The 72,089-nt window shown below is 43.4% G+C and overlaps 2 protein-coding genes and 2 pseudogenes across 2 annotated transcripts; 2 read left to right on the top strand and 2 right to left on the bottom strand.

Moving 5' to 3' along the window:
• Positions 1-20,442: 20,442 nt before the first annotated feature.
• Positions 20,443-28,363, top strand: LOC114909740 (lymphocyte antigen 6D-like). The gene is made up of 5 exons (XM_029249548.1): positions 20,443-20,520; positions 22,265-22,381; positions 22,775-22,921; positions 26,530-26,643; positions 28,002-28,363. The coding sequence occupies exons 1-5, from the start codon at positions 20,472-20,474 to the stop codon at positions 28,196-28,198; spliced, it is 624 nt and encodes a 207-aa protein (XP_029105381.1). The 5' UTR covers positions 20,443-20,471; the 3' UTR covers positions 28,199-28,363.
• Positions 28,364-35,308: 6,945 nt separating this feature from the next.
• LOC114909728 (T-cell-specific guanine nucleotide triphosphate-binding protein 1-like) lies at positions 35,309-36,132 on the bottom strand (annotated as a pseudogene).
• Positions 36,133-42,423: 6,291 nt separating this feature from the next.
• LOC114909733 (urokinase plasminogen activator surface receptor-like) lies at positions 42,424-45,106 on the top strand. The gene is made up of 5 exons (XM_029249538.1): positions 42,424-42,811; positions 43,301-43,420; positions 43,811-43,957; positions 44,256-44,366; positions 44,713-45,106. The coding sequence occupies exons 1-5, from the start codon at positions 42,763-42,765 to the stop codon at positions 44,919-44,921; spliced, it is 636 nt and encodes a 211-aa protein (XP_029105371.1). The 5' UTR covers positions 42,424-42,762; the 3' UTR covers positions 44,922-45,106.
• A 5,714-nt stretch (positions 45,107-50,820) lies between these two features.
• On the bottom strand, positions 50,821-53,652 carry LOC114909727 (guanylate-binding protein 1-like; annotated as a pseudogene).
• Positions 53,653-72,089: the final 18,437 nt, after the last annotated feature.

Here is a 72,089-nt window from a genome sequence, read left to right as displayed (position 1 = left end):
TTGCGTTTCTGTAGGGCATCGCTTTTGTGGATAAGACTGAACAAAACGGTAGGTGGTGGCAAATTTGCTACTGGCATTGTGAACCAGTGTGGACAAACAGGCATGTGCTTATGCTTTGGGTATTGGCTTGTGGGAGCACAAAGGAATCTGAGACAAAAAAGATTTGGCCGTGCTGTAGAAAGATCCAGATTAAGATACACCTGGCATGATCGGCATTGTCTACAACTGCTTGTCCCAAGCAGGCTGCAGCAAGCTGGAGCCTACCCAGTAACACAGGGCAGGGGGACCCCCTGGACAGGACACCAGTCCATTGCAAGACACTCCAAGCAGGGCTCGAACCCTCGACCACCATACACCAGGCACAGGCCAAATCTGCCATGCCATACTGTACCCTGCCACTCCACACCACTGTCCCTCAGGCATGATATAAATATATTCAATTTGTTCAAGAATTAACACATTAATAATAAATGGTATGTTTGGAAAATATTATGCTCAATATTAAGAGTGCAGTAATATAAGCCTGAATAACTCCAGCCAGATGTGCAACCATACTTCAGGTAAAAATGGAGATTTGGAAAGGCAGAAGATAAGGATTGCAATAAATTCTGGTGGTTACAAAGAAAAGCATCTTGGAGGTCAGTGCAGTAGGCTAATGTGCGCTTTTGGCTAGACAGCTGATGAAATACAGTACACAAAATCAGTTAGAACTTTGTCAGATAGCACTTTGTAAATTTGTGTTGTCACATTGCATAATATTTAGTTCTCTGAAGTCCCTGACCAAGTGGTCAGGTGTTAGTCGCATTTCTAAACAGATCTAACAAGTACTGCAGGTGCTCAAGAAACCTCGGAGCTCTACATATACGAATTAAATGCGCCATCATTTGCACTCTTTCAGAAAGACAATGTCAAGACAGAAGAGTTCTGTCTCAAATTCTGACAATCATTTTGGAGACGCTAGTGGTAAACACACACACACACACACACACTTCAGAACCGCTTGTCCCAAACGGGGTTGCGGGAAACCGGAGCCTAACCCGGCAACTCAGGGCGGAAGGCTGGAGGGGACACACCCAGTACAGGACGCCAGTCCCTCGTAAGGCACCCCAAGTGGGACTCGAACCCCAGACCCACTGGAGAGCAGGACTGCGGCCCAACCTGCTAGTGGTAAACTTTCACATCAAATACAAACATGGGGGGTAAGACAAACAGGAGACTTACTGTACAGTGCCAAACTGTCATGCCATTATTTGTTTTCTGAGACTTTGCAAAATTTGCCCCTTATGACTTAAAGTGTAAAATCATAAGTGTGATAAACCAATGGAAATACAATACAAGTTATGGCATAGCTTCTGAGGCATGTTATTTAGGCTGGACACAGACCTGGTGAATGAATGCACCCATCCCTTGCCTAACCTCCTGCTATGGTACCCTTGAGCAAGATATTTACTATGAATTGGAGAGATGTGGGCACACATGAACAGGTCAACCTACTGCTGTTGCCAGAGCTATAAATGAAGGGAGAGGATAGACTGGACAAATCAGGAAATTGTAGTTCTGTAGCTTCTTGGGGTCTAACAGCCTTAGTGCCTGATGTGCCAGTTAGCAATGTTACTGTATATACTATGTTCACATGTGCCTTTTGGGTTATGTGGCTGTATGTTGATGGCAAGGGTCAGGTGTGGTTGCTCTCTTCTCTGTGCTCCCTCGATAGTGTGTGTACCCCAGCCTCTCTTCACTGGCTGTCAAACTGCACAACATTCCACATTAAAACTACCAGTTCTGCCACATCATCATCATCACTAAGCACTAAGAGGCCTGGTCATTTGAAAAATCTAATATCAGCATGAATGATAAAATTATCTTTGACAGTAGGCACAAACACATCACCTTTGTAGTGGTGTGTTTTGTGTCTTACTGGGTTCCACCATCTTGCTCAGATCTGGGATGGGGTTACGTTGTCCTCTGAACCCTTGGAATAGAACCACATAATTATTTAGTCATAAAGTTGAGGTGCTCTCAGATTTAAGAAAAGTAAATTTTGCCTCTGGATTAATTGGGAGGTTGGGCTGCTTTACCATTATCTCTTAATGGAAAAGAAATACATAATCATCTCCCAGATTAAAAAATATCACCTGAAATAAAAAATGAACCAAAGTAAGTTGTATTTTATGAAGGACTAAGTTTTACAGAGGTACTTTAAAATCATTCAGTATACAGATTTTAACATGTATAATATTTGCATGAAAAATTACTGAATTCTATCACATTATCCAAATTATTTTTACTCTACCATGAATTCTATAGGTGAATGAATAGCTTTTGGACCATTCATGTCACCTTCAAAGTTTGACTTGGAAAACCACAAGAGAAACTTTATGTAAGGGTATTCATATCAAAGGTTTTATGATTTGAATAATATGTGCATGCTTAGAGTTCATTTCTAAAAGCTGGTATTGAATCTATTTTAACTGCAGTTTACCAGAATGTGATTGACCAAGATTGTGAATGTAAGCAGGAAGAATGTACAGTAGTTTTAGTGACGGAAGCATAGGGTCTACGTGCTTTGCACAGTGAAACATGTTAGATTGTGAATAAAATACCTGTTAACAAAATGAGTGTGAAGAAAAAAGCCATTGTATTGCCACGTCAGCACTACCGACACAAGCCGCACCTGGGAACCAGTCAGGACGGGGTCATAAAAGGCAACGCCAGAACCAAGTTTGACACGGAACCTTGTTCGCCTTAGTTCTCGCGAGACACCTGCATGACTGCCCCGCTCCTTGCCCGGTTTCCCCGTTCCGAGCCCAGTTCCCATCTACCTACATGGCTTCCCAGTTTAGCGACTCCTTGCATCCCTACCGACTTTGCTTCCTGGATCACCCCTCTAAATGACGTATGCCCAGCCAAACAGGAATGTATCCGGCAAGCCCTCTCCGCTCAGGGAGCGCGATTGAACACTCGCTTGGGGGGGCTCACTGAGGGTTTCCAGGCTTTGGTAAGCGCCTGACAGGAACAGGGACTACTCGCCTCCGACAAGAAGCCGCGTCCGCCTGCGTGCACAGCACCTGTTCAATGTGACGCCACTCAATCCTCTTCCACCGTCACAACAGGACCCATGACCGTTACCTCCAACACGCTATGACAGTAACCTCACCCGCTGCGCCGGATTTATCATGCAATGTGAACTCGTGTTTGCTAGCTTGCTGCAGGTGTACGGTTCGGATCACAGCTGTATAACTTCTCATATCACTGCTCACGGACCAGGCACTGGATTGGGCGACGGCAGCGTGGGAGTCATGTGTGCACAGTACGTATGATGATTTTAAGACACGGTTTCTTGCTGTTTTTGGATTGCCCCTGGCCGATGAACAGGCCAGCGATAAACTTTTAGACGTCAGACAAGGAGACCGCTCCGTGGAGGATTACGCCATCGAATTCTGCACGCTAGCGCAACGCAGTGGTTGGGGCAGCCCTGCGTTACTAGCCTGTTTTAGGCGGGGGCTGAATATGCGCATCCGCAGTTGGCGTTCGAGGAAAAAAGTGGACCTTGGACCGGTTTATCGAGATAGCTGTTGCACTAGACAATGCAGCGCGAGACCAGCACACCCGGACCAGACAGCCCCCTGACAGAGACAGCCCCAGCCGTGGGGATCCGGAGCCGATGCAGTTAGGACATGGCCGGCTTACCCCAGCGGAACACCAGAGGAGGATACAGGGACAGCTCTGCCTGTACTGCGGGACCCCGGGTCATTGCCGACTTCAATGCCCTGTGCAACCAGGTCACCAGGTGAGTGGAACTCTCCACTGTAACTGTCTCAGTACCCATTGTATTATCCTGGGGCACAGGGGAGGTGGTGGCACAGGCTATGGTTGACTCTGGAGCGGCAGGCAGTTTTATGGACACCACATCCGCTAAATTGCATAAGATCCCACAAGTGAAGTGGGAGATGTGTCTGAGAATTAATGCCCTGGATGGACAGCCATTAGGAGGGGGATATGTGGATACCCAGACCGGACCATTGCAAGTCACTGTGGGTGCATGTCACCAGGAGACTACCCAATTGTACCCAATAACCTCACCAGATGTCCCTGTCATTCTTGGCTTTCCCTGGTTATCCCGTCGTGACCCAGTGTTTCTCTGGAGTTCTGGGGACTTGGTTTCCTGGGGATCCCAGTGTGAGGAAACCTGCCTGAAGCTGCCATGCAGGGCCACTTCCATCAAAGGGGCCAACAACCAGCAACAGACTCTCGTCCCTCCGGAATATCTCGACCTGGCAGGAGTGTTCAGTCAGACGTGGGCAGCAGAGCTCCCGCCTCATCGACCTCCTTCCAGGTACCACACCACCGCGCAGCCGAATCTATCCCTTGTCACGCCCTGAACTAAAGGCTTTACAGCAGTACATTTCTGAAGCCCTTGCATCTGGTATAATACATCCTTCCACTTCACCTGCATCTGCCGGGTTTTTTATTGCAAAAAAAAAAAAATGGGGGGGCTCCATCCCTGTATAGACTACCAAGGCTTAAACATAATAAAGTATCTGCACCCCATGCCCTTGATCACTGTAGCCTTAAAACAAGTCTGTCATGCCCAATGGTTCACTAAACTAGATCTGTGCAGTGTGTATAATCTTATAGGGATAAGTGGAAGATGGCTTTCAGCACTACCATGGGGCATTTCGAGTATCGAGTCATGCCTTTTGGGCTCGCAAATGCACCCAGCGTCTTCCAGGCATTCGTCAACCATGTCCTAGGGGACCTGGTGCAGAACGGGGTCCTTGTCTAATTAGACAACATCTTGATCTACTCCGCATCCCTGTGATCCCACATCCAACTGGTCAGGAGAGTGCTGCAGAAGTTGCTCCAGCATCGCTTGTTTGCGAAGCTAGAGAAGTGCGAGTTTCATCAGAAACGGGTCTCCTTCCTTGGCTTCATACTCTCCAGCGATGGCATAGCTATGGATCCCCGGAAGGTACAGGCCATCCTAAAATGGCCTTATCCCACTAACACTCTCCAGCGCTTTGCTAACTTTTATTGCCGATTCATTAGAAACTTTAGCACGATTGCTGCCCCGTTAACAGCCCTGACTGCCACCAAGACACCCCGACTACCGTGGACCCAAGAAGCCCAACGTGCTTTCGACGACCTCAAGCAACGATTCTCCACAGTGCCCATTCTACGTCAGCCGAACCCGGAGCTGCCCTTTGTCGTGGAGGTAGATGCCTCGGAGACCGGAGTGGGTGCGGTGCTATCACAACGTCAAGACCAACCCAGTAAGATGTATCCATGTGCCTTTTTCTCTAGAAAGCCAACTGCCGCTGAGAGGAATTATGATATCGGAAACCGGGAACTGCTTGCTGTGAAATTAGCATTAGAACAATGGCAGCACTGGTTGGAGGGTGCCAAACACCCCTTTGTAGTTTTAAAGGATCATAAGAACCTTGAATACTTAGGCTGCACGTCGCCTAAACCCCCAGCAGGCTCAGTGTGCCCTCTTTTTGTCTTCACAGTAACCTACAGACCTGGCTCCAAGAACACTAAAGCAGATGCTTTATCTCAACTGCATGAAGAATGGCCCGAACCCCAGGAACCTGACTACATTCTCCCCAGAACCTGCCTGATTGAATTGGCGCAATGGGAAGTTACTCAGGACCTAAACCAAGCATTAGCCTCCAAGCCAGAACCCCCAAGGTAAACCCGCTGGCAAACAATATGTTCCCCCGAGCTTGGGGGCCACCATCCTCCAGTGGGCGCACAGCCACCCAGCTGCCGGGCACCCTGGGTTTGGTAAGACTCAGGCAATTTTACAACAAAAAATTATGGTGGCCGTCTCTGAAGGAGGATGTGTTGGATTATGTGAGGGCTTGGCAAATTTGTGCTCAAACGAAGGCCACTACCCAGAAACCAGCCGGTCTCCTTAAACCTTTACCAGTTCCCAACCGCCCATGGTCTCACATAGCTCTAGACTTCTTAGGGGACCTCCCGAGATCAGAGGGCAATACTACAATCGTGTCGGTTCTAGAACGATTTTCTAAAGGATGCCGCCCGGTACCACTTCCGAAACTCCCCACTGCCCTAGAGACGGCTGAATTGCCGTTTCAACATGCATTTTGCCTCTATGGTCTCTCCGAAGAGATTGGGGCCCCCAATGGGAGACAATTCACCTCCAGACTGCAGAAGACCTTCTGGAAGAAGCTAGGGGTTATAGTAAGTCTGACCTCAGGATACCATCCTCAAGCAAACAGGCAAGTAGAAAGGCTACAACAAGATATCGGCAGGTTCCTTCGCAGCTACTGCCACGACCAGCCCCACCAATGGGTCCGATACCCCCCGTGGTAGGAGTATGCTCATGACACACTGACCCATACTTCCACAGGGTGCTTTCCTTTTCAGCATATCCTGGGATACCAAGCTCCGCTGTTCCTGTGGCACCCTGGCTCCAGTGACCTGCCAGCTGTCGATGACTAGTACTGATTTCTAATGAAATCTTAGCGTGCAAATCCAACTTTCTGAAGTTATTCGTCTGCTCTGACATTTGGTGTTCCAATTCCAGGTAAGTCCCACACTTGAACATCTGGATATTTGGGATGAAGATAACACTTTGGCTCCATTGTAGTCTCCACTATACCAGTGGGTGCCAAGTCAGTTTCATCATGGCCCACGCCTTGGAAGGAGTTGACAAAGGTGGACTTACCAGATCCTGACTCTCCAGTGACAGCAATGTTAAGTGTAACATGGTCCAACTGGTTAATGTAACCTTGAATCTTTTCAGATGATTCTGAATTACTTTTCTAGTACCTCTCTAATCTTTCGTTTCTTCCTCAATTAGATCAGTGTCCTCCATAATTGCCTAACAAAATAAAAAAATCGAATTGTTATAGAATGCCATACTTTGAAGGTTTTTGAAAAGATTTCGGCAATAGGCCTATAGAAACACACTTTCGGAACCGCTTGTCCCATACAGGGGTCGCGGGGAACCGGAGCCTACCCGGAAACAAGGCGTATGGCCGGAGGGGGAGGGGACACACCCAGGATGGGACGCCAGTCCGCCGCAAGGCACCCCAAGCAGGACTCGAACCCCAGACCCACCAGGGAGGAGGACCTGGTCCAACCCACTGCACCACCACACCCCGCCTATAGAAATATATTTAAATTACTTATCACTGCCCTGTTACATGATGATCATTTATTTGCTTTTAAAGCTGAAATTTCAGGAGTCCCCTCATGTCAAACTTAGTATTAAATGCTAACTTGGTTGTAATATGCAAATTTTAACAGCAACTCAATATCTGACATGCATGTCACTAAATGTGGTTGTGTAGTCAAAATTCCTAGTTTTTAAAAGGAGATAGTGACTGTCTTGTAAACAAATACTTAGGTAATAGTGATTGCATTTGACAGTGAAACAGCCTCATTTGTGTTGCAAACACTGAATGTAGAGCTATATTTTGGTTCATTTGTGTACCCCCCTGTGCACTGCAGTTTAGTAAAGTTTCTACTCCAATTTAGTCTTAATTTATTTCCTTCCTTCTTTAAGAGCTTACCATTTTATTATTGCTTGACACTGTTTGGAGAGTGGAAATATTTGGGCCTGTCCATGAAGTCCCGAATGCATCCCCATCTTAAAAAAGAACCCCCCTGCTTTACAAACTCTTGGTATAGGAACTGTTTTCATTATGGCAGTACTCTGGCAGCTGTATAGCTTTCATTTCCAAGGGGTTTTAGTTTATTAAACGTCTTTTTTAAGAAATTCTGCACTTGAGTCCGTCCTCGTGAAGCGCAACCATTACAGCATGGGCTTTAAGGGGTGACAAAAGTGACAGTTTAAAGAGAACTAGTCACATGAGATAAGCTCATATGACATTGTATTTCATAAAATCTACAGATACGGCACGAAAAAAATTTTTGGTTCACCCTGTTAGGTGACGATAGTGTTCCCTCAACTTCCCAGAAGCCTTGAAGACACAGATTATTATAGCCAAACTGTAACGACAAACCCACCAGGAACAGAAAAAAGAATGGTAAAATTTCACGTAATCTTTGCCTTACTTCTGGTATTTTTGCCATGTCACAGTTTCAGTAGTGACAGTTACCGCTGTTGTCCTTTTCGGTTCAGTACTTATCACTGCACTTTATTATAGCATTGGCACAAAATTCCCCAAATGGGAAACAGTGCTTCAGCTGTGACCTCAGTGGCTGCACATCAGTTATTAACTGCCTGGGAAATGAAAACAGTTGCATCAAGACTACAGGTACACGACTACACGACTTTGAATCTTTTAAGAATCTTTTGAAAAGCAATGCAAGTTAAATGCTTACAAAATGGGGGGAAAATTATGTAGCAATATATGAAGTGTGGCTAAAATCAGACCAAGATTTCAGTTAAGAATAGATGACTCACGTGTAAAAATCACACCTCTGCCATTTTTCCGCATCCTTTCGTATGCAGAGCAAAAAGTCCACCAACTTAAGTCAAATGCTCTGTTAATCCTTTCCAGCTACTTCACAAAATGTTTTAAAGTAGGAGTAAAACTGAAGAAATGCATCTTTTACAGTACATCCAGTTATGCCATCATGTCTGGTATATAGAGTGTAAGGTTTGTAAGGTGCTGCAAACTTTTCACATGAGCAGTATTTTTTGTTAGAAACTTTGCTGCTGAGTTGTGCAAAAATAGTGCGAAGAACAAATGCGGAAAGTAAAAGCACACACACACACACACACACACACACACACACACACACACACACACACTTTCTGACCTGCTTGTCCCCTACGGGGTCATGGGGAACCGGAGCCTAACCCGGCAACACAGGGCGTAAGGCTGGAGGGGGAGGGGACACACCCAGGACGGGACACCAGTCCATCGCAAGGCACCCCCAGCGGGACTCAAACCCCAGACCCACCAGAGAGCAGGACCCAGTCCAACCCCCCCCCCCCCCCCCCCCCCAAAGTAAAAGCAGATCCTGAAAATCTTAGAGACTACACTGTGATTAAATCTGCTTCAGAAGCCACAGCTGAGATTTAGGCTTTTTTACATTTGAGTAACACTTCTCCCATTCCACATACATGAGGTCAGGGTGTGTAGGGGTTATAACTTTTGCCTTCCACTCGATGGACCCTGGCTATAATCCTGTCCCTACAGTAGCCATAAGCAGGGTACTTAACCTAAATTCTCCAATAAACATTACCCAGCTGTATAAATAGCTGAACAGTTGAAAGTATAGCTTAGTGTACAAATGCAACAATACAAGTTACACTTAATTAGTTGTTCATTAATTGTTGTAGGACTATGTGTCGGACTAAGTGTAGGACTTTTAAATCACTGCAAGTACAATACAATCTGCAAGTACTTGTAGTAAAAGAACTGCTAATCAGTTTAAATCATTTTAGTGTTGACTGAACCCGCTTACTCTTAGTTGCTCCAGTATAACATCACCAAGCTTTATGCCAGTAGTAAGTTGCTTAGTGCAAAGACCAATTAATGTAAGACTGCCTTATGTTGATAAGACACAATAACAAAACAATCAGAATCATAACTTTGCCACAATAATGATTTACAGGGATTATAGCACCTTTTAACTGTCTTGGGGCAAAGAAAAACTTACTGACTTTATTCATATATATTCTGATTTAAGTTACCATACAGGGCATGCAGAAGACCCTGAAAGGCTGTGCTTCCTCAAATATTTGTGCTGCTGCTGGTAACGTGTCAGCTCAACGGGGTCTTGGTGGCAACATAAAGTGTTGTGATGGAAACCTGTGCAACAATGCTCAGCGCATCATGGAAAGCATCCTCCTCTTACTGCTGACTCTGGCCTCCACTGTCCTCATCTGTTAAAAATGTGGAGCTCATCTGCATTGTTCTACACCTTCTTTCTTCTCATCAAACCCTGTCCACAGGCCAGGCTGCACAGTGTTTGCATACATTCAGGATCTTGTTCTTTTACACCAACAGAATTAAATTCAGAATGTATATTTTTCAAAACATTTAAATTGTTTCAGGCATTTAACCATATACATTTTTCCACCTCCCCTATGTTAGATATTGCTTAAAATACAGATTGTATTGCTGTAAAACTGCTTCTCATTGTCTATACCTGTATTTTAAATCACTAGTACATGGGATGATTGATTGCATTTTTATCTGTTATTATGTTATTTGACTGTCTCCACAGCAAATAATTTGTACTTTCTCTGTTTTTACTGATCATAGATGTTTGTCTTGAGAATTTTGAACTTCTGGTGAGATTTTTAATTTGCATTGCTGAATATTTTGTCTGAATTTTCCTAAATTAAAATTAGTATCTTTGATGTGTCATAAACCCTGGAAAGAAATAAATTTGCAGTAAAGGCTCAACAGCTCATCTATTTTGAGATGCAATAAGGAAGGAGAAACAAGGTAAACATTGTAGCAGCAGTTACATATTTAATCAGTATATTTGTAACATGATATTTTATCTTGTCTTCAATGTTATATATTCATTCACTCACTTAGCAGACACTTGTCTCCAAAGAAACTGCATTAGCTCAACGGAAGGAGTGAATATATCCACTTGTCCAATACCCAGATATGATGTCACAGTGGCACAGTGTCATGAGCACACCCACTCCTCAGCCACAAGCACATGGCTTCAGTTAGAGCACCTGGCTATATAGAGCACCATTCTACCACTTCCCAGTTGTGGAATCTCACTTGAAACAACTGTACCCTCTGTACTCTTGAACCTACCTCGTCCCATGTCCTGTTCCTCTTCACTCCCTAGTCCAGTTTCATGTCTCCCTGGTCACGACTGCTCGCTTCCTCCCTCGACTCCGACACTGGATCGTTGCTCCAGCCCTGTTTGCCAATTTACAGAGCATCATGGACTTGGGCCTAGCCTCCTCCATGTCCTCTGCTTGCCATGATACACAGCGTATAACACTGTCACCTCGCAGTATTTGAGCATATATTTAGATCTGCTCACTCTGTGTGGAGTTTGCTTGTCTTCATTTCTGTGTGGGTTTCCTGCCACAATTTAAAGACATGCAGTTCAAGTGTTGATAAAATAGCTTGTGCTGTGGGAATGGCTGAGTGAATATGTGTGTGTGTGTGTGTGTGTGTGTGTGTGTGTGTGTGTGTGTGTGTGTGTGAGTGTGTGTGTGTGTGTGGCTTCCCTTCACGGGACTGGCATCTCATCCAGGGTGTACCTGCCCAGTGATTCCGTAAGAGGGTCGCAGTAGTCTGGAGAATGACTTGGACAGTTGGATGTTTTAAGCACTGTTTGAATGCTACTTGAGGAAATGTACAGAGTTTTTCTGTTTTGGGAAAGGGTTAGGGTTAGTTAAGACCCTAACCACAAACAGCCACCTCAACTCAACAGCATTTCAACAAGGATCAGAAATCTACAAGCCTTAGTATATTTGAAATTAAAAACTCTTTCACTTCAATTTATTTTAAAGTTGGACTCTTCATAATGACAAGAAGGAACCTCAATAGCAGTTTGTGGTGAAAAAAACTCCTTTGCCTCAGAACTGTTGAATCCGCCCAGCACCGAAGAAATGTGTCACTGGGCAAACCTCCTGGCAGGGAGTATGTGCCAAGTCGACTGAGGGCTTCCTTGCTGAGTTGGGCCCACGATGCCCCTGAAGCGAGGCATCCGGGCACACTTTCCTTGTTGCAGGGATGATTCTGGTGGCCCTTGATTGCTGATGACGTCAAGGACTACGTGCAGGCATGCTCGACATGTATCCAAACCTGGACACTCTCGGAGAAGCCAGCCGGCCTCCTAGAACCTCTCCCTGTGCTATCCTGACCATGGACCCACGTTGCCATGGACTTCCTGGTCAACCTGCCCACATCGGAGGGTAAGACTGTGGTGTTCACGGTGATTGACCCTTTCTTTAAGGCGTGCCAGTTGATTCCACTACCCAAACTCCCTACTGCCTTGGAGGCTGCTGAGGTCCTCTTTCAGCAGGTCTTTCGACTACGGACTCCCGGAAGACATGGTGTCGGATCGGGGACTGCAGTTCACCTCCCGGGTTTGGAGGGCCTTCTGGGGGTGACTGGGAGTCAAGGTAAGCCTGACGTCGGGAAACCACCCACAGGCTAATGGTCAAGTTAAACGGCTCTAGCAAGATGTTTTGAGGTATCTCCATTTGTACTGCTCCCAGAGACAACATCAGTGGGCTAGGTACCTGCCCTGGGCAGAGTATGCACACAACCCTGCTACGCATTCTGCCACCGGACTTTCCCCGTTTCAGTGTGTCTTAGGGTACCAGCTGGTCCTGTTTCCCAGTGAGACTCCCCAGAGCCAGATCCCGGCGGTGGAGGCTTGGCACCAAGAAAGCGAGAGGGTACGGAGGACGGTGAGGAATCACCTGCACCAGAGTTGTACCCGGATAGGTACAAGACACAGGTGGATCGCCACCGTTGCACCTTCTCCTTCCTGCCGGGACGATGTAGCTCTTGACCCGGGACCTCCGCCTTCATCGAAGAAACTGGGGCCCCGATTTATTGGTCTGCCTTTGGGCTTTGGTTTCCAGGCAGTAAATATGAGTCAACAGCAGTGCAAAACCTGTTTAGTGTGTTAAAACTATATGCATCACTAAAAGGAAAATTGAACATTTTTGTGTTTGAAGTCACTGAAAATGGCAATCACACACACACACACACACACACACACTTTCAGAACCGCTTGTCCCATACGGGGTCACGGGGAACCGGAGCCAACCCGGTAACACAGGGCGTAAGGCCAGAGGGGGAGGGGACACACCCAGGACGGGACGCCAGTCCGTCGCAAGGCACCCCAAGCGGGACTCGAACCCCAGACCCACCGGACAGCAGGACTGTGGTCCAACCCACTGCGCCACTGCACCCCCCAAAATGGCAATCATTTTAGGGTTCTTTTTTTGAATCTTTATTTTTCCTAAAAAGTCTGGAACTTGTTGGTGTTCCAAGAATGCCAATGGACAATGTATGTCATTAATGTCAAGATAATGTGTGTAATATGGTTTTATAATAAGGTGTATAGCAATATTTGGATGATTACTCATGGTAAATATATATTTCATTGTAAAATATGTTTGATCCCTTCTTGCTGAAGGTATGCTGCAAATGCACAAGAGTTCTCCTTTACCGTAATGAAATTAAGAACAAGTAATAAAAAAAACCTGACAAGAGCAAAGGGAGACCTTTCTATGTCATGGTTGCGCGTAGCGAGGACGGACTCAAGTGCAGAGTTCTCGTACCGATGTTTAATGAAGCCGAATCAGAATCCAAAAAGCAAAGTCGAGAGGCAGGCGTGGGCCAGGCGATCAGCAAACGTAGTACAAAGGGCCAGGCCAAGAACGTGGTCGGGAAAATACAGCCAAAGGGCCGATGTTGGAGTAGGTTCTCTGAAACACTGCTCGCAGGGAACCAAGGAGGCAAAACAAAGTTCCGCGTCTGGGCTTCCTCGGCTTCCCTCTTTATTGCCGTTCCCATTAGGAAACGGCAGGTGTCGCCGATGTGCCGGCTGCGGGGGACATGACACTATAACTCACCAAATATATAGACATGTGGATTGTTTAAGATGAAGGTCATAGTGGATGCTAAAAGGAATTAGTCAATTTTCGGATTTCTTTTTCGATTTACCTACATGTGGGATTTTGGTCCTGCATAAAGCACAGGGGAGACTGAATTCTAACTGAAATGATTTATTAGGCATTATGCCATGTTCACTTTCAGTGAAAGGAAGCTTTCATTTAGGTTTTTTATTGTGCCACATCACCAAATAGTCTTTTAGTAGACCTTTCTATAACTCACCAAATATAGACACATGGATTATTTAAGATGAAGGTCAGAGCGGGTACTAAAAGGAATTAGTCGAGATTTATTTTTTGATTTACCGACATGTATGTAGTATGTAGGATTTGGGTCCTGCATAAATCAGAGGGGAGCCTGAATTCTAGCTGAAATTACTTATTACACATTACATGTGTTCACTTTTGATTAAAAAAAGCTTTAACTTAGTCCTTTTATCATGCCACATCACCAAATAATCTTTTAGTAGGCGTTACTCAAAGAACTATTGATAAGAACAAGTTTGTAAACACTACGGTTTCCAGTAAAACGAAACTGAAGATGTGCTGCTTCCTATCACGCCATTTCATTACTCTTCATGCTTTTATTTACATTAACATTAAACGGGATCCGATTCTCCATGTTGCATGTAAAGTTATCTATTTGGTCATTTAAATGTATGTTTGGTATACATATTGTCATGCTGGGGACAGGTAAGTAGTGGACCCAATTGCGGGTTGGTTTTAATCTTTTAATGAGGTTCGTAGGACTGGACACAATCGAAATCAGGGACAGGCAAAGGTCTTTCAAGGCATGAATGTAGTAGCACAGGCAATCCGGAGCCAGTAGTTGAGGAGAACAGGTGAGAGTCATAAACCAGGAACAAGCAAGACAAAGACACTGAGACTGCAAAACCACGAAAGTATCTGTAAGAATCCACGTCGACGGGTGGACATGGATCTCCTTTTATTTGTGTTCTGTTAATTGGGTGCAGGTGTTGCCGCTCTGCTCGTTCCCGGTGGCGTGACAGTAGCCCGCCCCTCCACAGGTGGCATCTGCCGCCCACCGAGGCCGGGGAGGATGCCCCCTAGGCTGAGGTTCTTTGACCCTGGCCGGTAGGTCACTGTGAATCTGAACCTGGTGAAAAACAAGGCCCAGCATGCCTGCTGAGGGTTCAGACACCATGCTTTCTGCAGATATTCTAGATTTTGATAGTCAGTTAGAATCAGGAACGGGTGCGCAGTTCCCTCCAGCCAATGTCGCCATTCCTCTAAAGCTAGTTTGATTGCCAGAAGTTCTCGATTTCCAATGTCATAATTCCGCTCAGCAGGTGTTAGTTTTCGTGAAAAGAACACTGCAAGGGTGGAGCTTCAGGGGAGTGCCCTGTCTCTGGGACAGGACTGCACTGATCCCGACCTCCGAGGCATCCGCCTCTACCATGAACGGTAATGAGGGGTCGGGGTGTCTCAAGATCAGAGCCGTGGTGAACCTGTCCTTAAAGGTCTGAAACGTTGTCTGGGCCTCCTCGGTCCACTTCAACTTCTTCCCCTCACCCCGTAAGAAGCTTGTAAGCGGAGCCGCCACCGAGCTGAAACCCTTTTGAATCTTCGGTAAAAGTTAGCAAAGCCCAGAAACCTCTGCAGGGCCTTGACTGACATGGGCCGGGGCCAGTCTAACACTGCCTGCACCTTCTTCGGGTCCACAGCTCCCCCGTCAGCACTCAGGATGAAGCCAAGGAAGGAGACCCGTGTCTGGTGGAATAAACATTTGTGGAGTTTGCATGTACTCCCTGTGTCTGCGTGGGTTTCCTCCCACAGTCCAAAGACATGCTGTTACAGGTTCATTCATAGTGTGTGAGTGACAAAAGAGAGTGTGTTCCACTGATGTATGGATGAGTGACCCATTGTAAGCACTGTATGTACCAGCATAAGTCACCTTGGTGAATAAGGTGTGTGGGCTGATACTACATACAGTCTAAATACATCAAGGTAATGCTTTATAAACATTTACACTTGCATTTATTCATTTAACACTAGATAAGGTTCACTGGAAGTTGCTTTAGACAACAGCATCTGATAAATAAATGTAAACTAGAACTTCATGGTGCTTTTAATACCTGCGCTTAGTTAGTAATAAGATTCTTAAGAAGTAGCACCTGAAAAATCCGGCAGATTTTCTCGGTGGACATGTCATCCTCCCTTATTGTCACTCTCTTGCTGCTTTTAAAAAGCACCTAGTGAACCATATTACCTTAAGTATAACTTGGAGCAAAGCCAGCATGTTTGATGAAGCCACTGCTGGTTTATGCGTAGTTTCAATTACTTTACATTCCAGTAGTTCAAGAATACCACAAAACGAAATAACTCAAAGTCAAAAAAATAAGACGGCAAGAAACTATAAATGAGGCATATTTTACATTTTGAGCAAAAATTGCTTTTTAAACACAGTTAATTCATAATTTGTTTTTAATTTTTAAAACAAAAAACGAGCGAAGGGATCGTAATTATCATTTTGCGTTTCAATTTCTGTCATGGTGACCGGGCGGAACAGAGCGGTGGACTCAAGAGCAGTGCTTGTTTTCTTGGTGTTTATAAATCAGATGAAAAAAGAGTGGTCAATAAACAGGCAAGGGTTAGGCGATCAGCAAACAGTGTCCAGAGGGAGAAAAAAGAATTGTCAGAACAAACAGGCGAAGGGTCCTGGAATACCAGGGAAGCAGGCACAGGGAATACAGAACATGATTCGAGGGAGGAGCGCAGAGTTTCCAGCATTAAAGGTCTTCTGGGGCTACCTTTTATCTGTTGTTCAGCCTAAATTAGCAGCACGTGTTGCAGATGATGCCAGTCAGTAGGGGTGTGACAGTTACCCCCCCAGGGGCAGCACATGATGCCCTATGCCGAGAGGGAAGACACCACCTGGGGCGCAGTGCCGGTCACTTCAGATGGTTCCTATGGAAAGTAGCAATTAGATCTGGGTCGAGAATGTCACGAGTGTCCACCCAAGACCATTCCTCTGGGCTGTAGCCCTTCCAATAGACCAGATACTGAAGTCTCCCACGCCGCCTGTGAGAGTCCACCAAGGACCAGAAGGTATATGCTGGACCCCGTTGACCTGTACTGGAGGCGGTAGATTGTTCGGGACGGCTGGCTGATGGAGAGAGGTCCCACAGGGCTTAAGGAGGGACAGGTGGAAGGTAGGATGTACCCGCATGTCAGAAGGCAATTGTAGTCGGTACGTGAATGGCGTGACTCGCCGCAATACCTTGTACGGGGCGATGTAGCAGGGGCATAACTTTCTTGAGGGCAGTCTCAACTGAAGGTCCCAGGTGGAGAGCCAGACGTGTTGTCATGGTACAAAAGAAAGGGTCCATCAGTGGCAATCTGCCTCTTACTTATATCGCTCCATGTGCGCTCACAGGTGGTCTTGCATGGACTGCCATGTCTCGCGCTGTCCCGGTGCCAGTCCTCCACGGCTGGTACCTGACTGGGAGTGGTCTGCCAAGGGAACACAGCAGGCTGATATCCCAGCACGCACTGAAAAGGAGACAAACCCGGTGATGGTATGGAGTGCTGCGTTGTGTGTATACCCAGCCAGTACCTGACCCACTGATGGTGTTTTTGCGAACAATAGGAATGTAGATACCTGGCAATATCCTGCTGGAGATGTTCCACTTGACCATTGACTTGAGGATGATAGCCAAAGGTAAGGCTCACATTAACTCCCAAACGTCCCCAGAAAGCCTTCCACAACCTCTAAATGAAATGAGATCCCTGGTCTGAAACTATGTCCTCCAGCAGCCTGAACAGCTGAAACACCTGGTTGAACAGGACCTCGGCCATCTCCAAGGTGGTTGGTAGCTTGGGGAGAAGGATCAGACGGCAAGTTTTTGAAAACTGGTCTGATAACATCACAATCACCATCTTACCCTCCGAGGCGGGGGGAATCCACCAGGAAGTCGATGGGTCCAGGGACATGAAGAAGCAGGCAGTGGTTCCAGAAGACCTGCGGGCTTCAGAGCTGAGCTCCAGGCTTGGGAACATGTACCACAGAGCCACCATGTAATCCTGGACATCGTCAGACATGGACGGCCACCAGAACTGTCCCTGCAAAAGGGAGAGTCTGCCGGATGCTGGGGTGTCCTGAGGTAGGAGAATTGTGTGTCCACTGCATTAGAGTGGAGCGCAGGCAGGTGGGCACGTATTCCTTTCCGTTGTGTTTGTCTGGTGGCGCTGTCTCTGAGGCCTGCGCAGCCTGCAGCTCTTGGTAGAACTGGCAGCGCACTGGGGCTACAAAGTTTTAATCCAGCTCTCACTGTACAGTTTGCACATTCTTCTCAGTTTTCAGTGAATTTGCTCCCACAGTGAAAAGACAGGTTTCAGATGAACTAGGGAATTTAAAATTGCCCGTTGTCTGTGTGTGCTGTATAAATGGGGGAATGATTGTAAGTACCTTAGTGTACAGTGTCAGGCACTGTAGCACTCACTGGAGCCAAGTCCAAAGGGTTCTTGACATGATCTTACATAAATTCAGCATTGCATAGCTTAAGCTGATATTCACAATGGATATAATCATACACGGAAGATCGAAAGAACAATATAATAACAGTTTGAGAAAGGTATTAGAAACATTAATAATGGCAAACTTTAAATAATTAACAAAGGAAAATGTCAGCACGGAGCAACTAAATTGCTGGATACAACATTAGCAGTGAAGGTATTACACGCAAAAACGAGTTCAGTTGTAGAAAACATGTCCAAGCTATGGAGGAAAAAGATGTTCAAAGGTTCAATGGAATGGTGAGCTACAAGATAAAGTTCATATCTGAAAAATCTGAGAAAATAGCTCCACTCTGAAGACAGAATGAAAAGAAAGGAGAATGGAAATGAAACCATAAATATGAGACAGCATAGAATCAACTGAAAAAACAGCTGACAGAAGAACCGGCACAATTTTTTTATCCTGTAAGACCAGTCAAGGCTCCAGAAAACATTCCATCAGCTCAAGCAGGCACACCTGCATCAGATCAAGGCATAAAACCAGCTTCACCACCCACATCACTTGTAGAATCTCATTGAGGCTCATGTGATTTCAGAGTTGCCTCACTGATCAAGGCAACCACCTCGGCTTCAACATGGACCTCGACAACAGCTCTTCTTCATCACCTTGCCCAAAGAACCACTGCCCTCATTCTCTTCAATAAAACCTGCCCTTGGGTCCAATCTCTCATCTTCCTGTGTCCTCAGACTATTAAAGAAGGTTTCATCATATGTGTTAGAATGGATTCCTATGCATATATCTTTTGAAGCTATATGGTAGAAACTCACACCTATGAAAGACTTCATCAGTTTGCGCTAGGATTGCAAAAGTACAATATATACACACACACACACACACACACATATATTGTCATGAAAAATAAAGGTGGACATACGAAGTATTGAAAAAAATTAAACATTTGAATCTCAGTAATGAAAATTGTAGCGACTTCTGTTGCATTGAGTTCCTACTGTGGGGCCTGTATTTAAGATAGTAAATCTAAACTGTTTTATTTCTACATAAGAGCAAATACCTTACTTAACTTAGAAATGATTAATTCTTGTCTGGTGAACGTTCGGTGTATCAGTAATGCCTTACTTTCAGATGGGTGCAGAGAAAGGGGACAGTTTTTGACTGCTGCATTAAGCTGTAATGTCTCAAAGTCCTTTTAAAAAATTATATTCCTCTACAGTCCTTGAAATTTTTGACCCAAGAATGGAGTAATTTTATGCCAAGCTGGATAGACGGGCTCTTCTCAGTTGGCCGGTGCAATTTTGACGGACTGAGCAGACTGAAAAGTTGCAGGCCGCTACAATCAACAGACCTGCGCAAGACTTGCTGGTTTTCACACACAGCCTCTGTGCTGAGAGACACAGATACACACGAGCTCTTCACAACCAAAAGTTATCCCCTGTATATATGAAAGGTATAATACTTTTTATATGATTAAAGCAAAAATTATATCAGTTTACAGTAAACTCAACAAAAGAATATGTAAATACACTTGAGAAATAACAAAACATTTTAATGAAATAAATCACAATACTTTCTACACGAGTTATTTATCATATCAAAACTAGCTGCACAGTGAGTGGTGGGGAGAGTAACGTAAACAGTACTCAAGTAAAAGTACAGTACTGTATACATAATTGATTGTCCATTCATAAACCCTGAAATTAGCTACTGGCACTTGGACCCCTAGAGGTGTTTTTTTTTCTCCCTTTACTTTCAGTTGGGAGTTTTTTGATTCCTTTCCTCCGTCCGTGGCTGGTAGGAATACTTTAGCTTTAATAAATGCATTGGTAGTGTTTAACGCTCGTCTGTAACCAAGTTTTATTTTCCATATGTATTTCTTTCTTTGCCCTTTGCCTTTGTTCAGCGCCCTGTGTCACATTATTGTAAGAAGACCGAGCGCCCTATAAATAAATTGAACTGAATTAATCTGGACTGGGATCATGAGCTGAGGTTTGTTGTTTGTGCTGTTTGTAGGCAAATACCATCAGTTGAACAGCGGTAGTTTCAGTTTTGTCAGCGTAAATTTATAATTTTATCATATATGCTACCAGTCCTATACAAAGTCTGTTAATTACGCTATATTAATATCAATGAAATTAACTTCTGTATATTTTACTATTGGTTTAAACAATATTGCATACAATTCTTTCCACTTCATCATAGCTATAGCAAATTGGAGAGAGTTATGAACGTTCCACAACATTTAAATAGTTTTTTTAAACATTTACTTACCATTATTTTTTAACTGATCAGTTACAAGAAATTAGACCTTGATTAACTTAAGTTAGTCTGTCAGAAAACGCGCCCCTTCTGCGTCACTCCTCGGATAGGTATAAAAACGGAAAACGACTCACTTATGCACCACACGAACAACTCAAGATGAAGCTTCTCCTCCAGCTCATCCTCACCTGTGCGACCTTCTCTAAAGGTACAGTACCATAGTACAGTTTGCTTCCGATTGTATACAAAGTAATGCGCGTTTTGTAACTAAACTTAGTTACACGGAAGATGCAACAAAGCAGGCTACATTAAGCAGTTGCAAGTTTATTATTAATTATTATGAAAATGCTTGTTTTCACTTCACTCGGTACTTAAAATTAAATACAATTAACTGCAGTAACCCAAAAAGAAACTAAATTTCAAAAGGCTCACAGCGACGACGTTTTCATGACTGTTGCCCTTACTTGCTCAACCTGGACAGCTTCAGTAACAAAAATCACAAATCACTGATTTATTACCCGTATCCTGTCTTACCCCGAATGCTGTGCTCGATTTTAAATTTACATTTATTTATTTAACATATGCTTTTCTCAAAGAAACTTCCAAAGAACTCTTGTGTAGTGTTACCAACCCACACACCATGGCATGGCATGAGCGTGTCTGCAGTATTGTGAAAACCTGAGTCTACAGAACATCATAGATGATGTAAAAATGTAAATCATGACAATGAGTCACACTTATATCCACACGGAGAAGTTATTAAGTATATTTCCAATTTGTGCATTATTTATTTGTTGTTTTAAATGTGCTGCCTGTCAGTGTCACTTTTACAGAACCTTTTGACCCACAAAAGAAGTACCTGGGCGAAAGCTGAGCTCCTTGTCTCTTGTGAGGTGTATCGGCTCAGCACATATTTACCGACCAAATGCAGCAGCAACTACAAATTAATGCAGTATCTCTTCCGCATTAAATTCAAATCATAAATACTTTTCCATCTCATGGCAATATGAACTCCAGCACAACCTATGGAGCAGCTTTAACATAGCTTGGCATCCTTGGACCTCGCATCCCTCAAGTTCTTCTGCCCCCCCGCTCACAACCCCATCATAAATAACTGATGACTGTTGAACGATCTACCGAAGCCATATTCAAAGATTTTGGAGCGGCTTAAAACCATGAAATGGCAAAAGGTATACCGCCGGACTACCACCAGGACTGCCGCCTTCCCTTAGAATAAACAATTATATTTAGTCTAGTCAGCCTTGTCTGTTAGGAAAGGCACCTTAAAACATGATTTCCATTCCAACAAACTGTGTTTTTCATATATTTTGCTTTAATATTGGTTTGATTGTACTTCATTTAATCATTAATAAATTAATTTTGTAGCGTGAGGACGGGTCGGGAGTCCGACGCGGATGCGCGTTGCTGTTACATCCGAACACGGACGAAAAGAAGAATGATCCCACGTGCAGAGTGATATAATTAGAAGTGCACTGTGCGGACTGTATTTAAGCACTCGATGGAGGCGAAACAAGAAACACAGGACAAGGAAACACACAATGTGTTCGAAAAAGGTGAACAGTGAAACGCGAATCTGTGCGTATGACTTGATCCCAGAAGCGTGACGAAATACCGGACTGGAACACTGGACCAGGACTGAGGCTGGGGCTGACAAGACGGGCACTCGGGACTGGAACATAAACACCTATGGAACAAACTGAGGAAACGGGAGACTGCTAATCGCAAGGAAATCACAATGAAAATGCTGATTAAGAATCCGCAATCGGTCATCCACCGCTTGCTCCTTTTGTACCTCGGCAACCTATGAGATTGTGAACAGATACATGGGTCTGGGCCAGGGGCACTGAGTGGCGCCTCCTCTGGCCAGGAGCGGTATTATCCCCGTGAGTCGTGACAATATAATTTCTATTAATAACAGATATTTATTTTAGGTTATCCACTGAATTGCTACCAATGCACATCTGACTCCAATGGACAATGCACACAGACTACAGTGTGTCCATCCTCTGCAAACACTTGTCAAAGTTCAACAGTTACTGTCTTCCAAGGTAGGACTGCAATGTGACACTGTCCATGAGGGTGAAACAGAGGAGTAAATAAAGGAAATACTCAAGTAAAGAAAATACAATTGGTAACTGCTTGGAAACATTATGTGACAAGTTTATAAAATATATGTTTATATTTGTAAATATATATTTGTATGTTGCCTAGACTTTGTAAACAGTAGCTAGGAAATACCAAAGACATGTTTTTGTTTTTTCAACCTTTCAACATGATTACTCCAAATAATAATTAATAGCATGTAGCAATTTATTGTATTCCTTCATTATTTAATGTCAGCCCTTACAGTAACTTAATATTAATATGATATTTTCTTTTTCATGTAATTTAGCATTTTTAAATCTAACAAACACAATTGTAGTGATTTTCTTGGTTTCCAGGAAGTTCTGTGCTGACTGAAACATCGCTAAACTTCTGCACAACACCTCAACTATGTATCTCTGGTTCCATTAATTTTGGAATCGTCAGGACAACAGTGAACACCAAGTGCTGTAGCACTGATCTCTGCAACAGTCAAAGCACTCCTGGTATTTATTATTCAAATATAAATCTGCAATATACATTTATAGTGTACGTCTGACACATAAATGGCTTGATCATGTCTACAGTCAGTATTAAAATTGCAGCTGATAATTAATCCTCCCCATAGACTTAAAGCCAAGGGAACATTATTGTGTAGTAAATGTTAGGTAAAACATGTAGAGCTTGTGGAGCTTTATTACAGCGGGTGACTTCAAAGTGACAGTTTAAAGAGAACTAGTCTCATGAGATAAGCTCATATAACAATGCATCCATCCATCCATCCATCTTCCTCCGCTTTATCCGGGGCCGGGTCGCGGGGGCAGCAGTCCGAGCAGAGTACTCCAGACTTCCCTCTCCCCGCACACCTCCTCCAGTTCCTCTGGGGGAACCCCAAGGCGTTCCCAGGCCAGCCGGGAGACATAGTCTCTCCAACGTGTCCTGGGTCTGCCCCGAGGCCTCCTCCCAGTGGGACAAGCCCGGAACACCTCCCCAGGGAGGCGTCCAGGAGGCATCCGGAACAGATGCCCGAGCCACCTCAACTGGCTCCTCTCGATGCGGAGGAGCAGCGGCTCTACTCCGAGCTCCTCCCGGGTGACTGAGCTCCTCACCCTATCCCTAAGGGTGCGCCCAGCCACTCTGCGGAGGAAACTCATTTCTGCCGCTTGTATCCGCGATCTCATTCTTTCGGTCATGATCCAGAGTTCATGACCATAGGTGAGGGTAGGAACGTAGATCGACCGGTAAATTGAGAGCTTCGCCTTACGACTCAGCTCCCTCTTCACCACAACAGACCGGTACAATGACCGCATTACTGCGGACGCCGCACCGATCCGCCTGTCAACCTGCCGCTCCATTTTTCCCTCACTCGTGAACAAGACCCCAAGATACTTAAACTCCTCCACTTGAGGGAGCAACTCCCCCCTAACCCGGAGGGAGCAATCCACCTTTTTCCGACTGAGAACCATGGCCTCGGATTTGGAGGTGCTGATTCTCATCCCCGCCGCTTCGCACTCGGCTGCAAACCTCCCCAGTGCACGCTGCAAGTCTTGATTCGATAAAGCCAACAGGACCACATCGTCCGCAAAAAGCAGAGACGAGATCTCACGGCCACCAAAGCAGACACCCTCCGTTCCCTGACTGCGCCTAGAAATTCTGTCCATAAAGATAATGAACAGAATCGGTGACAAAGGGCAGCCCTGGCGGAGTCCAACATGCACCGGGAAAAGGTCTGACTTACTGCCGGTAATGCGAACCAAGCTCCTGCTCCGGTCATACAGGGAACGAACAGCCCGTAGCAACGAGCCCCGAACCCCATAATCCCGAAGTACCCCCCACAGGATGCCACGAGGGACACGGTCGAATGCCTTCTCCAGGTCCACAAAACACATATGGACTGGTTGGGCAAACTCCCACGAACCCTCCAGCACCCTAGTGAGGGTATAGAGCTGGTCCAGTGTTTCACGGCCAGGGCGAAAACCGCATTGCTCCTCCTGGATCCGAGGTTCGACTATCGGTCGGATTCTCCTTTCCAGTACCCTGGCATAGACTTTCCCAGGGAGGCTAAGGAGTGTGATCCCCCTGTAGTTGGAACACAATCTCCGGTCCCCCTTCTTAAAAAGAGGGACCACCACCCCGGTCTGCCAGTCCAGAGGCACCGTTCCCGAACTCCACGCGATGCTGCAGAGGCGTGTCAGCCAAGACAGCCCCACGACATCCAGAGACTTGAGAAACTCGGGGCGGATTTCATCCACCCCCGGAGCCTTGCCACCGAGGAGTTTTTTGACTACCTCAGCAACTTCAGCCAGGGTAATGGACGAGTCCCCCTCCGAGTCCCCAGCCTCAGCTTCCTCTACGGAAGGCGTGTCGGAGGGATTGAGGAGATCCTCAAAGTACTCCTTCCACCGCCCGAGAACATCCTCAGCTGAGGTCAGCAGCGCACCACTTCCACTGTAAACAGTGTTCGTGGAACACCGCTTCCCCCCTCTGAGTCGCCGGACGGTTTGCCAGAATCTCTTTGAGGCCGACCGAAAGTCTTCCTCCATGGCCTCACCGAACTCCTCCCAAGCCCGAGTTTTTGCCGCGGCGACTGCCAGAGCCGCGCTCCGTTTGGCCCGTCGGTACCTGTCAGCTGCTTCAGGAGTCCCATGAGCCAGCCAGGCCCGATAGAACTCCTTCTTCAGCTTGACGGCATCCCTTACTTCCGGTGTCCACCACCGTGTTCGGGGATTGCCGCCGCGACAGGCACCGGAGACCTTATGGCCGCAGCTCCGAACCGCCGCACCGACAATGGAGGAGCGGAACATAGTCCATTCGGACTCAATGTCCCCCACCTCCCTCGGGACCTGGTTGAAGCTCTGTCGGAGGTGGGAGTTGAAGACCTCTCTGACAGGGGCCTCCGCCAAACGTTCCCAACAGACCCTCACTATGCGTTTGGGCCTGCCAGGTCTATCCAGCTTTTTCCCCCGCCATCGAATCCAACTCACCACCAGGTGGTGATCAGTTGACAGCTCAGCCCCTCTCTTCACCCGAGTGTCCAAGACATATGGCCGAAGGTCAGAAGAAACGACTACAAAGTCGATCATCGACCTCCGACCTAGGGTGTCCTGGTGCCAAGTGCACTGGTGGACACCCTTATGCATGAACATGGTGTTCGTTATGGATAAACCGCGACTAGCACAGAAATCCAATAACAACTCACCGCTCGGGTTCAGATCAGGGAGGCCGTTCCTCCCAATCACGCCCCTCCAGGTATCACTGTCGCTGCCCACGTGGGCGTTAAAGTCCCCCAGTAGAACGACAGAGTCCCCAGTGGGAGCGCTTTCCAGCACGCCCCCCAAGGACTCTAAAAAGGCCGGGTACTCTACACTGCCGCTAGGCGCATAAGCACAAACGACAGTGAGAGACCGTTCCCTGACCCGAAGGCGTAGGGAGATGACCCTCTCATTCACCGGGGTAGACTCCAACACATGGCGGCTGAACTGGGGGGCTATTAATAAGCCCACACCAGCCCGCCGCCTCTCACCTTGGGCAACGCCAGAATAGTGGAGAGTCCACCCTCGATCGAGTAGAGTGGTTCCAGAACCCAAGCTGTGAGTGGAAGTGAGCCCGACTATATCTAGACGGTATCTCTCAACTTCCCGCACCAGCTCAGGCTCCTTCCCCGCCAGTGAGGTGACATTCCAAGTCCCAAAAACCAGAGTTGGCGCCCGAGGTTTGGGTCGGCCGGGCACTCGGCCCCGACCACCGCCCAACTCACAATGCACCGGCACCTTACGGTTTCTCCGGCAGGTGGTGAGCCCACCGAAGCATATAACAATGTATTTTGTAAAATCTAAAGATACGGCACAGGAAAAACAATTTTTGGTTGTCCCTGTGTTAGGTAACATGTAGGATAGTGTTCCCGCAACTTCACAAGCTTTGAGGACACAAATTATAGGCAAACTGTAATAACAAATATAACCCATGAAGGACAGAAAAAAAGAATGGTAAAATTTAATGTAATCTTTGCCTTACGTTTCTGGTGTTTATGCCATGTCAGTATTTCAGTAGTGGCAGTTACCACTGTTATCTTTTTGTTTCAGTACTTGTTACTTATTATTGTACTTTATTATAGCATTGGCACAAAATTCCCCAAATGGGAAACAGTGCTTCAGCTGTGACCTCAATAATGACTGCACGTCAGTTATTAACTGTCTGGGAAATGAAAACAATTGCATCAATGCTACAGGTAAGAATCTTTTGAGTAGCAAAGCAAGTTAAATGCATACAAAATAGGGGGAAATGGGGAAAAAAATGATGTAGCAATGTATGAAGTGCAACTAAAATCAGACCAAGATTTCTGTTAAGAATAGATGATTCATTGGTAAAAATCACATCTCTGCTATTTTCCCACATCTTTTCATATGCAGAGCAAAAGGTCCACCAACTTAAGTCAAATGCTCTGTTAATTCTTTTCAGCTACTTCATAAAATGTTTTAAAGTAGGAGTAAAACTGAAGAAATGCATCTTCTACAGTACTTCCAGTTATGCCATTATGTCCGGTATAGAGAGTGTAAGGTTTGTGCTGCAAATTTTTCACGAGTAGTGTTTTTTGTTATAAACTTTGATGGCGAGTTGTGCAGAAATTGTGCGAAGAACAAATGCGGAAAGTAAAAGCCGAGTCTGAATATCGTAGAGGCTAAACTGTGATTAAACCTCATTCAAAAGCCACAGCTGAGATTTAGGCTTTTTTACATCTGAGTAACACTTCTCCCATTCCACATACATGGGGTCAGGAAGTGTAGGGGTTACAACTTTCGCCTTCCACTCAACGGACCCTGACTAGAATCCTGTCCCTGTAAAGCCATAAGCAGGGTACTTAACCTGAATTCTCCAGTAAAAATTACCCAGCTGTATAAATACCTGGACAGTTGAAAGTATAGCTTAGTGTACAAATGTAACGATGCAAGTTACATTTAATTAATTGTTTGTTAATTGTTGTAAGACTATGTGTTTCCCTTTTAAATCACTGCAAATACAGTACAATCTGCAAGTAAAAAACTGCTAATCAGTTTAAATAATTTTAGTGTTGACTGAACCCACTTGTGATTCTTGCCAAAAACTTATCGAAAGCCTTTCACATTTAAAAATTCTTTACTTGAGTAAATACACATTTTGTCCTCGGCTGCAGTGAAAGTAGTTTCACTCAGTACTAGCTTATTATTATTAAGCACTCACTCATTATATTTCTGAAATATTTGCTTGACGTGCTGTGTTTAACTTATTGAAACAAGTAGTGGCATAGTGGTCACGTTTATTGTCTTGATATTGGAAAGTGCTGCTCTCATTGTAACACCCAGGAGAAAGGTACTTACTCTTAGTTGCTCCAGTATAACATGCAACAACAAGCTTTATGCCAGTAGTAAGTTGCTTAGAGTACAGACCAATTAATGTAAGCTGCCTTATGTTGACAGTACACAATAAAAGAACAATCAGAATCATAACTTTGCCACAATAATGATTTACAGGCATTATAGCACCTTTTCACTGTCTCGGGGCAAACGAAATCTTCTTGTTTTTATTAATACATATTGTGATTTGTTTAAGTTTCACAGCGGACCATGCAAGGCTGCGTTTCTTCAAATATTTGTGCTGCTGCTGCTGACGTGTCAGCTCAACTTGGCCTGAATCTTGGTGTCAACATAAGCTGCTGTGATGGAAACCTGTGCAACAATGCTCAGCGCATCATGGAAAGCATCTTCCTCCTACTGGTGCCTCTGGCCTCCACTTTCCTCCTCTATTGAAAATGTAGAGCTAGTCCAGACTGTTCTGCACCTTCTTTCTTCTTTTCAAACCCTGTCCACAGGCCGTGCTGTGCAGTGATTTACATACATTCAGGACCTTGATCTCTTACACCAAAAGAATAAAATTCAGAATCTATATTGTTAAAAACATTTAAATTTGTTGTTTCAGGCATTTAAACCATAGAGAAAATATTTACACCTGTTAGATATTGCTTAAAAAGTACAGATTGTATCATTGTAATATTGCTTCCCATTGTCTATACTTTCATTTAAAATCACTTATATATATGGGATGATTGTATTTTTATTTACTACATTCTCCAATGGTATTGAGAGAAAATATGGTGTACTTTTTTTCTTAGTGATAATAGGTTTTAGTCTTGAGTATATTGAACTTTTGGTGAGATTTTTAATTTGCATTGCTGACTACTTTGTGTCTGAATTTTCTCAAATGGAAAATTGTTTTAATAAAACTGCTTCACATTGTCTGTACCTTCATTTTAAATCACATATCTGGGATGATCGTTTGTATTTTTAGCTTTTTATTATTACATTAGGGGACGTGGTGGCGCAGTGGGTTGGACCGGGTCCTACTCTCGGGTGGGTCTGGGGTTCGAGTCCTGCTTGGGGTGCCTTGCGACGGATTGGCGTTCTGTCCTGGGTGTTTCCCCTCCCCCTCCGGCCTTACGCCCTGTGTTGCCGGGTAGACTCTGGTTCCCTGCGACCCCGTATGGGACAAGTGGTTCCGAAAGTGTGTGTGTGTGTGTGTGTGTGTGTATTATTACATTATTTGAGGGTCTTGACAAAAAATATGGTGTACTTCCAATTTTTTTACTCATCATACATGTTAGTCGAGTATTTTGAATTTCTGGTGAGATTTTTAATTTCCATTGCTGACCATTTTGTGTCTGAATTCTCCTAATTCTAAAATTATTTTAGAATCTGATTTGTCATGCATCCTGGAATTAAGTAAATTTGCAATTAACGCTCAAAATTTCCAACTATTGTGAGATGCAGTAAGGAAGGAGAGACAAAGCAAACACTGTAGCAGTTATCAATCACAATATTTGTAAGATACATAACAATATTTGTAACATTTTTATCTTGTCTTTAATGTCATATATTCAGTCAGTCACTTAGCAGACACTTTTCTCCAAAGCGACATACATCTCAGAAAATACAAAAATTGCATTACATCAACAAATGTTTGGATTTGCTCACTCTGTGTGGAGTTTGCTTGTCCTTGTGTCTGTGTGAGTTTCCTGCCATGATTTAAATAGATGCAGTTCAGGTGCTGATAAAATAGCTTGTGGTGTGTGTATGGCTTCCCTCCAAGGAACTGGCATCTCATCCAGGGTGTACCTGCCCAGTGATTCCGTGACAGGGTGAGGGTCGCAGACTATCTGGAGAATGACTAGGACAGGCGCTTAGTTAAAAGTGATCTCTGTGATGTTTTAAGCACTGTTTGATTACTAGTTGAGGAAACGTACAGAGCTTTTCTGTGTTGGGAAAGGGTTCGGGTAGGGGAAGGGGTTGTGACTAGTACTGATAACATCATAGCCTGACTGTGCATGGCAGTTACTTTGGGCTTTGGTTTCCAGGCAGTAAATATGAGTCAACAGCAGTGCAAAACTTGCTTAGCATGTTAAAGCTAAATGCCGCAGTAAGAGGAAAACTGAACATTTTTCTGTTTCAAGTCACTGGTAATGGCAATCATATTAGGGTTCTTTTTTGAATCTTTAATTTTAAAAAAAAAAGTCTGGAACTTGTTGGTATTCCATCCAAAATGCATGAAAGATGGTCAAGTGTGGAAAGACCTATCACATCTGTCTGTACTTCAAGCTTGCTTGCCCATGCCAGGTTGGTGGGAGCCTGGGCACCTGCTTGACACCCCCATATTACAGAGAAATGAGTCACATCCAGCTCAGGAAGCTCTGTCTCACTAAATGCCCCCAAACAACCCAAAGCTTCCAAAACCGCACGAGATGTCTTCTGTCCTATGTATACATCTTGTAATTCCAACATTAAAGTTGGCCTACTTGTTAAAAAATTCAAAAGTCAGACATTTTTACATTTCTGAAATAAGTTACATCTAGCAGGGCAACTCAGACAATTTTGGTAGACTTTGGTGAAATGTTGTTAGTGTGGTCATCACTGTGTGCTTAGAGAACCACTGCTGCTTGCTGACATTTTCTTATAGGCAAATAACATGAGGCATGAAAGGTAAAGCACAGAGGTTCTCGGTTCTGGCTCCGTTGTGGTGGAACGACCTTCCCCTCTCATTCAGAACTGCAGAAACTGTCTACATTCCAGAAGGGTCTGAAAACTCACCTTTTTCCAGAACCATTTTGCCCAAGATCTCTCCAGCTCATGTACAGTGTAAATGTTAATGCACCGTAACTTCACGACCATCACCAGATAAAGCCTTTTATCAGCCACTACTCTGGCACTGTTTTTGCTTGCTTGGGTATCTTAATATAAAATAAAATAAAAAATGGTAGGAGGGTATCAGGATTTGTCTATCCTGTGTTTTATGCACCTACTTGAACGATGAACCTCAGTTCAGCAAGCGGTAGGTAAAAAACTAGGTTTGCTTGAGTCACACATGTCTGCAGCTGCTATGTCTCTTTTTCTTAATGTAATGAATAAACTGTGCCGTTGTTGAGATGACGTACGTCGCTTTGGACAAAAAGCATCTGCTAAATGAATAAATGCGAATGTAAATGTAAACATCATGGTTGCAGTTGCCGGGATTGAGCGCAAAGAGCGCAGCGCTGACTGACTTCAAGTCAAACTACTTTGCCAGTTTGGTTTCGTTTCACGAACACGCTTCACACCCCTTCAGGAAAATAAAAAAAAAAAAAAGAGAAAAGTTTTCAAAAAGTTAATTTATTGTACCACACGCATTGTCTCTTTCGTGAGTATGATGAAGATCATCTAGGAAATACTATTTCTTATAGGAAACATTTAAGAGTACTAATCATAGTTTATGGTCAGACTCGCGCGGAGACTAGTAGGAGGAAAAGATGATACTATAGTTACGGATTTTCGATTTACCGGCACAATGAATGAATGACTAGGTCCCGCATAATGATGAGACTGAATTCTAACTGAAACTATATAACCGAGCGTTCGTGTAAGGTTCACCTAGACACTTACAGATAAAGAAAATGACACTCGATACCCGTCGAGGCTGATTTCAAACATTTTCCAAGTTTTCTTACTGGAGCCAACACAAGTGAAACTTATAAGCAGACTGATGCACTCCAGTGCGCATGTACAAAATCCAGCCTGCAAGCCCCGAGGGGAGAAAATATCCAGCACATTGTAATGATGACGTATCATGGTGGAGACTAAGTGGTTGCTCCTCCCCCTCGGTCCTCGCTCCCGCGCGCGCAGGCTGATATACTTGGCCGTGTACACATTTTGTGCCTCGCACGTTTTGGAGATTGCTTTAATGTTGTTTATTTTATTGTAAGGACAGCTGTGTGAAATATGTCATGCATAGTTGCCTACAAGATATTAAAAAGAAGAGCTTCCTTTTGTCCGTGTCCGTCTGGATTTATATAATTATACGCCTTTCTGGAATCCACGTGAGGATCTGGGCTAACTCATTAGCCGGATCGTTCCAACATACACACACACACACACACACAGACACGTTCAGAATTAGTGTATAGTCGCTTAGTGTTATAATATTCAAACAATATCTAAAATTAAATGTTTTATAATTATTACACGTGTTCACTTTCAAAAAGTCTTAACTTCGTTCTTTTATCGCGCCACATCATCAAATAATCTTTTGTAGGCATCATTCGAGGAGGGACGGTGGCCCAGCTGCTTTGGCCGGGTCCCTCTTCCTGGTGGCGTTGGGCTCAAGTCCTGCTTGGGATGCCTTGCGATGGACTAGCGCTCTGCCCGGGGTGTGTCCCCTGCGCCTCCGGGTTAGGCTCCGGCTTGCCATGACTTTGCTTGGGATAAGTGGTTTTAGTGTGTGTAGGCGTGACTCAACTATTTGTAAGAACAAGTTTCAACACTACAGTTTTGGTTTACAGTAAAACGACACTGAAGATGCGCTGCTTCCGATATTGCGCCATTTCATTACTCTTTATTTACTGGCAAATGGGCATATGTAGCGTGTGTTATGTTGAACACAGGAATCCAGCAAACTGACTAAATCACAGGTGCTTCTTTATTCAAAGGGACAGGCAGGGGTCAGTCAATTTGCAAATATCATTCCAAGGTATAGGCAGAGGAAGAAACCAGGTGGACAGAAGCACAGACACACACTTTCTGAACCGCTTGTCCCATACGGGGTCACGGGGAACCAGAGCCTACCCAGCAACTCAGGGCGTAAGGCCAGAGTGGGAGGGGACACACCCAGGATGGGACGCCAGTCTGCCACAAGGCACCCCAAGCAGGACTCAAACCCCAGACCCACCAGAGAGGAGGACCCAGTCCAACCCACTGCGCCACTGCGCCACTGCACCCCCCTGGACAGAAGCAGACTGTCAAAAAGCCAAACAGGAGGCACACAAAGGACCTGCCTCAAGCTGGCCATGGCCCACTGCCATTTACTCAGACAATGAAGTATGCTATGTGTGAAAAAGAAACGCATATTTTTTTAACAGCTTCACGCACATCTGAAGGAATGCTTCATCCAATTGTCATCAGCTCTGTTTACCACCTTACTGCTTAAGGCAGCTGTGCTGCATAAAGTTTTATTGGAGAGCATTTTTTGCCATTTTGTAATATGAAAAATATAATTTTTCTGGTACTCAGTGACAGTTAAGCAGCATCTCAATTGGTTCATTAAAAACAATGTTCATGTTATTTTAGACAAGATATAGTGTAAACAAAGACACGCATATTACTGTGAACCATGACACTTTCAAAGTTATGTATTTGGGCATTTACATGTATGTTTGATATACATATAGGGCACATCATTCAATTATAGTTGTAGTTGCAGTCCCCGAATTACAAACGAGTTCCGTGTCCTCACTCTGTCTGGATTTTGACAAAAGTCCGAACAGTTAGGTATGTCAGTTTGTCAGATGTTTCTCTAAGTATATTGTGTACCTTTCTATGCATAAGAAACATTTCGAATACACTAAAACATCTTTAATATAAAAATGAAGTAATAATAATAGAATGTAATGATAATATAATAGTACATGTAACTACAGTACTTTTAATAGAGAGAAACATAGAAAGAGATAATAAATGTTACTACTGTCATGATGAACAGAGGACACAGAGGAGGCTGGACCCAAGTGCAGGTTCGATTATTCACAATCAAAGGACTAGATGTTTTCTCGTGGTCAGGGACAGGCGAACGGTCGGTTGATCAATAAAGCAACAGAGGCGAGGATCTGAAATCGTGGTCGATGGAAAAGGCGGGCAGTCGATAACAAAGAGATGTGGAAGGGGACTGGGGAACAATGAGAGACAGGACTTGGAAGCGCAGAGAGTGGGGGAGGTTGTCTGGAGTGAGATTCCACAACTGGGAAAAAATGTCTTTTGTAACCGAGTGCTCTCTCAGAGAGAGAAAGGGACAAACATTAAAGAAACTTTAACATTTGCTTTTCCAATGTTCATTGGCATTTCATCTTTCGCTTCATTATTTACTCTTTAGTTTCAATCGTGACTGTTTAATTTTTCTCAGATGCATCACCAGCACTTGCATCACATTTACGCTTTGGTGTCATGGTTAGGAGGGTAAAAACAAAAAAATTAAAGCCAAATACAGTAACACGAGACACTGTTAACAGGAAAAGAAGGAAATCTGTCCTACCCTGGCCTCATGCGGGCCACCCATGAGCCGACAAACCGCTGTAGATGCGCAATGTTTTCATGTGCTTGGCAAAGTGACGCCCGTTTATTATTACGAATATAGAGTAACTCAAGTTTTTAATATAATAAACTTAACAATGAAGTTTCATTTGATTGTTACTGAAGGGTGACAAAGAAATCAACTTCCAGCCAGTAAGAGGGTGGTTCGTAAGTACGGCTTGAACGTAAGTCGGACGTTCGTAACTCGAGGACTGTTTGTAGTATAATATTGATTTGTGTCAAATATGCATCTGTATACCTCCTGCCATTTTCCCACAGCCTAAATTAAGATACCATAAAATCCCTATTTAACGTCCTCGGGGGTGTTACATTTTCCAAAAGGGGGGCGTTTATTAGAGGTCATGTAGTGTAATCGATCATCATTTCTCTCCCTAAAAAGTTCATGCAAATGCCACAAGTACAAGTAAATGTGTTAATACAGTTATACAGTTGTCAATATCAGTGTTTTTCACGGAAGTTTGACGTGCTCATATAGTTATTAATGTGTTTGTGGATTGTTTCATGTTACGGACTATGGAAGAGAATGGGATTTAAAACTTGGTACCGGTAAGCTTTTTTTCATTCTTTTCTGATTACTCAAAAAAAAATATACCGGGTATTTTCAAAAATGGGTAGGGGCGTTAAATAGGGATTTTACAGTAGATTTCCACTTAAACATGGACATATTTACATTGCACCAAACCCAAATTATTTGGACAGGTATCAGCATTGAATTTAACTCAACCAGTCTTCGAAGAATTCTCCTGGATCTGAAATATCTTCCTGGTATCCTGGATACTCCAGGTCAGATTCATTCGGGACTCTATGCATCACCCTCTCAGCATCAGATCACCTCTCAGGTCATTAAATGCAAATTGCAAGTAGGAGGCAATGAAGACCTGTCCTGAAGCAATGGTGCCTTGAACTGGGATCCAATTTTCCAATATCCCTGCACCTGTAAACCCCTGGCAGTCTGCAAAAGCATTCTTTCTACATCATCCATAGACAGGAGCACACCTCTCTTTTAGGAGTAGAGATTGTTCTGGTGCCTACAGGCTTAAATAATTATTCAATAGAAACCATAAAAATTTCAGAGAAAATTTAATTTTAAAGCAGATACTGTCAAAATGAAACACATTAAAGACTTTACAAGACCTTAGAAGGCCGCGTGGAAGAAAAAATATCACATCAATCTTCCAAATGACTTGTTACCTCATATGACTTTCCTGTAAGGCCCCCCAGTCGATGCAAGGAATTGGTGTCTAGGCCAAAGTTCTACTGGTAGGACCCCAGTGTATCCATAAGCAGAGGGACACTACCACATATAGCACCTCCTGGTGTCATGGCTCCTAGACATGCTGCCATGGCTGCTCTCCCCAAGCTCCCAGACAGTGCCTACCTTTTGTCCTTCACAGTGGAGGTGAGGTTGGGTAGCACACCAATCGCGTACTAATATTTTCTGCAGCTGAGGGAAGTCAAAGCACTGTGACTTAAACTATGAGATTAAGAAAACTCGAGGATGGTCAACCCCACACTGTCTGAGACCTGCCTCATAGTTGGTTCTGATCTGATTCAATACAGTAGAGGAGTCCTAACCTCTACACCTTTGTTGCCTTTATGTTGTTATCAACTTTTTTGCATACAAAGTAGAAATTTTTCCCTACTTGCTCTACACATTTTGGCAGGATTACGCAACATTCTTTGAATTGCTCAGATGTCACAATGATGAAGTCATACTGGTATAGACCCACAGCATCCAGATCATCCTGGGGCTGAAAAGAGGGTGTTCCAATGCCTGGCAGATCCCAAAGCTGGACAGTGAGAACGCTAGGGTGGGCATAGACCTTAGCCTCTCCGGTTGTCTCTGTGACACCAGTTGTTGCTGCTTCTGGGTCTTTATCTCAAATCCCCCGAAAAGCGTTGATGAATGAGGACTTCCCTGACCCAGACTCTCCTGTGACTGCAGTCTCTAGAGTGGTGGACATCAGCTGTCCAAGCATGTTCTGAATCTGTGCCACCACTTCTGCGACCACTTGTGACTTCACCGTGCTGCTTATCTCCTGAATCTTTGCTTCGCTGATTTTTTGCAGCTTTGTCATGGGAACAGGTTGATTCTGGAAACTGTAGATTTAACACATTGAGGTTGAATCCATTTCAGCTAATGAAAAGCACACTAAGACTCAGACTAAGAAAGAACAGTAGCTCAGAGGGTAGCGCTCGTGTCTCATAGTGTGACATGGGTTTTAATCTGGCTCAATATGTGCAGTTTGCAGGTTCCCCTCAGTTTTCAGGGGGTTTCCTCTCACAGTGAAAAGACGTGTTTCAGATGACCTGGGGAAGTTAAAATTGCCCATTTTCTGTGTGTGTTACATTGTGAATGGGGGAATGATTGTAAGTACTTTAGTGTACTGTGTCTGGCATTGTTCCACACAGTCAAACTAAGTCCTGAGGGTTCTGACATGATCTTTTATGAATTCAGCATTGCACAGCTTAATCTGATATTTTCAACTGATGATATAATCATACGGGGAAGATCAAAAGAACAACATGATTACAGTTTGAGTGTCAGGCCATGCCCTCATCAGCAAATTACCGCACCTGCTGCTAGTCAGCATGACCAGGTATAAAAGGAGTGCCGTCACTACACAGGGTTGCAGAATCTTACAACGCCCGCCTGCCTGGCTTGTGATTCCCCGGTCTCCTGCCTTCTGACCCTTGCTTGCTCACCTGGTTACCGAGATCTGTTTCACCCTGGAAAATGACGTCTGCGCCTCAGAAGACCCACGCCTGTCCTTGACCTATGTTCTCTATTTCATTCAATGAGTGCCCCAAAATAAACATACCTGCACTGGGGTCCAAACCCCTACCTCCTGTTTCCCATCCCTGTTCATGACATGGAGAAAGGCATTAGCAACATTAATAATGGCAAACCTGAAATAATGAATAAAGGAAAATGTCAACAGAACAACTTAATTGCTGGATACATCATTAGCAGTAAAGGTATTTGCCATGTTCCATTCCAGAAATGAGTAGACAGACCCAAGTGCAGCGCAATCTGACTTTTACTTTGGAAAATCCAAGAAGCGTGGTCACAAGTTTGTCTTTTCAAGGGAAATCCAAAAGGCATAGTCAAGTAACAGGCAATAGGTCAAAGAACACAGGGAGTCAAATCAGGTCAGGAGGAGGCTAAAGAGCAAGGTAGAGAACAGGGAAACCAAGAAGGTTGAGTCACTAGGTTTGTTAGGCACAAGGCAAACAAGATTCCACATCAGCATTAGTTCTGCTGCAGCCTATTATGCGTCTGTCTTTGCCGAGCCCCAGGTGTGCCTCGTTGCTCTGGTGGCATGGGCATGGCAGTATTAGACCCAAAAAAGATTTCAGTTGTAGAAAACATGTTCAATGGAGGAAAAAAAGATGTTCAAAGGGTCTCTGGAATGGTGAGCTACATGGCAAAGTTCATAACTGAGCAATCCAAGTAAATAGCTCCACTCTGAAGACTGAAAAGAAAGCATAATGGAAACGAAACCATAAACGTGAGACAGCATGAAATCAACTGAAAAAACAGCCGACAGAAGAACCAATGCTTAATTTTCATGTTAAGGTGTCACACCCCAGAACACTTTCCAGCAGCTCAAGCAGGCACACCTGCACCAAATCAAATGGAGGCATTAATCCAGATCCACCACCCACGCCATCTGCAGAATCTCACTGTGGCTCCTGCAAATTTTGAAATTGCCCCACGGATCAAGACCACCAACTCAGCTTCAACATGGACCTCAACAATGGCTTTTCTTTATCACCTTGCCGCAGGAACCACTGCCCCGATTCTCTTCAATAAAACCTGCCCTTGGGATCAATCTCTCATGCTCCCGTGTCCTCAGATTACTAAGCAAGATTTCATCAGATGTGTCACAGAGTGGATTTTTTAAGAAATTTTTTTTTAAATGGTGGAAAATGACTTACACCTGTGAAAAATCATCATTTTATGTTAGGGTAGGAAAATAGTGTAGAGACCAACCAGTCACTTTTAACTGTATTGTTCCAAAAGCCACTGAATGACTGCTCATGGAGAATAGAGAAAATGATGATTAAGCTGTAATGGACACAGTGGTGCAGTGGGCTTGACCAGGTCCTGCTCTCTGATGGGTCTGGGGTTTGAGTCCTGCTTGAGGTGCCTTGTAACAGACTAGCATCCTGTCCAGGGTGTGTCTCCTCCCCCTCCAGCCTTGCACCCTGAGCTGCTGGGTTAGGTCTGGTTTGCCGTGACCCCACTCAGGATGAGAGGTTTCAGCCAGTGTGTGCGTGTGTTATGCACTGAAAGTGACATATTCACCAGGCAAAATAATATACACAGCAGGCACACTTTTCCAAGCAGTTCCACCAAAAGTGCCAGTGAGTGAAAAAAGAAATGTGAAAGCCTATATCGTGTTGTATCTTTCATTGTTTGGGTTGGTGCTGTTTGATGTTGTGTGGAACGGTGTTTGTCTTTGGTTGCCAACTTGTGATTGCTGATAAGTGGTTGGTGGTGATCATGGGGTTGCGGTGGCGCAGTGGGTTGGACCACAGTCCTGCTCTCTGGTGGGTCTGGGGTTCGGGTCCCGCTTGGGGTGCCTTGCGACGGACTGGCGTCCTGTCCTGGGTGTGTCCTCTTCCCCTCCGGCCTTATGCCCTATGTTGCCGGGTAGGCTCCGGCTCCCCACGACCCCGTATGGGACAAGTGGTTCTGAAAATGTGTGTGTGTGGTTGGCGGTGAGTTAAAATTGTACAATTTGGAATGCAACCTATAGAGCTGCCACTAGATGGCCATACGTTAATAACGTTCTTTGTTTTAGCAAAAACGTGATATAGCAGAGAAGAAGAGTTTGCCTCGTAGAGTGTACGAGTTGAGCGATAGATGTTTTTTGTTGGTGTTTTAATGAAATGTAATGTTGTTATTGGAAAACCCAGAAGTCGGTCTCGTCATTTGTGACCTCAAGAAGCTGAAAAAGGGTTAGTGACAACATAGGTATAATAACAAAATCATTTTGAATTTCGGGTTCGAAGATGGATATTGAATCAAAGATGGAGCTGAGACAGGAAGAATCTAACATTACTCAGAGAAAACAGGGAAATGATGGGCAAATGACAAACAGGATTGTTCACCAAACAAAATGGAATACTGGAACTAAAGGGTTGAAAGCTGGAGGAGGAGGGGACACACCCAGGATGGGACGCCAGTCCATCGCAAGGTACCCCCAGCAGGACTTGAATCCCAGACCCACCAGAGAGCAGGACCTGGCCAAACCTGCTGTGCCACCATGCCCTCCTCTCAATCAATAAATCATATATTTTGGTGGCACAGCGAGTAGTGCTGCTGTCTCACAGTGCCTGGGTGGTATGAGAAAATGTGGGTTCTATCCCCGCTCAGTCTGTGTGGAGTTTGCATGTTCTCCCCGTGTCTGCGTGGGTTTCCTCCCACAGTCCAAAGACATGTTGTTCAGGTTCCCCCATAGTGTGTAAGTGTCATGGAGTGAGTGTGTTTCACTGACGAATGGATGAGTAACCCCTTGTAAGTAGTGTATCTAGCAGTGTAAGTCATCTCACCTTGAGTGAAAACGGTGTGGGTTCAGGCCAGGCCGCACAGTGATTTGCATACATTCAGGATCTTGTTCCCTTACACAAACAGAATTCAGTTCAGAAAGTGTATATTTAAAAACATTTAAATTTGTTAATTGTTTCAGGCATTTAACCATATGCAAAATATTTCCACCTCTCCAATGTTAGATATTGTTTAAAAAGTACAAATTGTATCATTGTATACTGCTTCACATTGTCTATACCTTCATTTAAAATCACTTATATATGGGATGATTGTACTTTTACTTATTACATTATTCTATAGTCTTGAGAGAAGATATCACACACACACACTTTCAGAACCGCTTGTCCCATACGGGGTCACGGAGCCTAACCCGGCAACTCAGGGCATAAGGCTGGAGAGAGGGGGACACACCCAGGACGGGACGCCAGTCTGTTGCAAGGCACCCCAAGCGGGACTCGAACCCCAGACCCACTGGAGAGCAGGACCCGGTCCAACCCACTGCGCCACCGCACCCCCTTGAGAAAATATCATGTACTTCTTTTTTCTTACTGGTCATAGGCCTTAGTCTTGAGTATATTGAACTTTTGGCGAGATTTTTAATTTGCATCGCTGACTATTTTGTGTCTGAATTTTCTCAAATGGAAAATTTTTTTAGTACCTCTGATCTATCATATATCATGTAAATTACAAAACAGGCTCAATCTCAAGCTCAGCTATTGTGAAATGCTGTAAGGAAGGAGAGAGAAAGCAAACACTGTAGCACCAGTTATAAATTTAATCAGTATATTTGTAACTATATTTGAAACATTATATCTTGTCTTCAATGTCACATTTTCATCCACTCATTTATCAGGTGCTTGTCCCCAAATCAACGTACATTTCAGAAAACAGTACAAAAAGTGCATTACATCAATGGAAGGACTGAGTTTATCCGCTTGTCTAGTATCCATTGATAATATTCGGCACAGTTTTATAATATGGTGTCACAGTGGCACAGCTTGTAACACAGTGTTTGGGCATATGTTTGAATCTGCTTAGTCTGTTTGGAGTTTGCTTGTCCTCGTGTCTGTGTAGGTTTCCTGCCACAAGCAGAAGACATGCTGTTCAGGTGAATTGGTGATGAAAAAAATTGCCTGTGGTGTGGGAAAGCCGAGTGGGTGTGTGCATGAGTGAGACAGTGAAAGGGACCAGAGAGTGAAAGTGAGTTTTATATTTCAAGCACTGTTTAAATACCACTTGAGGAAACACATACAGAGCTTTTCTGTGTTGGGAAAATACCATGCCAACAGCCACCTTAACTCAACAGCATTTAAACAACTATCAGACATCTACAAACCTTAATATATTTGAAATGAAAAATCTTTCACTTCTCTTTATTTAAAAGCAGACTCTAAATAATGAAAAGTAGGAACCTCAATAATAGTTTGTGGTGAAACAAACTCCCTCTCTGCTTCAGAACTGTTGAATCCTCCCCAGCACTGAAGAAATGTCCCAAAAGTGCTCTTAATGTTAGGTTAATTTCTCTCTCAGTCTCCTGACACATGGGTAAATTAGGCCAATATGCTCCTTTATTTCTTACTGATGACTGATGACCCATGACTCACTGATGCCGTGGGTGGAAAATCCATTAGATCAGCGGCAAAAGACAGAAATATTGACCGGTCATCCTTGCAAAGGTACATTAAAAAGAAGGAAGTAAAAACTGTAGGGTACAGCGGAACAGCGGAAGCAAAGAGGGTCTTCACAGAGGAGACAGAGAGGGAGCTTGTAAGCCATATCAAGAAGCTTGCTGACCAGTTCCATGGCCTTCACACATTTCATTGAGAGCACTAGATACTGCAAAAACATAAGATATTGTCATGCTCACAATTGCAACCCATACTTCACATCGCTTGCAGCCTCTGGGCAAGTGTGTTTATGGTCCATTTAAGACCTATTACAACAGAGCTCTTGATGGTTGGATGAGATAAAACCCAGGCAAAACAGCCAGTGTATAGCAAATCCCTGGATGTGTGAGTGAGGCTTTCATGTCAGCAATGACACCATGGACTATCTCTTCTGGATTCAAGTCCACAGAGATTTTCGCTTATAACAGAGATATTTTCTGTGATGGCGCAGTGGGTTGGATCAGGTCCTGCACTCCCGTGGGTCTGGGGTTCGAGTCCCGTTTGGGGTGTCTTGCGACGGACTGGCGTCCCGTCCTGGGTGTGTCCCCTCCCCCTCCGGCCTTACGCCCTGAGTTGCCGGGTTAGGCTCCGGTTCCCAGCGACCCCATATGGGAGAAGCGGTTCTGAAAATGTGTGTGTGTGTGTGTGTGTCCCTTGGGGTCACTGCCCTTCCTGGTCAGCGGCGGCGCCACTCAGTGCTGCTAGGTAACACTCACGTATCACCTCACAGTCTCATAGGACACGGAGGTATAAAAGGAGCCAGCGGAGCAGAACCAATTGAGGATTCTTAATCAGCGGTTCCATTGTGTCCTCTTGGCGATTAGTAGTCTCTTGTTCCCTCAGTCTGTTTCCTAGCTGTTCATGTTCCACTCCCGAGTGCCCGTCCTGTCACTTCCTGCTTCTTGTGCTCCAGTCCTGGTCCAGTGTACCAGTCCGGTATTTCGTCACGTCTCGGGATTGCGGTCATACTCACAGAGTAGCGTTTCACTGTTCGCCGTAGTTCAAACACCATGTGTTTCCTGTTTCACTTCCACCGAGTGTCTTACAATACGCACAGTGCACTTTTAACATCACCCTGCACGTGAGGTCATTCTACGTTTCCTCCGTGTTCGGACGTAATAGCAACCCGCGTCCGTGTCGGATTCCCATCCGGACGCTACAATAAGTAGATGTTTTCATTTACTTCTTTCTCATTTGTCCTTGCCAAGAGGAAAAGATAAGTAAAAACTGGCTCATCTTACTTTACTATTTTAGTGCATATTTTATTGGCATAAACCAAAGGTTTCAGTTACAGGAATGCAACCTTTTCTTTATCCCCATCAACACAGGATCAGGATACAGGATATCATAAGGATAGGATATCATAAATTCAGTTTCGTTTATCAGGAAACGCACCCCTTCTCTTCTGCGTCACTTCTCGGATGGGTATAAAAAAGTGAAATAAAACGACTCACACACTTGTGCACCACAAAGAACTGAAGATGAAACTTCTCCTCCAGGTCATCCTCACTTGTGCAGCCTTCTCTAAAGGTACAGTACTAAAGTAGAGTTTGCTGAACACATCCTCCTTGTTCTTAAACATTCAGATGGTGGCTGGATTTTTAACTGCTTGTTCTTTCACACTGTGTAAACTTCAGATATTTCTCTTTAGGCTTATTCACATGAAACATAAACCTCCGCTTGCTGATATTACTCCGATCATTGTGGTTATTTTTGTAACACTGAAGTATCATATCTCTTTATCCAAATGCAGTTAAGTCATTAGATACATCTAATTGCAATTGTTGTGCCTCTGCTGTAGAACAGAAACCTCAACACCAGGGTAGCCACAATGCAGAGTGTGTATAACGGCACCAAAATCTGCATAAACAGGATTACTGCTACAATCCAGTAATTATAATTTTAAAGCAGTCTCCACTGCTGCACACTGTAACTTTTATTTTTCTCTTATGTTGAATATATGGTTCATTGTGTTCTTGTGCTATAATTTTGACTAATGATACGAAAATATATTTTTAGGTTATCCACTTAATTGCTACGAATGTATACCTGGCTCAAATGGAAAATGCACAGAGACCACCAAAACTTGTCCGTCTGATGAAACCAAATGTGGAAGTATGACTACGACTGTGTATATAGGTGAGAATGAATTTTGGTACTGTCTGTGAGGTTACTGTAACATATGAAAAATGAAAGCTACTAAAATTGTTTTGATCTCCCAGTAATACTGGCAGTTGTGCATAAATTGGTGTTAAATTATATCTTTGAAATGCTTACAAGTATACTACCTAGATTACAAAACAAACAGTTAAGAAATCGTATAAAGCCATCAGATTTTAAGGTAAATTCTTATGCTTTTATTCTGGTAACTGTAAATAATATTACGTGATATGAAACTAATTATGCTATTACTTGATTCATTTTTTACATCTTTTCTTCAGGTAAAAATATTAGTGCAGGTACATCTTATTTTGCCTTGTTCAATGTAGTTGAAGTGCAGCTGCAATAACCTGTACATTTGGTTTCCAGGAAATTCTGTGTTGACTGAAGCATCAGCAAAGTCCTGTGCAAAACCTCAAGAATGTACCTCTGGTTCCATCAATTTTGGAGTCACCAGGACAGCAGTGAACACTGAGTGCTGTAACACTGGCCTTTGCAACTCTCAAAACACTCCTGGTATTATGCAAATATCGACGTTACCTGCATATATTTAATCTCACCTGTCACATATGTAGTTTAATCGTGTCTACATAGAAATAAAATAGTGCAAGAGTACAATAGTGTTCCCTCAATTTCACACCAGCATTCAAAGCAAAACTTGCAGTCAGACTCTAAAAGGTGGCATAGATCACAGAGATGTATAGCAATCAACCCACTGTGGTATTATGTGGTATCTGCCTTTCAACAGAAACAGTTGTCTGTGTTGTCCTTTTGCTATTCGTAAATTACTTGTTTCTACTGTTTTATATTACAGCATGGTCAAAAAATGCCCCAAATGGAAAGCGGTGCTTCACCTGTAATGGCAATGACTGCACATCAATTCTTAACTGTGTTGGAGATGAAAATAGTTGCCTCAAGACCACTGGTAGGAATCGTCTGCCTGACAACTTCAGTTTGATGCATACCAAATGGGGAGAAATATGCAGTGATATAGTAGCTAGAACTAAAACCAAATTTGATAATGAATTCTGATAAAAACAAATGATTCACATGAATGAAAATTACTGGTTCTATTTTCCACACTTCTTCCACCTCTCAGTACACTGAACAGCAATTACCCCTGAAAACCTCACTAAAACTGTAAGACTTTTATAATAGGAAGTTATTTCTTTAATAGTAAAAAAGGCATTGAAGCATATTTCAACTATTTCATAAGAAAAAAAAAAAAAAATCACTGTTTTTCAAGTCCCTCTATTCATTTTCTTTTTCAGTTTCTGCACAGGGTGGGGTGGTGACCATGAAAGGCTGTGTGTCCTCAAATATTTGTGCTGCTGCCGGTGACTTGTCAGCACAACTTGGCCTAGGCGTTGGTGTCAGCATGAACTGCTGTGAAGGAAACCTGTGCAATGATGCTCGGCGCACCATGCAGAGCATCCTCCTCCTGCTAGTGCCTCTGGTCTCTACTGTCCTCATCCAGTGACAGTGTTTCCACTGAAATCTGGTCACTGGTATTTTTCCATACACATAACGCATACAAATCTCCTATGTTCAACACTGTTACAAAGTACAGGTCATGTCATTGCAAAACAGCTTTGAATTTCTATATATTCTTATATTTTATTTGGTCTATATGGGAAAATTCTACTTTTTTTGTAGCTGTCACAATACGGTATACTTCCTTTTTTTTTACTGCTCGTATATTTTATCTTAAATGCAGATTTTCAGGTTGTTTCAAGTTTTGACAAAATATTTGTTGTTGGCTGCTTACTATTTTTCAGAGTTAAGTGGAATAAAATTTCCCTCCTGAAAAGTCATTTTGGTATTGTTGTTTGTCTAATATCCTAGTGGGAAGTACAGTGGCCCCCCATAATCTGCCGGGGATATGTTCCAAGTCTCCCAGCGGATGCCTGAAAGCATGGATATAAGTACACCCACCATCCATCCATCGTCGACAACCGCTTGTCCCTAGTGGGGTCACAGCGAACAGGCATCGCAAGCGAGGCTCAAACCCCAGACTCACAAAGAGGGCATTTACATTTACATTGCTTTATTTAGCAGATGCTTTTCTCCAAAGCGACTTCAGTCCACACACCAAGGTGACTTACACTGCTAGATACACACCGGCAGAACTTGCCGCATCACCATGCCTCCCATTTATACTTTTTTTAAAAAATTTCTTTTAATAAATAAGAAAAAGGTTACTTGAACACAAGCACTGTGATATTGTGACAATCGATGTATTAATCGAGATGTTACTAAGTAACTAACAGGAGGGTAGCGTATACAGCGTGGATACGCTGTGCAAATGGATGATTCACGTCCCGGGCAAAACAGCGCAAGATTTCATCATGCTACTCGGAATGACATGCAATTTAAAACTTATGAATTTATTTCAGGAATTTTCCATTTAACATTTCTGGACTGCAGGTAACTGAAACTGCGGATAAGGGGGGACCACTGTAAATTGAATATACCACTACTCAAAAAAATTAAAGGAACACTTTGAAAACACATCAGATCTCAATGGGGAAAAAAAATCATGCTGGATGTCTATACTGATATGGACTGGGTAATGTGTTAGGAACGAAAGGATGCCACATCGTTTGATGGAAATGAAAATTATCAACCTACAGAGGGCTGAATTCAAGGACACCCCGAAAATCAAAGTGAAAAAATGATGCGGCAGGCTAGTCCATTTTGCTGAAATTTCATTGCAGCAACTCAAAATGGTACTCAGTAGTTTGTATGGCCCCCACGTGCTTGTATGCATGCCTGACAACGTCGGGGCATGCTCCTAATGAAACGACGGATGGTGTCCTGGGGTATTCCCTCCCAGATCTGGAACAGGGCATCACTGAGCTCCTGGACAGTCTGAGGTGCAACCTGGCGGCGTCGGATGGACCGAAACATAATGTCCCAGAGATGTTCTATTGGATTTAGGTGAGGCGAGCGTGGGGGCCATTCAATGGTATCAATTCCTTCATCCTCCAGGAACTGCCTGCATACTCTCGCCACATGAGACGGGGCATTGTCGTGCACCAGGAGGAACCCAGGACCCACTGCACCAGCATAGGGTCTGACAATGGGTCCAAGGATTTCATTCCGATACCTAATGGCAGTCAGGGTGCCATTGTCTAGCCTGCAGAGGTCTGTGTGTCCCTCCATGGATATGCCTCCCCAGACCATCACTGACCCACCACCAAACCGGTCATGCTGAACGATGTTACAGGCAGCATAACATTCTCCACGGCTTCTCTAGACCCTTTCATGTCTGTCATAGGCGGGAGCGGCCGGGAACTGCTGGACACTCTGATGGGTGACACAGCCGCGCGAACGGTACAGAGCATTATAGAAAAATTGGATGAACACTGTATTCTCAGTATAAACGAGACTGTTGAACGTTATCGATTCTTTACGAGAAACCAGCGAGTTGGACAATCAATTGAGAATTACGTCACGGAGTTGAAAACTCTCGCTAAAACCTGCAATTTCGGAGAAATTAAAAACTTGCTCATAAGGGACAGGATTGTTTGTGGGATTAACGCCGCAGCACTGAGAGAGAGATTGCTTCGCGAGAAAAACCTGACATTAGAGACGTGCGTACAAATGTGCAGAGCAGCAGAACTGTCCAGAGAGAACAGTATAACCACTGCGGGGGCGGCGGTGGAAGAAGTGCACGCAGTGAGGGGAGCAGCACGTCCTACGCGTCCTGGTCAGGAGGAAACCAGCGATACAATTTCATGCAAATTCTGCGGGAAAGTGCACGAAAGGAATAAAACTAAATGCCCAGCTTTTGGGAAGAAATGTAAAAAGTGTGGAAAGGGCAACCACTTTGCAGCCAAATGTAAATCTCAGTTAGACCAGAGGAAGAAGAAAGCTGTACACAGTGTTTCAGAGACTCACCTCAGTGATGGATATGAGGACATTCTCGCCGTCAGTGCAGTGGACACACAGACCGTAAACAAACGAGAGACAGACGGAAGAAAGAAAACATGGCTGTTTGCAGGCATGCTTGTAGGAAAAGAACTTGTGAAATTTCAGATTGACTGCGGTGCTAGCTGTAACGTAATTCCTATCAATCTGCTGAGTCCAGACACAGAACTAGAAGATACAGGGACTGTGCTAGTAATGTACAACCAAAGCAAAGTGAGACCAATTGCAAAATGCAAGCTGAAACTGAGAAATCCAAGAAACCAGAAATTGTATAGACTGGAATTCCAGGTGGTGGATAAGAACTGTATTGTTCCGCTGTTGGGCAAGAGGGCGAGTGAAGCCATGAAACTAATTGAAGTACATTATGAGAACATCTTAGCAATAGACAGCATAGTCACCACTGAGGAACCCATTGGCAGCCCACTGTCAGTGCAACAAATAAAGACAGCGTATGCTGATGTATTCACAGGTAATGGCTGCCTGGAAGGAGATTACAAAATTGAGATTGACAGCACAGTGAAACCTGTACAACTTCCAAAAAGAAGAGTACCAGTAGCCATGATGAAACCGCTGAAGGAAGAACTGCAAGATCTTCAACAGAGAGGAATCATTGCGCCAGTGGACAGGAGTACAGATTGGATCAGCAATATGGTAGTGGTACAGAAACCCAACTGTAAACTGAGAGTATGCATTGATCCAAGACCTTTGAACAAAGCTTTAAAACGCAGCCATTTTCCTCTACCAACCATTGAGGACATACTCCCTGACCTATCCAAAGCCAGAGTGTTCACTGTATGTGATGTCAAAAGTGGGTTTTGGCATGTCAAGCTGGAGGAGGAGTCCAGCTATCTCACCACTTTCGCTACTCCTTTTGGAAGGTACAGATGGCTCAGGATGTCGATAGGCATAAGCCCAGCTCCTGAGATCTTTCAAAGAAAGCTGACACTTGCATTGGAGGGTTTGCCAGGCATATACATTATAGCTGATGATGTGCTTATTACGAGACAGGGAGAGACCCCGGAAACAGCAGAGCGAGACCACGATGAGAAATTGAAAGCATGTCTGACACGATGCAGGGCGAAAGGCATTAAACTTAACATTGACAAATTCAAACTGCGACAAAAGGAAGTCTCCAGCATTGGACACCTCTTGACATCGGATGGCCTGAAGATAGATCCAGACAAGGTTCAAGCCATAACACACATGCCTAAACCAACAGGTGTGAAAGGCATCCAGAGACTGTTGGGGATGGTGAATTACCTTTCGAGGTTTTGTGCATACCTTTCAGACCATTGCGAGGTTCTGAGACAATTGACCCACAAAGACAGAGAATGGTGTTGGACAGCACGGCACGAAGAGGCACTAAGCAAAATAAAAGAAATCATCGCAAACGCATCAGTGCTGAAATACTACAACCCAGATGAGGAACTTACAATCCAGTGTGATGCCTCTGACACAGGTCTTGGTGCGGCTCTCCTGCAGGGAGGTATGCCAGTAGCATTCGCAAGCAGAGCATTAACACAAACAGAACGGGGTTACGCCCAAATAGAGAAAGAATTCTTGGCTCTAGTTTTCAGTATGGAAAAGTTTCATCAATACACGTATGGACGGAGAGTAACTGTACAAAGTGATCACAAACCGTTAGAGAACATAATGCGAAAGCCACTGCTCAGCGCTCCAAAAAGACTTCAAAGAATGATGTTAAGAATTCAGAAGTATGATGTGGACATCGTCTATGTTCCAGGCCGAGATATGGTGTTAGCAGACCCTCTGAGCAGAGCCTACTTGACTGAGAGTCCGCCCGCTGGATCTGTAGAAACTGAGATAGAGACGGTCAACATGGTACAGCATCTCCCATTCTCAGAGGATGGACTTGGCAGGATCCGTTTCGCCACGAAAGAGGACAGAACATTACAGACACTGATCAAAACCATTCAACATGGATGGCCAAAGGAAAAGGCAGACACGCCAAATGAGATCAGACATTATTTCCTGTTTCAGGAGGAATTGAGTTACCAGGATGGAATTGTCTTCAGGGGCGAAGGGGTTGTCATTCCGGATGTACTAAGGAAAGAGATAACCCAGCGCATCCATTCATCTCATTTAGGTGTGGAAGGATCCCTCAGGAGGGCCAGAGAGTGTGTCTATTGGCAGAGAATGAATGACCAAATCAAGACGTATATACAAAAATGTGACACCTGCCGGTCGGTGGACTGTAACCAACAGAAGGAAACGTTGAAGCCACACGAAATGCCAAACAGGCCATGGGCCAAGGTAGGCATCGATTTGTTTACCTTTGATAATAAGGATTACCTTATTACAGTAGATTACTACTCAAATTTCTGGGAACTAGATTTTTTGCCTGACACCAAAGCGGCTACTGTGATCAGGAAGCTGAAGGCTCATTTTGCGCGACAGGGCATCCCAGACATTGCCATTTCAGATAACGGCCCACAGTTCACATCCCAGGAATTTCAGAAATTCAGTCTTCGCTGGGAATATCAACATAAGACTTCATCACCGGGCTATCCGCAGAGCAACAGCAAGGCGGAATCAGCTGTGAAAACGGCCAAGAGACTGCTGTTTAAAGCACAGGAGACAAAACAGGATCCTTATTTAGCCATTCTGGACCACAGAAACACGCTGACGCAAGGACTATCAGCTAGCCCAGCCAAGAGACTGCTTAGCCGTCGGACTAGAACATTGTTACCTACAAAAGAGAGTCTTCTACAACCGAAAGTTCAATGTTCACTGGGAGAGTTGAAGGCCAACCAACATCGACAACAGACCTACTTTAACAAATCAGCTAAGGACATGGACATATTACGACAAGGTGACGCAGTGAGAATACAACCATTTGAGCCTCATACCACCTGGCGGACGGGCACCGTGGTGCAGCCACTCGACGCAAGGTCATATAGAGTTCAGTTAGACTCTGGAAGTGTTATCAGGAGAAACCGCAGGCACCTCAGAAAGGCTCATGATGCAAACCCTACAGTGACTATGAGCACAGATGCTGTCAGTTCGGATGGTACTGAACATACGGATGTTCCAGTCAGCACACCAACGGTCACTACATCCATAGCCAAACAGATCCAGGGAGCCATGCGGATGGACGCATAGTCGACTGTTGTCACGAGAGCTGGTCGAGTTGTAAAGGCACCTCAGTACTTAGACTATGTACGGTGATATTTTGGATAATGTTAATTATTGTGGGGGGAAAAGAAACAAAAATGTATGTTTGTGATATAGTTAAGAATACCCAGTAAAGTTTTCGAGTGTTGTTACTTAGGAAAAAGAAAAAAAAAAAAAAAAAAATGAGAAAGGATGTAACAATAGGAACTATTCTTATATATGCTGTTGCAGCAGGTGCCACTTTTAGAGTGTGCACCAGGAGAAAGCTAGCCCACGCAATCTGAGTTTGTAAGTGCAGTGTTTGAAGTTTATTAAACAGTTACTTTAGAACTGGGATTGTCTGTCTTTATTAAGAAAAAGAGACAGAATAAAACACAACCCATTGGACTAGTTTAGCACTAACATCACTGATATATAATCACGTGTAGCATGATTCTTACCTTTTTAAGAGTCAGTGCATGTTCAAGATACTGATCTTCATTCACCTGCCTCCGATCTATCTGTAGTTGCAAAGTGAAGTCCCTCACAGCCCACACAAAACTGGGGAAGAACTGAACAAACTGGGCGTCTTCTGCATCATCATCCTCGGCAGATGAAGCACTGGGGGCTTTGACCTTAATCCGTTCTGTCAACTCTGTGACGTATCTGCAGAGGTTGAGGAACAATGGCCTGCTGGAGATTTTGGGTTTAACTTACAGCCACTAAAATGTCTTCACGCTTCCTGGTTGTGACTCAAAACACAGTATGTTGTTCCACACATAGCGCTAAACAGTATCACCCACTCTTGTTCTATTTCAGCGTTTTAACGCAAAGGATCAAAGTAAATTATTACATCACAATGAGCAAATCCCACATTCTTTAAAGCCCTTTTACACAAACTACAACCAGAAACTGTGACTAGTGACCTATAAAGGCAGTTTTTTTGAAGTAAGCTTGTCTGGGATGGATACAGCTGTCATCAGCCAACCCTTCTTTGAGTTGAGCACACATTTTATTGTACTATAACTCAACAAAAGGATACTGGAGGTTTTCCACAGCTTAGTTGTCTATAGTGCCTCGACTGTTGTACACAAGAGTGCTGCTCAGCAAGATGGCAAGAGAGAAAATCCAGGCATCATTCTTCTGGTCACCCTGAAGAAGTTAGCCCACATCACCAGGTTAAATAAATTTAAATTTTATTAATTACAGTTAGAGTCCAGTCTGTTCATCTTTTGGTGTTCCCTGGAAACATGCAGATGACAATGTAAAAGAATAAAAAACAAAGTTCTTAAATGACACCAAAAACACTGGTTGCAAATAATACAAAATATAGAAAAATATGCAAGTTAAATTTTGGTAATACTTTGAATTCAAAACTGTTTCATTGCTTCTTGGAACAGTGTCTTGAAAGTGTTGAACTACTTGCAGGTGGATACTGCAGCACTGGTCAAGCAAAGACTCTAGTTTATAAAGAAACTGAGGTGTTGAAGGTCTATGTGAAAGGCAGATTTTCAACACCTTGTCCAAATGATCAACGATATTCACATTTGGCAACTTGCCGTGACATGGAAGGTATGCAACTTCATGCTGGTATTCATGAGAAATAAATTCTGAACCACCTGAAGTGCATGTATGGAGCCACTGTTGCTTTGGTATGAAAACGCAGTAAAGAAACAATGTTTGCACTTATACAAAGATAAACTCTTTGACATACACAGATTCCCATAGGATGGACACACAAACAAATACAGAAGACAAACTATATATAGGAAGTTTGCAACAGATGTTGTGGCATTAAGAAACTCTCTGGTTTCAATCCAAAAACGAACTTGTCCTGATCTCTGCAAGTGTAGAATACAACTCATTACACCATACTGCTTTGTTCTCCTGCTTGGACCTCCAATTCTCATGTGTTTGCTTCAGAATGGGTTTTATAAATTTATCAGAAGTTCAAGAAATTTCCAAATGACAGCCCTGCCTAGATTTTGGGAAGTGCGTGACATCTGCCTTCCGTTTTTCTACTGCGACATTTCCTCATTTGAAATAGACAGTCATCGTTTTCATCATTGCTTCCCTGGCAAAATTCAAACAGTAATCAGCCACCTATTAATTTTGAAACTTGTACAGTTATTGCCACCATGTTACTGAGTACAGAGATTAGTGACACCATGTGATCTTTACAGTTACACTTTGGCTGATGCTACATTATGTTCTGAACCTCCACTGCCCCTTGTTTGCTAAAGCCACTTGTTTCCTGATACTGTAACATGGCTCCATTAGTATAAATAGGTGTCAGCTTTGAGGCTACGGAATGTATCATATTTAACCATTGAAACGAATGGTAATGTCCTAGACTGATGAGAAGTCAATTTACAAATGGAACGTATTATTCTCGCAAGATGACGAAAGACTACAAAAAGGTGTTGTTTGTCAGACCTCTTTCACAGCTGACACACTGATAAGTGTCCTTCATCTTAAATGTGACATGCATGTAGGTGGATTTGTAATCAATACTCCCCCCCTATTATTTTTGTAGCTTCTGTGCTTTTGTTTTTATTTCTTTTGTTCAGTATTTCACGACTGCCCATGTGTCAGAAAAGTGTTTCTTGGAGATTTCGAGCAGAAACTGGTTGTGTGTAGTCTGACATGTATAGATTACTAACTTATTTTTATTTTTGATTTAATGTTTACTAAAAAATATATTATGATCAGTTCCTCACCTTCTCCACATCTCCTAGTCCCTCAGTGTCCAACAGCACCAGAGTGTGGCCCTCTTTCACTGGGTGAGGCACACACCACATCCAGATGCCTTTGGTCTTGGACTGTACGGTGGCTCCCAGGGCAAATCCTGGTGGGAACAAAGAGACTCTTCAGAACAGAGGAATAATCACTGTAGAACAAGAAAAGGCATGGGTATACCCATGTTCATAGTTTTACGAGTGGAAATCAGTCCCACCTTTCCTCTTGACAGCCAGCTTGTTCATAAGGTAAGACTTGCCAGTGCGGTACAGTCCTACCACTGCCACAACCACCACTGGCTGATTGATCCTCATGAGATACTCTGTCGCTTCTTGAACCACTCTGAGGGTCCCATCAATGTTTTCAATCAGACACACTGGGGACTCCATGACTGTCACTATTGGCGCCCGCTATCTTGACCTGCAGTGACTGAACCATAAAATGGCATCTTTATTTTTAAGAATCAAGGGAACAATGCAATAGATGATGTGATGGACTATCATTTGGAAGACCTTTGGATAAATTCTTATTTCCTCAGTATAAAACATTTCCCACACCCCTTCCAAGTTTTGTCATTTAACCACTAAATGTGGATTTTAGAATTGCATAGCAGGACACACTAATACAGTCTAGTCCAAGTCATCAAGTTTGTCCACCAGTCTTTATTCCGCAAGACAAAAACTACCACTTGACCTACATTCCACCCGCTCTTACTCTATAAATTACACTATCCACTTCCTATCACTGAACCCCAAAATTAAGAAAAGTTCCTCTTTGTTCAATGACATGAGCCATAAGGTGGTTTGACTTAAATTGTACATTGCATATATTTTTAATTGCTTAAGATAGGCCTAGATTAAAATAAGCTGTCCTTTTCCTTTCACTTGGATTTAGGACTTTTTCTGAAGCTCAGTTTCCACCATTTTAACTGAGATGTGGAAGGAAGAATGTTTCTTATTTAACAGCAGCAGATGTTAAAGTTCTTCAAAATCCAGTAATAGCTGATATAAATCACTGCCAAGTAATTTAGTAAAAAAGCTGTCGTGTTGATGTAATGGGGAAAATGGAGAAAAATGTGTCTGCTTAAGAAATAAATGTAAACTAATATCATGTCTTAGTGAAACTGAAAGTACTTGGCGCATCCAAAACATGACACAATGGAGGGCTATTAAATTATTTACACGGTCCATAGATTTTTACATATATATATATATGTATATACATATACTCGTATTTTTTTGAAGATCTATTGCCAATATTTCAGAGACGCTCCGTTTTGTGTGTGTGTGTGTGTGTGTTGATAGGTACTTTATGCTTCAGCAGTTCCGATAGTAGAAATAAAATTACATTAATAAAAGATGTTGCTTCTTACTAAGCTGAAATTCAATGCCAGCGGCAATTTTCCAAACATGTTGTGGAGACTGAGTCAGTAAATTATACACATACAACATGTTCATGTTCATATTCGTTTAGTGCACACTGGAGAGATGTCCGAGTCCGGCCACAGTCAGCCTGGCATGTACGGCCCGGGACGGAGGAGGAGGCGACGCCAGAATCGAGAGCCGGGCCCCCCTGGACAGAACCTGTCTGGGCCGGGCAGGGAGCGGGAATATGTGCCTCGGGAGCGGAGGGTGCGTGTTAACACATAGCACTGCACTCACGGAGCAATAGTGAAAAACAGCCCAGTAGTATATTAGTAGTACTCCCAACACCGACTTCAGAGTCATCTTTAACGTCCACGTGCTCAGTGGCTTGGTGCCGCGCTGGATACATTGAGTGTGTATTGTTTAGATGATATTCTCTTCATGCTTGCTTTGGCTATATAGAATAAAAATTATCATCATTATTATTATCATCATCATCACTGTTACACTGCATAAGATGGAATTCTTGTAATCGATCATTTAATCACTTGTAACACTTTGCAACCCCTCTTTCTGTCGAACTAATAAATTGTCTTGTGTTATTTACATTTACACTTCATTTAGTAGATGCTTTTCTCCAAAGCGATGTACATCTCAGAAATTATTATATTATTAAATTGTTATTATTAATGTGTACTCACTGAAATCACGGAAAAGTCGTGAAATAATACTGTCTTTCAGTAGAGTGCTGTGTGATTTGTCACTTGAAGTTTTACACGTATAGGTAAGGAAAATTTTTAGCACTGTCATTAAAGCTTTCTTTCAGGACTTGTGAGAGATGAAGGTTTTACACTGTGATAAAAAATCACAAGGATTTTAGAGGGATGCTTGTAGGTGTCAACATTTAGACGACTGAGAAGCCACAGCACATGTGGGGATGGGGGGCTGCTCATGTTTTGTCATGCATGGCATCAGCAGTGCTCATATTTTAGCTTGAAATCTTTGTTTTTATTAGGTGTTTATAGTAATTGTCAGTGGTGCCTCACAGTTAGATTACATACATTTACGTTTGTTTATTTATTTAGCAGACACTTGTCATGGATTGTTCCGAAAGGAAGCGGCAGACCCAAGTGCAGAACGGGATTCGGGGCTTATTCAGGGAAATTCAAGAGAGATGGTCAAAGGACAGGCAATCGGTCTTCGAGGTGCGAACGCTGTTACAGGGAGAATCCAAAAGGCAAGGTCGATACACAGGCAAGCGGTCGATGATCATAAGGAGGTACAGGAAAGTAGAAGCAGGGGACGGATCAGGAAGGAGTAGAGCAAGAGGCTAGGAGGTCGCTAACAACAAGGCTGAACAAGGTTCTGCATCAGCTCCTGGTCTGACGCAGCCTTTTATGCCCCAGTCTGCGCCGCGCCCCCGGTGTTCCGCGTCGGCTCAAGGATGTGGGCGTGGCAACACTTTTCTCCAAAGCAACTACTCTGTGTAGTGTTATCAGCCCACACACCTTATTCACCAAGGTGACTTACACTGCTAGATACACTACTTACACTGGGTCACTCATCCATACATCAGTGGAACACACACACTCTCTCTGTCACTCACACACACACTATGGGGGACCTGAGCAGCATGTCTTTGGACTGTGGGAGGAAATCGGAGCACCCCGAGGAAACCCACACGGACACGGGGAGAACATGCAAACTCCACACAGACTGAGCAGAGACTGAACTCATGTCCTCTCGCACCATTGGGGCTCTGTGAGACAACAGCGCTACTCACTGTGCCATCGTGCCACCTGCTTTACGCTTGTTCATGCATCGGTTTGAATCCAGCTCATGGTGTATGGAGTTTGCATGTTCTCCATGTTCTTGGGGTTATTCGCACCCAAATACATGCAGACGCACGCACGCACACACACACACCGTCTGCAACTGCTTGTCCCACATGAGGTCGCGACACAGGGTGAAAGGCTGGAGGGGGAAGGGACACACAAAGGACAGGATGCCAGTCCATCGCAAGGCACCCCAAGCAGGACTCGGTCCAACCCACTGTGCCATCGTGCCCCCCCAAATGCATGCATTTAGTAAGAAAATAGCAAATGACATTTTTTTTACCCTCCCTTAGCAAAGGACAGAACTTACCTTTTCCTTCCTACAAATTACATGTACTCATAAGTCTGAATTCTTGTAATGTGTGTTGTTTATGTAAGGCAAGCCTGTATTTGGTTCTTTGTTGATGGGTGCCCGCTCGTAAGTTCCTGTTGTATTTGCTAAGCAATGGAATAGACCAACTTTTCACTTTGTCAACAGGATGCCAGTGAGGAGCCACTGGGGCCTGTCTTGCAGAAGACCCCAATCACCTTAGCAAAGCTCCCAGCAGAAAGGGTAAGGTACGCAGTTTGTAGACAGTTGTGGAAATGATCTTAATGATTTTACACGCACACTGAGTGAAACAGCTTGTCCCAAGTGTGGTCGTGGCAAACCAGAGCCTAACCCAGCAACACAGGGCGCAAGGCTAGAGGGAGAGGGAACACACCCAGGATGGGATGTCAGTCCGTCACAAGGCACCCCAAACAGACTCAAACTCCAGACCCACCAGAGAGCAGGACCTGCCCCCCCCCCCACTGTGCTACCAACTTAGCAGAATTCATAATTATGCTGAAAAGAACTGAAACGGCAGGGAAAAAGATATGAGAACCAGTGGACTGCCAGGTGACAGCTGAAACTACATCATATGACACATTATGTGCAACATCCAGGCAGTTTTTTTCTTTGAAATCCATTCTGTTCTTATTTGTATTTCTGTATAGCATCGTACAATTTTAAGGTTGTGTTCAAGCTCAGAACTGGCAGCTCTGAAAACACGGAAGGATGCATGTACAAACTTGCTGTGTTCACCTTGTGTTTTTCCAGTGTTCCTGCAGAACACAGCAAAGATGGAGTTGTCAACAAAACCTGAAGAAAATGCACTTCGTGGTAGACAAACTAATGGCTCACTCTCACCTAACATACAAAGGTGAGGCAGAAAGCTATTCCCAGACTCAACATTGTCCTGTGTTTGACTCGGCCCTGTAGGAGTTCTTCACGTTATGAGCAAGGTTGTGAAGTGCTTCAGTGAATTGCAGTGTTCAGTAGGTATGATACAACATATGTTTTCAGGCACGTTATCAATGCTCGACTAACATCTTCCCTGGCCTGGGAAGGGATTACTTGGAAACAAAAGTCAACTTGTTTCTGCTGCCGGTGCTAGAGACGGAGGCAGAGGATGGCTTAACAAGAGCAGGTCAGAAAAGTTCTGTTGTCTGGGGGCCTGGAAGTGGCTAACAGTGTAACAACACTTCCGTGTGTGGTAAGTATATTTTTGCATGTGCTCAGTGGGTTATGTCCCCTATGTATATAACATGGTTCTGCTTTGGTCACCAGGGTCAGGTGTGGTCCCACTCTTCTCTCTGCTTCCTGGGTACAGGGGGCATCCCAGCTTCTCCTCAATCATTGCCAAACTGCGCAGCCAAGTCTCAGCAGTGTCCCACCTGCTGCCAGCTTTCCCACCCCATCCTCACAGAGAAAAACTGGTAAGATCAAAAAAATGAGATTTATATTGCTTTTTCATAAAAATATGAATAATAAAGTCATGAATTAACTAATTTTAAAAAATTCTTTGGCAGTCTCCCAATCTGCATTGTGTAGCTGTAAAAAGTAATACTGACATGTTTGAATTAAAATTGTGATAAGATATTGTGTCTTGCTTAAAATTTTCATAGTTCCTTGTTTTGGATCTGGCAAGGTTCCACTATGCAGCTTGGAGCCAGGATGGGGTTGAGAAGTCTGTGGTGAAAGACATAGTTACACTTTAAAAATTAGTTTAATTCTTTGATCTTTGGAAGCACCTGTCCCAGTTGTACCTGGACACAGGAACAAGTTTAGTACAGTGGGATAGTGTTATAAAGCAGAGCATAAGAAAAAGCTAGAAGCCTCTCTCAACCAGCCAAGAAACACACACATGAAATGTTATTAGTGTGGTCATCACTATTTGCTTATAAAATCAGTGCTGCTTGCTCACGTTTTCCTATAGGCAAGTGATGTGGTCATCATGTCCGCAGTCACAACATTGAAGCAGGAAGTATTCTTTCAGGGTCTAGTCATGTCATGAAGAAAAAAAGGAAGTACTTACAGGAGCATACAGCTTTTGTAGATAATATCCATGAGACATTCACATACTGATCAGGAAAACAAACCCCTTCATCTGTCCAAAAAATAAAGTATTACTCATTTCTCTTACAGTTCTTTGCTGGATTTCAGGAGTGAATATAATAGGATGACTTGTACTGGAGTAACAAGCTTTTACTTGAACAATGTTTTAATTTGTGGATTAGTTTTGAGAGTATCCTTCAGTTGTAGTTGGAGGACGTAACAGCATGTCTTTTAAAGGATCTAATTAGAAGAATGAAATCCTTTATTACATCAGTAGTAGTTCCTCTTAATGCAGCTTTCCTTTTGGAAGACTAAGTGAAAGAATCAGATATTGTATTCCATGTAATTGTACTGCATTTGTCTTGTGGTGGAACAGGAATGTGTTTCATTAAAGGCTAAAATGTATATAAAATTATTAAATGCATGGTCAAAACCTTTGAATATTTTCCATTTAGTAAATTTTTATCAGTTTTATATTTTGTAACTAGCATGGGTTCCAATGGCCATGCAATCTTTTCTGAAGGCTATGCAAATTAGCACAGAATCTTTCCTCCCTATAATTCCAGGAAAAAAAATTGAACTTTTCACTCTACTTTTGTTTCTGGGTGGTTCAAGCTCTGATTTGAAGAACTATGTTCCAGAGTGCAAAAATGTGCCTATGCTTGTTATGAGTCTGTATGTCTATCCACAGGCATGTACAAATTGTTGCGTTTCTGTAGGGCATCGCTTTTGTGGATAAGACTGAAAAAAACGGTAGGTGGTGGCAAATTTGCTACTGGCATTGTGAACCAGTGTGGACAAACAGGCATGTGCTTATGCTTTGGGTATTGGCTTGTGGGAGCACAAAGGAATCTGAGACAAAAAAGATTTGGCCGTGCTGTAGAAAGATCCAGATTAAGATACACCTGGCATGATCGGCATTGTCTACAACTGCTTGTCCCAAGCAGACTGCAGCAAGCTGGAGTCTACCCAGTAACACAGGGCAGGGGGACACACCCTGGACAGGACACCAGTCCATTGCAAGACACTCCAAGCAGGGCTCGAACCCTCGACCCACCATACACCAGGCACAGGCCAAATCTGCCATGCCATACTGTACCCTGCCACTCCACACCACTGTCCCTCAGGCATGATATAAATATATTCAATTTGTTCAAGAATTAACACATTAATAATAAATGGTATGTTTGGAAATATTATGCTCAATATTAAGAGTGCAGTAATATAATCCTGAATAACTCCAGCCAGATGTGCAACCATACTTCAGGTAAAAATGGAGATTTGGAAAGGCAGAAGATAAGGATTGCAATAAATTCTGTGGTTACAAAGAAAAGCATCTTGGAGGTCAGTGCAGTAGGCTAATGTGCGCTTTTGGCTAGACAGCTGATGAAAATACAGTACACAAAATCAGTTAGAGCTTTGTCAGATAGCACTTTGCAAATTTGTGTTGTCACATTGCATAATATTTAGTTCTCTGAAGTCCCTGACCAAGTGGTCAGGTGTTAGTCGCATTTCTAAACAGATCTAACAAGTACTGCAGGTGCTCAAGAAACCTCGGAGCTCTACATATACGAATTAAATGCGCCATCATTTGCACTCTTTCAGAAAGACAATGTCAAGACAGAAGAGTTTTGTCTCAAATTCTGACAATCATTTTGGAGACGCTAGTGGTAAACACACACACACACACACACACACACACACTTCAGAACCGCTTGTCCCAAACGGGGTTGCGGGAAACCGGAGCCTAACCCGGCAACTCAGGGCGGAAGGCTGGAGGGGACACACCCAGGACAGGACGCCAGTCTGTCGTAAGGCACCCCAAGTGGGACTCGAACCCCAGACCCACTGGAGAGCAGGACCGCGGCCCAACCTGCTAGTGGTAAACTTTCACATCAAATACAAACATGGGGGGTAAGACAAACAGCAGACTTACTGTACAGTGCCAAACTGTCATGCCATTATTTGTTTTCTGAGACTTTGCAAAATTTTCCCCTTATGACTTAAAGTGTAAAATCATAAGTGTGATAAACCAATGGAAATACAATACAAGTTATGGCATAGCTTCTGAGGCATGTTATTTAGGCTGGACACAGACCTGGTGAATGAATGCACCCATCCCTTGCCTAACCTCCTGCTATGGTACCCTTGAGCAAGATATTTACTATGAATTGGAGAGATGTGGGCACACATGAACAGGTCAACCTACTGCTGTTGCCAGAGCTATAAATGAAGGGAGAGGATAGACTGGACAAATCAGGAAATTGTAGTTCTGTAGCTTCTTGGGGTCTAACAGCCTTAGTGCCTGATGTGCCAGTTAGAAATGTTACTGTGTATGCTATGTTCACATGTGCCTTTTGGGTTATGTGGCTGTATGTTGATGGCAAGGGTCAGGTGTGGTTGCTCTCTTCTCTGTGCTCCCTTGATACAGTGTGTACCCCAGCCTCTCTTCACTGGCTGTCAAACTGCACAACATTCCACATTAAAACTACCAGTTCTGCCACATCATCATCATCACTAAGCACTAAGAGGCCTGGTCATTTGAAAAATCTAATATCAGCATGAATGATAAAATTATCTTTGACAGTAGGCACAAACACATCACCTTTGTAGTGGTGTGTTTTGTGTCTTACTGGGTTCCACCATCTTGCTCAGATCTGGGATGGGGTTACGTTGTCCTCTGAACCCTTGGAATAGAACCACATAATTATTTAGTCATAAAGTTGAGGTGCTCTCAGATTTAAGAAAAGTAAATTTTGCCTCTGGATTAATTGGGAGGTTGGGCTGCTTTACCATTATCTCTTAATGGAAAAGAAATACATAATCATCTCCCAGATTAAAAAATATCACCTGAAATAAAAAATGAACCAAAGTAAGTTGTATTTTATGAAGGACTAAGTTTTACAGAGGTACTTTAAAATCATTCAGTATACAGATTTTAACATGTATAATATTTGCATGAAAAATTACTGAATTCTATCACATTATCCAAATTATTTTTACTCTACCATGAATTCTATAGGTGAATGAATAGCTTTTGGACCATTCATGTCACCTTCAAAGTTTGACTTGGAAAACCACAAGAGAAACTTTATGTAAGGGTATTCATATCAAAGGTTTTATGATTTGAATAATATGTGCATGCTTACAGAGTTCATTTCTAAAAGCTGGTATTGAATCTATTTTAACTGCAGTTTACCAGAATGTGATTGACCAAGATTGTGAATGTAAGCAGGAAGAATGTACAGTAGTTTTAGTGATGGAAGAATCATAGGGTCTACCTGCTTTGCACAGTGAAACATGTTAGATTGTGAATAAAATACCTGTTAACAAAATGAGTGTGAAGAAAAAAGCCATTGTATTGCCACGTCAGCACTACCGACACAAGCCGCACCTGGGAACCAGTCAGGACGGGGTCATAAAAGGCAACGCCAGAACCAAGTTTGACACGGAACCTTGTTCGCCTTAGTTCTCGCGAGACACCTGCATGACTGCCCCGCTCCTTGCCCGGTTTCCCCGTTCCGAGCCCAGTTCCCATCTACCTACATGGCTTCCCAGTTTAGCGACTCCTTGCATCCCTACCGACTTTGCTTCCTGGATCACCCCTCTAAATGACGTATGCAACAGACTCTCGTCCCTCCGGAATATCTCGACCTGGCAGGAGTGTTCAGTCAGACGTGGGCAGCAGAGCTCCCGCCTCATCGACCTCCTTCCAGGTACCACACCACCGCGCAGCCGAATCTATCCCTTGTCACGCCCTGAACTCCAGGCTTTACAGCAGTACATTTCTGAAGCCCTTGCATCTGGTATAATACATCCTTCCACTTCACCTGCATCTGCCGGGTTTTTTATTGCAAAAAAAAAAAAAAAAAAAAAAAAAAAAAATGGGGGGGCTCCATCCCTGTATAGACTACCAAGGCTTAAACATAATAAAGTATCTGCACCCCATGCCCTTGATCACTGTAGCCTTAAAACAAGTCTGTCATGCCCAATGGTTCACTAAACTAGATCTGTGCAGTGTGTATAATCTTATAGGGATAAGTGGAAGATGGCTTTCAGCACTACCATGGGGCATTTCGAGTATCGAGTCATGCCTTTTGGGCTCGCAAATGCACCCAGCGTCTTCCAGGCATTCGTCAACCATGTCCTAGGGGACCTGGTGCAGAACGGGGTCCTTGTCTACTTAGACAACATCTTGATCTACTCCGCATCCCTGTGATCCCACATCCAACTGGTCAGGAGAGTGCTGCAGAGGTTGCTCCAGCATCGCTTGTTTGCGAAGCTAGAGAAGTGCGAGTTTCATCAGAAACGGGTCTCCTTCCTTGGCTTCATACTCTCCAGCGATGGCATAGCTATGGATCCCCGGAAGGGACAGGCCATCCTAAAATGGCCTTATCCCACTAACACTCTCCAGCGCTTTGCTAACTTTTATTGCCGATTCATTAGAAACTTTAGCACCATTGCTGCCCCGTTAACAGCCCTGACTGCCACCAAGACACCCCGACTACCGTGGACCCAAGAAGCCCAACGTGCTTTCGACGACCTCAAGCAGGACTCGAACCCCAGACCCACCAGGGAGGAGGACCTGGTCCAACCCACTGCACCACCACACCCCGCCTATAGAAATATATTTAAATTACTTATCACTGCCCTGTTACATGATGATCATTTTATTTGCTTTTAAAGCTGAAATTTCAGGAGTCCCCTCATGTCAAACTTAGTATTAAATGCTAACTTGGTTGTAATATGCAAATTTTAACAGCAACTCAATATCTGACATGCATGTCACTAAATGTGGTTGTGTAGTCAAAATTCCTAGTTTTTAAAAGGAGATAAGTGACTGTCTTGTAAACAAATACTTAGGTAATAGTGATTGCATTTGACAGTGAAACAGCCTCATTTGTGTTGCAAACACTAAATGTAGAGCTATATTTTGGTTCATTTGTGTACCCCCCTGTGCACTGCAGTTTAGTAAACTTTCTACTCCAATTTAGTCTTAATTTATTTCCTTCCTTCTTTAAGAGCTTACCATTTTATTATTGCTTGACACTGTTTGGAGAGTGGAAATATTTGGGCCTGTCCATGAAGTCCCGAATGCATCCCCATCTTAAAAAAGAACCCCCCTGCTTTACAAACTCTTGGTATAGGAACTGTTTTCATTATGGCAGTACTCTGGCAGCTGTATAGCTTTCATTTCCAAGGGGTTTTAGACATCCACATAACTAAAATCACTGTCATGGAAACAATGATTTTTGAAAAATATTAAAATTCACTTGTTTTACTGGTGCTTACATTTACACAGCTGGCTATTTTTTTGATTAATTTAAGATCAACACCACTCAAAGATAGGGTAGCAAAAGGTGGAATTTAACCTCCCCCCATCCTTCAACAGGAAGAAGGCACTAAACCACTGCCCTACCTACTGCCCTGTAATGTAAATAAGTTCTTTGGATTCAAAAATGCAAACTATAAAAGTATGTCCAAAACTACCTTGATAAGCTGCAAGTAATTTCTGAAAGCACTGCCTGACATCTTGAAAGTCACCAGTTGACCTAACATAGTAAGACATGTGATGCAATTAATCTTAGGCCTGCTCACACCACTGTAGACAGTCTCTCCCAATTTTAAAAAGCTAATGCATTCCTGGGAATGCCTTTATAACAGGAATCCTCATGACTTGAAGACAATTACAATTGTCAACTAAGTTAATGCATTCCTAAAACCCAAAACTAATAGGCATTTATGCCAGGTGGCACAGTGAGCAGCACTGCTGTCTCACAGAACATGGGTGGAGTGAGAACATGGGTTTGATCCCTGCTGTGTGGAATTTGTATGTTCTCCCAATGTCTGCATGGGTTTCCTCCCAGTCTGAAGACATGCTGTTCAGGTTCACACAGTGTGCAAGTGACAGAGGGAATGTGTTCCACTCATATAGGGATGAGTGATGCATTGTAAGTAGTGCAAGTCACCTTGGTGAATATGGTGCGTGAGCTGATGACACTACATAGAGTTCACTGGAAGTCACTTTGGAGAAGTGTTAAATGAAAAATATGAACTAGCATTTAAATGTCTGGGAGCTAGGATTCAACTGGCTGGCACTTCTACTATTGGTGTCTATTGTCATTTCTAAGGCAAGGGAGGAACAGAAGTGGTTTGTAAGTGCCAGTGCTGCATTCTGTGCAAGGGTGGAAATACAAACATGGGGTAAAACATGCAAACTCTCCCCCTCCTAGAGAGGAACTCCTCCAAAAGTCTGAATACATGTTTCAGGTGACTGGGGACTGCTTGTAGCTGCAAGAATGGGTGCAAAATCCAAGTTTGTTCCTAGGAAACACTTTGTAAATTGAAGCAGGGTATTAAAAGAATCTTTGTATAGTTGAATTCATATCCTAACCCAAATGAATCTGATCATTTGATGATTTACAATACATTTCTTTCAAAGCAACTAAATACTGCATAGTAGACATTATCCCAGGTGACTTGCAATGATAGATAATCACCCACAGTCACTCAGTTGTACTCCAGAGCAATGCATGCTCTTCCAGTCATGCGCCCAAGAGTGTGTGCACACACACAGGGCAATCTCGAGTCACCAGATCACCTATAAAACATGCCTTTGAACTGTTTGAGGAAATAAATTGCAACAATGACAGGCTACACAATATTGTACCTATTGAGACTTGTGCACTTTTACAGGAGCAATTCAGGTTAAGTGTTGTATTAATTTTGAAGCATTAGCCAGAATTCAAACCCACAGCATATAGTATAAAACAATGCTGCATCACTTGTTAGAAACATGTAATGAAATCCCAAGAAAATTCACTGTCCATACCCCTATGCTACATGTAGACTCAGATAAAACAGTAAGAACTTGATGAAGGCTCTTGTCTGCTACTACAACTGCAAAGAAGTTTCGTGAGTCAAAGCAGCCTCCTGGACAGGAGTGCCATTCAACGAAGTTTTGAGAACACATGCACGATTCTGAAGTTGCTGCCCTTTCTCTGAAAGACAGTGGGTCCATTATAATTCCAGTTATTACCAGTAACTGGATTTGCAGTTATTGGACTTGTAGCATCTTACACTTTTGCGCTTCTACGGAAAAGAATTTATAGACAACCTTATAAGACTTTCTTGCCAATAAGAACAAATTGAACAGAACTGAATAGTGCCGTATTGTCACGCTTACTGGAGTCACTCATGAACACACTTAATATACTGTAGTAATGCAAGGACCCGCGCTACTGTGTTTGAGCGGGAAATTTGCTTATTGTGACTGGTTGGATTTAGGTGACGTACGGGGAATATAAGGGGGTGACTGCGTCTGCGGGGGGAGAAAGCAGAGAGCCTCGAGGCGCTAAGCAGGCTGGGAAAGCTGGTTTGAGACGCAGGTCCTTGCGGAAACTGGGTCTTCCAACAGAGCATTAGTTCCCTATTTTCGGGTGTTCAAATAAACGTTCACAATGAACCCTTCTTGGGCGTCCTTCGCCTCATCCAAACCCAGAGTGCTGGGCGCCACAGTATCATATCCGATTTGGGATATACGCAACTATAATTGATCTTAGAGAAGCCAAAGTAGGAGAAAGAACTGAACGGCTGAGCAAAGCGCGGCGTTTCATAATTCATGAAATCACCAAAACACCCAATACAGACGCCTGGAGTGATTGAGGGCAGGAGCTGACCGTCTCACTTCAAGCACGAATATTAACTGCTTTCAGTGCAGTCTCAGTATCACGCTTGGCACCCCTTTCGGGGGGGACGCTTTCAAAAAGTTAATTTATCGTACCACGCCCATATCCATTTCATGAAAATGATGGAATCAGATCATCTAAGAAACAAACATTTAACAGACCACCCATCTCCTGCTTGTTTTAGTGGTGTTCATGGATCGATAGAGACATACTAACCATAGTTTAAGCACAACGGGAAACAGAACTAATTTTTACTGCTGGAATTAAATGTGAAATAGTGTCGAATATATAGAAATGACCAGTGAAAGGAATCAAGGCACACGAAGAAACTGCTGCTTTTCTCTAATGTTGAAAAATGTATATTTCATAATTTATAAGTTACATATGTATCATTATAGCGTCCACTTAATTTCCATCATCATAATGAAGAAGTCTTTTGCGGTGTGATAGCCACCGCATACATTAGCCAGAGAAATTCTGCACTCTTAATATACCGCAATATAGTTCAAAAACGTTGTAAGAACCGAATGACAAAGTAGGGCAAATTTGAAATAGTTACAATAAATACCAACCACCTCTTTACCAGAAGATGAGACCCGTAAGAACACAGCGGAGACAAAGGGAATGTGCCAAAAGTCGAGTTAAAAGCTTCACAACTTTAATTAAGCTTTTCAAAAGTTTTAGAATTTGGGTGTTTGACACTGATGATTACCAACACACACCGTCTGAACCGCTTGTCCCATACGGGGTCGCAGGGAGCCGGAGCTTAACCCGGCAACACAGGGCGTAAGGCTGGAGGGGGAGGGGACACACCCAGGACTGGATACCAGTCTGTCGCAAGGCACCCGAAGCGGGACTCGAACCCCAGATTCACCGGAGAGCAGGACCCGGTCCAACCGACTGAGCCACCGCGCCCCCACTTTGATTATTAAAGTAAATCAAAATATGTTTTGCTGAAGGTATGCTGCAGACATACAATTACTAAGAACAAGTAAAAACCCGATAATAGAGCAAAGGTAGACCTACACTCAAATATAGACACGTAGATTAAGATGAAGGTCAGAGCAAAGACTAAAACGAATGCGTCGATTTACAGATTTCTTTTTCGATTTACTGGTAGGATTTGGGTCCCGCCTAAATCAGAGGGGAGACTGAATTCTAACTGAAATTACTACGCGTTATGCCATGTGTTCACTTTCAGTGAAAGGGAGTGAACGTTTAGTTCTTTTATCGTGCTGCATAACCAATAGTCTTTTAGTAGGCGTGACTCAAAGAACCATTATATAAGAATAATTGTAAACACTACAGTTTCCAGTAAAACGAAGCTTAAGATGCGCTTCTTCCGATATCGCGCCCTTTCGTTACTCTTCAGCCTTTTATTTACTGGCTAATCGGCATGACTATGTCGTATCCGTCTTTTCACTTAACGTTTCCGGAGAATGCGATACCCCAGCTGCATTTAATCGACAGATACATTGATTTCTTATGGTGGACTAGCCTTTTGCCTGATGCTTTCGGGACAGGCTCCCTACCAAGGACATCCTGACGGAGAAGCTTATAATGATAGTATTTTGATACAAGGAAATGCCGGGCTTTTGTAATAAGTTCCGGCGGGAAGAGTTCTAAGACGTGAACAAATGTGTCAATTTGTACTTCAGATGACATCTGGACATTTGTCGATTCATACAAAGAGGTGCTTAAAGTGTTCAGGACTTGCGGTCATTTGGGTGATTTCAGCAGCGTGAACATTTACACTGAAAGAAATAACCCATTATCACATTACAGATAAGATCTTAGAAACGTCAAGAACATTTAATTTTAGAACCCTGCCTTTGTTACAAAACTTCACTTTTACATTGAAAAAGTAACTAGGGAGCAAAAAAGATTAGCTATAGTACAATAGCAGTTTGTGACTAGTTTTTCTAGGCAGAAATAGTGATCAGGCAAGCTTTGCAACTGCTATGATTTCAAATGTACAAAGTATATTATGGCACATATAAATCTTAAAGCAAATTAACCTGAACTCTTGGACACATCTGAAGTCTAAATGAAAAGTAAAATATGGTATGTGAACAACAAATGCTTATTTAATGCAGTTTCTCTCTCACACACACACACGATACTATCACCTTACAACTTAAGGCAGCTATGCTGCATAAGGAATTTGTTGGAGAATTTTGCCATTTTGTAATATGTAGAGGTACTTGAAACATTTCCTTTTTCTGGTACTCAGTGAGGCACCATCAACTGCTTCAAAGACAATGTTCACATATTTTAGACAAAAATAGAGCATAAAACATTTTGAACCATATCACATTCAAAGCTATTTTGTCATTTACATGAATGTTTTATACATATACTGCACATCATGCAGCTATACTTGTTAAGTAGTATAGCATCAATTTGTGTCAAATATGCATTGGTACACCTCCTGCCATTTTCCCCACAAAAAATATTTGTGTTCTAAGGTTCAATGGAATGGTGAGCTACATGGCAATGTTCATATCTTAAGAGATATGAGCTCCACTCTGAAGAGTGACTAGCAGACTGGAAATGAAACAAACTGCTGACAGAAAAACCGGTACTACATTTTTGGATCCTGCAAGATCAGTCAAGGTTCCAGAACATGTTCCAGCATCTCAAGCAGACACAGCTGCACCAGATCAAGGTGAGGCATAAAACCAGCACCACCACCTACAGAATCTCACAGGCTCCTGCAGTTTTCAAATTGCACCACAGATCAAAACCACCTTGTCTTCAACTTCACCTCACCCCAGGAACCACTGGGTTATTCTCTACAATTGTAACATCCAGCACATTGGCGACACCTGCCGTTTCCTAATGGCAATGAGTATAAAGGACAAGGAAGCCTGGATGCAGAACCTCATTTTGCCACCCTTGGTTCCTCTCTGGGAGTGTTAGTGAACCTTTCCCCCATATCAAGCTTTGCATTTCCTGACCACATTCTTTGTCTAGTCCTCTGTACTAGACTTGCTGATTGCCTGATATACAAGTTTGGCTTTATTAAACATCTTTTCAAGGAACTCTACTTGAGTCCATCCTCATTGAAGCAAAACCATGACAACAATAAAACCAGCACTTGATCCAACCTCTCATCTCCCCATGTCTTCAGATTATTAAAGATGGTTTCATCATATGTGCTAGAGTGGATTTCTGTGCATATCTTTTGAAGAAATAGTGGAAATTCCTTTCTACCTATTAAAGAAATAATCAGTTAGGGTGGGAAAAGTAGTGAGACCACAGACCTTGAGCTATATAGTTACAAAAGCCACTGAATGACTACATGGAGAATAAACAAAGTTACAATTAAATTGTGACACTAGTGAGGCAGAGAGACATATGATACCTGCTGAGAGGGCTTCAGCAATGTAGTGCGACATGGCCTGCTGTTCAGGTATCAAAAGAGGGTATACCCAGCCTCTGGGGGGTGTCACTCCAGAGAGGTGATCGATGGTACAGTCCCAGGGCCAATGTGGAGAAAGTACTGCTGCTTGTTCCTTACGGAACACCTCTGGTGAAACCAGGCAGTCAATGCCCCAGGTCTCCACAGTCAAGACACAGACGGCTTCGGAGTGTCCACTGCAATTCCCCTGCAGTGAGGCAGCCATGATCTAGCTGCAGGGGTTCAGATGCTATCTAGGACAGGGAACATGTCTTGGGCAGGGCTCACAGCCCTGGGTGAAATTGTCAAGCATACCAGCAGTCTCAATAAACTCATCAAGCACCCACCTCAGCCTGAGTGTGCTCCAAACCTCCTTTTTATGCACCCATCTCCCAATCTGCCACAGGTGATCCTCGTTGCACCGAGGGGGGTGTGACAGCTGAACTGACAGTGGTTGATGAAATAATCTACAAAGTAAAGAAAATAGTTATATCCAAGATGTTGAGGAAAGAAATGTTGATAATGAATTACTAGGGACATGTGGGGATTGAAAAGTGTAGGTAGGTGAGGTAATTTACTGGCCCACAATCAATCATGATGTGACAGTTGAAATATCAACTTGTGCCAATGTCAAAAGTATCAGGGTAGAGGCAGGTAACCTAGCAGAACCACTTAAAACACCTAGTGCACCAGAAAGATCACACTAGAAGATAGAAGCTGACCTTTTCACATATAATCTAGTAGATTATCTCATTGTATCAGCAAAGATGTGTAAAGATAACACATGTGAACGAACTGGGGCTGTATTATTAGTTAGTGTTATGCAGATGCTTCTAATGTTTGACATAGTTTGGTTGTTTGAAATGTTTATTTGAAAAGTAGACGTGATCTTTCTGAAATGTTTAAATTTGCAAATTAATACATGGGGGGGCGCAGTGGCGCCGTCTTTAGGACTAGTAGTAATTTAAAAGTAATTTAATATCAATTCAATTAACTTCTGTATATTTGATTTGTCAGAAAATGCGCCCTTCTGCGTCACTCCTCGGACGGGTATAAAAAGCGAAATAAAACGACTCACAATTGTGCACCACACGAACAACTTATGATGAAGCTTCTCTTCCAGCTCATGATCCTCACCTGTGCGACCTTCTCTACAGTAACATAGTACAGTTTGTTTCCGATTGTAAAGTAATAATGCGCATTGGTAACTTAAATTGCACGGGAGATGCAACAAACTAAGCACGGTATATTAAACAGTTAATTGCAAGTTTAATTTTAGATATAATAAATAAAATAACTAGCTTTTATACTTGTCGTTGTTGCATAACAGCACCAGTGAGTGTCACGAAAAGCTGAGTCTGGAGAATATGACAGAAACAGATGATGTAAAAATATAACTCGTGACTCTGAGTCACAATTACGACCACACGGACAAGTTATTAGTATATTTCCAATTTGTGCGTTATTTCTTTGTTCTTTTAAAATATGCTGCGTGTCAGTGACAGTGTCACTTTTACAGAACCTTTCCCACAATAGAAGTACGTATTAGCGGCTGAAAGCTGAGCATCTCTTGTCTCTTATGATGAGGTGTATCGGCGCAGCACATATTAAACCGACCAAATTCAACAGCAACTGCAAATGTAGTATCTCTCCCGCATTAAATGCAAATCGTTAATGCTTTTCCATCTCATGGAAATATGAACTCCAGCACAACCTACATACATGGAGCAGCTTTAAACATTGCTTGGCATCCTTAGACCTCGCATCCCTCAAGTTCTTCTGCCCCCCCACAACCCCATTATAAAAAAACTGCTGATTGTTGAACGATTTACCGATCATGAGCCATATTCAAAGATTTCGGAGCCCTAAAACCATGAAATGGCAACAGGTATAACCGGACTACCAGGACTGCTGCCTTCCCTTATATAATAAAACATTACGTTCGCCTTGACTGCTGGGAATGGCACCTTTAAAAAAAGATCTCATTGCAACAAACTGTGTTTTTCATGTATTTTTGCTTGAAATATTGTTTATAATTATTTAATTTCCTATTTTTAATATATAATTTCCATTAATAACAAAGAGATTTATTTCAGGTTATCCCCTGAATTGCTACCAATGCACATCTGACTCCAATGGACAATGCACACAGACTACAGTGAGTCCATCCTGTCCAAACACTTGTCAAAGTACAACAATGACTCTCTACGGAG

This window comes from Scleropages formosus, unplaced genomic scaffold, assembly GCF_900964775.1.
Source record: "Scleropages formosus unplaced genomic scaffold, fSclFor1.1, whole genome shotgun sequence".
Lineage (NCBI taxonomy): Eukaryota > Metazoa > Chordata > Actinopteri > Osteoglossiformes > Osteoglossidae > Scleropages > Scleropages formosus.
This window is presented reverse-complemented; position numbering and strand designations above follow the sequence as displayed.

Bases quoted from the DNA above. Each gene is read 5' to 3' on its own strand.
- LOC114909740 (XM_029249548.1), top strand. From the start codon at position 20,472: ATGAAGCTTCTCCTCCAGCTCATCCTCACCTGTGCGACCTTCTCTAAA. The intron at 22,382-22,774 runs GTAGGACTGCAA...CTTGGTTTCCAG, and splicing joins AACAGTTACTGTCTTCCAAG to GAAGTTCTGTGCTGACTGAA. The intron at 26,644-28,001 runs GTAAGAATCTTT...GATTTGTTTAAG, and splicing joins CAATTGCATCAATGCTACAG to TTTCACAGCGGACCATGCAA.
- LOC114909733 (XM_029249538.1), top strand. From the start codon at position 42,763: ATGAAACTTCTCCTCCAGGTCATCCTCACTTGTGCAGCCTTCTCTAAA. The intron at 43,421-43,810 runs GTGAGAATGAAT...TTTGGTTTCCAG, and splicing joins GACTACGACTGTGTATATAG to GAAATTCTGTGTTGACTGAA. The intron at 43,958-44,255 runs GTATTATGCAAA...TTTATATTACAG, and splicing joins CAACTCTCAAAACACTCCTG to CATGGTCAAAAAATGCCCCA.